At 38.7% G+C, this 70308-nt stretch overlaps 8 protein-coding genes across 25 annotated transcripts in view; 3 read left to right on the top strand and 5 right to left on the bottom strand.

The window, feature by feature from the left end:
* LOC137726978 (transcription factor RSL3) overlaps nucleotides 1–952 on the bottom strand; it is a 3383-nt gene extending 2431 nt beyond the window's left edge. The window contains exons 1-2 of the mRNA XM_068465927.2: nucleotides 238–952; nucleotides 56–163 (exon numbers count right to left, since the gene is read on the bottom strand). Coding sequence (XP_068322028.2) covers nucleotides 56–163; nucleotides 238–567 — 438 coding nt within the window. The 5' untranslated portion in view covers nucleotides 568–952. The remainder of the gene's footprint in view (nucleotides 1–55; nucleotides 164–237) is intronic.
* An 8674-nt stretch (nucleotides 953–9626) lies between these two features.
* On the bottom strand, nucleotides 9627–10299 carry LOC137727003 (complex 1 protein, LYR family protein). The gene is made up of 2 exons (XM_068465957.2): nucleotides 9943–10299; nucleotides 9627–9831 (listed from the first exon to the last, which is right to left on the bottom strand). The coding sequence occupies exons 1-2, from the start codon at nucleotides 10135–10137 to the stop codon at nucleotides 9778–9780; spliced, it is 249 nt and encodes an 82-aa protein (XP_068322058.1). The 5' UTR covers nucleotides 10138–10299; the 3' UTR covers nucleotides 9627–9777.
* A 2206-nt stretch (nucleotides 10300–12505) lies between these two features.
* LOC137726331 (uncharacterized) lies at nucleotides 12506–14588 on the top strand. Its single transcript, XM_068465244.2, has one exon. The coding sequence runs from the start codon at nucleotides 12714–12716 to the stop codon at nucleotides 14310–14312; it is 1599 nt and encodes a 532-aa protein (XP_068321345.2). The 5' UTR covers nucleotides 12506–12713; the 3' UTR covers nucleotides 14313–14588.
* Nucleotides 14589–28621: 14033 nt separating this feature from the next.
* Nucleotides 28622–31144, top strand: LOC137726120 (uncharacterized). 6 transcript variants are annotated; one of them, XR_015962926.1, is made up of 4 exons: nucleotides 28622–28881; nucleotides 29443–29603; nucleotides 29845–29915; nucleotides 30816–31144. XR_015962926.1 is itself a non-coding variant. In XM_068464993.2 (4 exons), exons 1-3 carry the CDS (start codon nucleotides 28742–28744, stop codon nucleotides 29865–29867), a joined length of 282 nt encoding a protein of 93 aa, XP_068321094.2. In that variant the 5' UTR covers nucleotides 28624–28741; the 3' UTR covers nucleotides 29868–29915; nucleotides 30816–31144. The 6 variants fall into 6 exon arrangements, 3 of the variants coding, with proteins under 3 accessions (XP_068321094.2, XP_068321093.2, XP_068321096.2); XR_015962927.1 differs by having other exon boundaries at nucleotides 29845–29919; XR_015962928.1 differs by having other exon boundaries at nucleotides 28623–28881; nucleotides 29443–29561; nucleotides 29845–29919.
* Nucleotides 31145–38394: 7250 nt separating this feature from the next.
* LOC137726320 (zinc finger protein 7) lies at nucleotides 38395–39164 on the top strand. Its single transcript, XM_088694711.1, has one exon. It carries the CDS (start codon nucleotides 38395–38397, stop codon nucleotides 38956–38958), a length of 564 nt encoding a protein of 187 aa, XP_088550837.1. The 3' UTR covers nucleotides 38959–39164.
* Nucleotides 39165–40278: 1114 nt separating this feature from the next.
* On the bottom strand, nucleotides 40279–41706 carry LOC137726321 (TIP41-like protein). Of its 4 annotated transcripts, none has more exons than XR_015962925.1 (3): nucleotides 41255–41706; nucleotides 40963–41148; nucleotides 40279–40598 (listed from the first exon to the last, which is right to left on the bottom strand). XR_015962925.1 is itself a non-coding variant. In XM_088694712.1 (2 exons), exons 1-2 carry the CDS (start codon nucleotides 41393–41395, stop codon nucleotides 41038–41040), a joined length of 252 nt encoding a protein of 83 aa, XP_088550838.1. In that variant the 5' UTR covers nucleotides 41396–41705; the 3' UTR covers nucleotides 40733–41037. The 4 variants fall into 4 exon arrangements, 1 of the variants encoding a protein (XP_088550838.1); XR_015962923.1 differs by having other exon boundaries at nucleotides 40279–40575; nucleotides 41255–41703; XR_015962924.1 differs by lacking the exon at nucleotides 40279–40598 and adding an exon at nucleotides 40605–40731 and having other exon boundaries at nucleotides 41255–41705.
* Nucleotides 41707–56693: 14987 nt separating this feature from the next.
* LOC137727080 (cyclin-A3-1) lies at nucleotides 56694–60023 on the bottom strand. Its single transcript, XM_068466019.2, has 8 exons — nucleotides 59548–60023; nucleotides 58361–58593; nucleotides 58189–58264; nucleotides 58029–58105; nucleotides 57872–57905; nucleotides 57638–57784; nucleotides 57155–57289; nucleotides 56694–56978 (listed from the first exon to the last, which is right to left on the bottom strand). The coding sequence occupies exons 1-8, from the start codon at nucleotides 59842–59844 to the stop codon at nucleotides 56907–56909; spliced, it is 1071 nt and encodes a 356-aa protein (XP_068322120.2). The 5' UTR covers nucleotides 59845–60023; the 3' UTR covers nucleotides 56694–56906.
* Nucleotides 60024–61047: 1024 nt separating this feature from the next.
* Nucleotides 61048–69532, bottom strand: LOC137726706 (homeobox protein HOX1A). Of its 10 annotated transcripts, none has more exons than XM_088694709.1 (11): nucleotides 69300–69494; nucleotides 69051–69209; nucleotides 66539–68262; nucleotides 66170–66335; nucleotides 65823–65946; nucleotides 65608–65720; nucleotides 64938–65516; nucleotides 63465–63836; nucleotides 62419–62508; nucleotides 62040–62316; nucleotides 61105–61733 (listed from the first exon to the last, which is right to left on the bottom strand). In XM_088694709.1, exons 3-11 carry the CDS (start codon nucleotides 67960–67962, stop codon nucleotides 61702–61704), a joined length of 3177 nt encoding a protein of 1058 aa, XP_088550835.1. In that variant the 5' UTR covers nucleotides 67963–68262; nucleotides 69051–69209; nucleotides 69300–69494; the 3' UTR covers nucleotides 61105–61701. The 10 variants fall into 10 exon arrangements, with proteins under 10 accessions (XP_088550834.1, XP_088550836.1, XP_088550835.1 ...); XM_088694704.1 differs by having other exon boundaries at nucleotides 61105–61604; XM_088694708.1 differs by lacking the exon at nucleotides 69051–69209 and having other exon boundaries at nucleotides 61048–61691; nucleotides 65584–65720; nucleotides 69300–69532.
* Between the last annotated feature and the right edge of the window lie 776 nt (nucleotides 69533–70308).

The following is a 70308-nucleotide window of genomic DNA, read 5'->3' as shown; positions in this document are numbered from 1 at the left end:
GCATGCAGTGACGCAGATGAACTCATGGGGTTTTGTTTTTGTTGAAAGGTCGTACCTTTCCGTTGCCGGCCGACGAGCGATTCTCCGATTTCGTCCTTTTAGTGGCTCTCTGGGTTGTCGGAGTAGTTGTGCAGCTGATCGGAGCCAACCCATTTCGCCTTTTCTGCCAATAAACCCAGAAAATTTCAGAAACTTTGAAAGAAAGAAAAATAGTTTTAAAAGAAATGAGGATCTGACATTTTTGGAGTTGGGCAATGCGCTGATGCTGGCGGTGCTTGTGGAAGAAACGGAGGAGGAGCTGCTGCATGTGATGGCTGATTTCTTGGCCGTTTCCGAAAACCCAATTTCGACACGGTTAACGTCGGTTTGGTGGTCGTAGTTTCCGAAGCAGAGCATTTTGGGTGGCTTAATCTGGGTGGGATAAGTAGATGAGCGGGTGTAGTTAAAGGTCTGGTCGGAGTTCACGGCAAGGTTAACGACTTCGTCGGCCGCGAAGAGTAGCTGAGAGAAGCTAGTCCCCTCTGTCACCGCCAAATGGTCCCCCTCGAACCCACCACTTTCCGCCATTTTCAACCCCACCGAACTCAAAAAGTTTTGAGCTTTTCAGAGAGAGAAGGGGGTTTTTAGGAGAAAACAACGGAAGTTTCTTGTTGATAAGAGAGAGAGAGAGAGAGAGAGGGTGCTCTGATTTTGTTCTGTTGCTTTATGTTTGTGAGTGACTCTTGAGAGTATAGAAGCGTTACAGTGTAGAGAGAGAGGGAATGGGTGGGCTGAGAAGAAAGGAGGGTGTGCGCTGGGCTTTCCAAGGGTGGAGGCTTCGGTTTTCGACGACTTTTGGTCAAACCCACCTGACCCGAGAAAACCGTGGTTTCGAGCTCCAACGCGATGTTGCCTAAACCCCACACTCTGAAACGTTTCTTCTTTCGTCACCTTTGTCAGGAGACTCAGGACTCAGGAGGGCACAGGACCAGACAGCGTTACATGCCAATGGACCAGCTTCGACTATAACTTCCCTCATATATGCGTGTGTGCGCGCATAACTTATGTGATATTAGATTTACAGACACGGAAAAGTTTGAACATTTTTCCATATTAAAGGTGTAATATTATCGCTTAGTATTACGGTACAGACACGAAAAAGTTTGAACATTTTTTTGTAAGTTAGAAGTCTTATATATCAATAGGAATGCGCTATCCACACACCTTTTTTTATTTCTCACACATCCCTTGTTAATTTATATCTGTTAATCTTCTTTAAATCATCCGATCCGACGGTCAAAAACTAAAAGAGTGTATGAGAAGTAAAAAAAAGTGTGTGAATATCACACCCCTATAAATATTAGAAATAGCGAGTTCGTAATCAATTTATTACCCAATCACCTTAGTGTGAATATCTTTATGTAAAAAAATGTAATATTGATATACAAAGAGAGCGTTGGTGGCAACTTTAACTAGATAAAGAAGTAGTTAAATATGTATATCAAAATTGAGAACAATAAATAGGTTTTCAAAAGAGGGTTGAATGCTCTCCTACAAATGGGAAAAGTTTCAACAAACATTATATTGTGTGTTAACATTGCATACATATTCTCCTATGGTTATATTCTCTCCGACAATTTGGAAAAGTTTAACCTTTAGATGATCGCACTTCACATCTATTACATCAAATATAAGACTAATCACTCTCTTGACATTATTTTATTTGGACAAAAACCTACATGTAACGAGTTTCTCTCCACTAACATTTTTTTTCATCTCTCATCACATGAGAAAGAAGATAGAAACCATTGTTGAGGGACTTTTAGGTTGAGGTGGACTTGGACTTTGAAAACGTTTTCTTGTCTCCCTTGGTTCGATTTCGTACCAAGTCTCGGAATATCTCGAAAAAGTTAGCTTGTCTTAGGAAATATCCCGGTTAGATCAACGACTCGAAGATAGCATGACTTAGGCAAATAATGACATGAACAAGAGAAGCGTGGTGTGCAAGCTAGAAGTTCATCAGTTTAGCATGTTGAGAGAGAGAGTTGGCATGGTTGCATGGTGTTTCCTGGTAAATAATCTGGGTTTCCTACGGTAGCAGGAAGGCTTACGATGGCTGGGATTTTAGTGGAAATCTATGGGAAACACTAAGGTTGTATGGATGTTGATTCTTGAGGCTTAAAGGATATTTCTAGACTAATGGAGTTCTCTAAGTATGTTTCCTAGGTGTTGCTTCTTGACTTTGTCTCTCTGCGTTCTCTCCCTCTTTTATGTGTTACCTCTAATCTTCCCCTTTCTCTAATGGTTTCTCCCTCCTTATGTAAGTGAAGGACTCTTCTCTAAGTTTAAAGGGAATCTCCCTTTTGTGGCTTGGTCTTCCCCTTTTTTCTCCCTAACTCTCCTATTATTCCCTTTTTGGTGTAAGATAGATGCACTGTTGAGACTTGTAGTTTGCTTCTTCCCGACGCGTGGCTTTCCCAAGTCGGCTTTCCACAAGTGCTACTTATGGTAGCGCGCCTCACGACTTTCACGCGTTGGTTGTCTATGCAAGCTAGGAAGGGAAAGTCAGCATTAAATGCCTGACTTGCTGTGACACACCCCGATCAGAGTCAAGGCATGCTGGCCGACACTCGAAGGTGACGTAGCCAAAGAAAAAGTGAGGTGGAAGAAATACGAATAAATTTAAACCGAAGCTAGAATTTATTTAAGCTAATAAAGAGAGTGCGCAGTAGTGAGAAGAACTCATAACACATAAGTAGTCAGAGTATAGATAACAGTATGACATAAGTAGAGCAGTCGATTCTAGTTAAGATGCTTAGTACATAACTAGAAATGAACTCCTACATTTACTCAGGAGAATGTCAAAATCGCCAAAGATCCCTCGTACACCACCGAGGATTTAGCTAACTAAGTCCTGGAGGGGCGTAAAACAGAAAGTGTGAATCGGCAAAAACAAAGGTTTATGAAACACATTTATTTTCTGAACTTACTAACTCCTCGCTATAAAACATGTATAGTTTCTAGAAAATCATACTACGTATAAATATGAAATCAAATGTAAATCAACAATAATTCAAGAAACACAACAAATCATAACATCTCAACCATGGCATATGAAAATTAGGTGCTTATCAATCTATGTTAACACATGAGTTCATGCAGAGAAATTCTGACATGAACAGGACTAGGTGTAATCATAAATACGCTATAGTACTATAATCATGTGAAGATTGGTGCTAGGCGCATCATATACGAGTCCTAGTTGCCTATTCCAACCTGGGACATGACTGACTGGCACCTACAATGGATCTAAAGTGAGCGTGCAGTGTGATGTGACCATACACGTGAAGCCTGGCCCTGACCCGGGGCTAGTACTACACCAGTGCAAGCATGCATGATGAGTAGGTAAAATGTATATGAACATGCCATGACAATTTATAAATTTCAACAATATAATAGCACTTTTAAAATGAAATAGAACATGGTATAATAGGCATAATATTAAATCCAAAAGCATTTATGGAAACCATAAAACTTTATAATATATATATATATATATATATATATATATATATATATATATATAAACAAATGCCCACTCATTGATACTTAGTCGGATCGTAGCCTCCTAACCTTACTTGACCTCATACCTCCTCGGGGATAATTCTCTCGTATATGTGAAACAACTATAGTAATTAATTAATTAATTAAACTACACACGAAAAAGCTAGGAAAATCCCTCATAGTTTGCTTAAACGGAGGGTTTAAATATACGAAAACATTTCTATGCAACATCACAGACCCATCCATGTCGACCACACGCCGCCACGAAGCAGCATGTGACCTCACGCACTGCCAGCGATCGGCCACATGCGTGGCCATGCGCTGGCAAAAAAACTTAGGGAATATTCCGTCAATAGACGGAATATTTCGTTAACTCTAACGAAATACCTCAACGGCATGAGAATATTCTGTCAACTTTAACGAAATATTATCCTTCTTCCTCAGTTCTCTGTTTGCCGTCGCCGCTGCCTGGTTAGCCGAAATTTGGAAAAGTTGGCCAAATTTTTTTAAAAACTTTAAAACTTCATAACTTTCTCATTTCCAACCATTTTCAATGTACTTTATATGGAAATGGACTGAAAATAGCTCAAAAGTCTCGACCCTAATTCCAACGTCCCAAAATCGCATGTCTACATGTTGGCTTGACTTCAAACTTAGGCTAGGGACCTTGGGGAGTTGTGTAGTTTCTTCTAAACCTTCCAAAACCTTGTAACTCAAATGGAAAGATGTCGGAGAACCATGATCCGTGTCAGAGCTCTGAGTTGGGAACTCAAAACTCATTCGTTTTCGAGTCAACTCATATGGATGGACTCATGGGGACGAAAGGAGTACGATGATGGTGGTTTGAACGTCGATCTATGAGGTTTGACGATGGAGTTTGTTGTTGCAGAGAGAAATAGATATACGGTTAGAGAGAAGAAGAAGAATAAGAAGAATAAGAAGAATAAGAAGATGAAGAAGAAAGAAAGAGAGAGAGAGAGAGAGAGAGAGTTTCTGATTGGACAAGAGAGAGAGAGGGTTTCTGATTGGGTGATAAAAAATAGGGAGAAAGGTGATTGGTTGGTGTGGTAAGTAAGGGACCTGTTTTTAAAGTGGGAAAGGGTCCAATTTACACAATTTAAAACTACAAAATATCTAGCTTACCTTATCCAAAACATTGTTCACTAATGCTGATTAGTTCACACACATGTGTATAATTTTACCTATTGTTAACAAACTTTAAATAAGCATAAATTCTTCGTTACGAATCCGTTTCGAGTCTAACTTGTGCTCACGTGTTCGTAATAACGAGACAAATTAATTACGATAATACAAAAAATAAATTAAACGTCGAACAACAACGTCCATGTCGGATTTCACTTTGCCAAAAAGGGCGTAATCGTCATTTTACACCCTCGGGAAGGAAATTACATGGAAAATTAAGGACGGGTCATCACATGCTGGGTTTAGTATACATTCAATGCAAGAATCTAGTTTGGTCCTAACTAAGAAGGTTTGCTTGCTAGGTAAAGAGGCAAACTAGGCTAATTCTCTCTCAAACTTACCCACATGGAATACAAAGACCATGGACTTTTGGGCTCCCAAGCAACCCATAATCTTCCACAATCTTGACTCCACCTAGGCCTAATGAACTTCCGTAACCATCCACACTACAATTCACGTGACAAGCCTCGGTCATGTGACTTGGGCTTAGCGTGAATAGTGAGTAGCATGATAAATAGGCATGGCATGATCCGGTCTAACTATTGTAGCATGACATGGTCGTAAATATATTTCTTCCTCGATCCCACACCTTTGCATGTATTTGGGCTTGAATAGAGATTTGCATGACAATTGGGCTTCGATCGATGCTTGGTTGGGCTTACGTGTGACATTTTTGGACCTCAACAACCGTGTTACATGCAAGTTATCTTTTCTTATTTTAGATGTCTAAATTATTGATTTAGTGAAGCAAGATGTTAATTTTTTTTTTGTCAAACAATTGGAATTTCATTAGTCTTAAAGTTGAATAGAAATGTTTACATTCTCTACTAGAATATTGAAAGAAAATTCAGGGAAAAGCAAACCCCATCTGTGTTTGCTCCCATATCTACCCACAAATGAAGCTATCAAATGCACCGCCCTATTGCTTCACTGAGGCACATCTGAGAACTCAATGGACTCCATTTTCATAGCTAGTTGTCATCAACTATAAAAGTTTGCAAATTGTACATCTTATATGACTTTTGAGTTTAAATTGTTACATATATTAGGACAATTAAGTTATTGAAAGTGCCCATTTACCACATTGGTGGAAAGGAGTTGTGCCTTTGCATTTCGGTGTGGGTTCAAACCCTGTTAGCTTCCTAATCTAACATCTAACCACTAATCTTATTGTCTTATCAAAAAAAAAAAAGTTATTGACATAATTTCTACTCATTTTTTTCTCCACACACCTCTATTTATATTTTCTTTCACTGATTCTTCATTATCTATTTAATTTAAATGGTTGAAATAAACTTTTAGTTACAATGCTACAACAAATTATATAAGACCATCTCCAAAGAAAATGTCAAATTATAAGAGTCAAATTTCAATTGATGACCGATGTGGCAATTTGAAGTCTTATGTCAAATTTTGTATTTCTCTAACCAAATTTTAATGTTATTTTACTATTTAAATAGAGCTTTAAATGCTTGTAATTATTAAAAAAATGTTGAAACAAAATTTTTATTGCTTAAAATGTTAGTGGAATAAGGAACCCACCATAGATATAGTCAGCAAATAGCATTTTGGTTGGATAGACTTAAATAGAGCTTTAAATGCTTGTAATTATTATGTTGAAACAAAATTTTTATTGCTTAAAATGTTAGTGGAACAAAGAACCCACCATAACTATAGTCAGCAAAAATATAGCCAGCAAATAAGGACACAAAATTTTTATTGCTTAAAATTTGATTTCAAATCACAAAGCCTTCAAATATAGTCATCAAATAACACTTCAGTTGGATAGACTTTTGATGTCAAATATACACAGTAGCATTCCACCTAAGATTTTGACATTTTTTTTGAAGATACTCGAAGAATTCACCATTCTTCTATGATATGAAATTTATCTATGCATGCATTATAATACCATAAATATACACACACATGAAAAGTTTAACATAAACATGTGTAATTTCTCAAATATCTGATATTCAAGTGAGTACTCCATATTTTATAAAATAAGTGAAAGTGCAAATATCTCTCTAAACACCCTGTCTAAAATCAGAGTCGTTTTTTCCACTTGTTGTAGAACTAAACTAATGCCGGTTCCAACTGGTATGTGATGTAACGTGTAACTTCCATGATAAAATTCCAAACGTCCCGTCATTCGAACAACTTGAAGTATGAAAGCCACCCACTTCTACTAAACTATGGAATCCGATGTTTACAAGTTTTTATATCTTCTTCGATTGAAAATTTTAAGACGTTCTAGAGTATCTTTACATCTAATTTTTTTTTAATTATTAAATTCTTAATAAAAGATGGAACACTAAAAATCTAACAATTAAAATATTTAAACAGCATACTCCGGTGCACCATAAATAAATAATCATGTTTATCAGTAGGTGCGCATGTTAGCAAATGGCAAAATAATTGACAACTGAAAGAGCCATTGGAATTTGGCAACTATCAAACTAATAAAGTCACTGTTATAAAGATTTCCGCCTAGGCGTTACACGCTTTAGTAGGTGACCACCGCATCAATTAATTTCTAGGCATTCGAATATTAAGAAAGAGGGTCTAGACTTGTTTAGGCGTCCGTCTAGCCCACCTAGGCGCTCGCCTAACCTACCCTGGTACAACCTAGGTCGCGACTCACACTTATACATAGACTTGTTGAATACTCGAATGAACACTCACTAGATTCTTATTTCCCCATGTTCTCAACAGGGTCGGTCCTGAGATTTTGGGTACCCTGTGCGAAACTTTAATGGGGGCCCTTAAATTGTATATAATTTTCATTACTATGTTTTATTTTACATTTTAATTTTTATGATTATGTATGAATTGAGATAAAAATAAAATAAAATATAAAACAAATTTAGGTGTGGTGGATCAGTGATTAGGTACTTATTTGCATCCCTATTTTTTTTAGTTCGAAACTCTTTATTTATAAATACAAAAAAAAAAAAAAAAGAATAAAAACCCTTAAAAGGTCTAACATTATAGTTGTTATGTCTTCTTTTACATTTTTATTCATAAAAAATGATAATATAAAAGAAAGAAAAAATCTTGGTGTGGTAGCTAGGGGCCTATTTGCCTACCTAAGTTTTTGGGTTCAAAACACCATGCTTTTAAATACCAAAATTTTTTTTAAATAAAACACTAAACAATGCTTTTAAATACCAAAATAATTAAAAATAAAACACACAAAAATAGCCATTGCTGGGAAGACTCGAACCCAATTCTTGGATTAGACATATACGCTCAAGACAATTGCCCTGAGAGAACAATTTAGTATTTGGCTGTACGTTTAAATTTATATATAAAATATACAGGTTAAGTAAAATAATAAATTGAGGCCCTTCCGAATTTGGGGGCCTGTGTGGTGACACCACTTGCACCCGCTCAGGGCCGGCACTGGTTCTCAATATGTCTTAATACTTTATAATCTATATGTCATTTTATTTTACAATTTATGTATCTCAATAAATTATGTATCTTTTTTAAGTATAAATATGCACTTATTTATACGATATATAATAGATTTACTTAAATCCGACTAGTCCATTTAGGCCCCGCCTAGCCGCCTAGGCGCTTGGCCCCAACTCACCGTTCGATCAGTGCTTAACGTTTTTTAGAACCTTGAATAAATGTGAAGGAGGAATAGGAAATAGCTAGGACATATTGTAACATGACATTCTCTAATCGTGCAGACGAATGAGTCCCTATTCTTTTTTTTTTTTCAACTCCATTGAAGTAACAGCATAAAGATTGAGGCAGCTCATTTCATATGGTATCAGAATCGAGCCAGGAAATGATCTATGTGCAAGATAAAACAGGAGCATAAAGGACCATATAACTAAGAGGAAGACTAATTGTAATGGTTTTACTAGGCAAATGTTATTGTTATCCAACACCAGCAAGCTGAGAGTTATCTTAATAAGCATTTGTACCGTTCAAACATCCTCTTACTAAGCCGTAAATAATCTAGAGAATACAATGTTGAATTTTATAAATGTGACATCAATGACAAATCTAGACAGTGACATATACATGTGAAGACTGAGAAATTGGGAGAGGTGACTAAGCAATTGAAATCATATTGAATGCATAAAACAAAGACTTAGAAAATAGTCAGTCAATTGTTAGCTTTCTGTGATTTACACCAGCAGCTTGCTGGTGTTTCCACTGGAGCAATCTCAACATACCGGTCCTTGCATTTGCAAATTATAACTGACCAAATCATAGTGAATTTCGAACTTGTTTTCCTTGCTTTTTTGCTATTAGATGTATTTCATCTAAAAGAAGAGACAGATCCTTGAGGAATGTGAACTGGTCGTCTATTGTCTAACCTTTCGTCCCGGATAACATACGTTTTACTTGGTGGAATGGCGCAGTTGTGCCGATGGTTGAAGCTGCAATAGCCCTTGTGCTCCTGGACCAACTAATGGAAGATTATACAATGTCATACGTTTCCTGTCAATCCTGACCAACTAATGAAAATTTTTAAATCGTGCAAAGAAAATTCGTTGTCATGAAACGTATATGTCAAAGTAATTTTGAGCCAAGCCTGCCGCCCGACCAGCGCCTAGTGTCTTTTAGAACCTTAAATAAAGGTGAAGGAGGAATAGGAAATAACTAGGACATATTGTAATGACATTCTCTAATCGTGCAGACAAATGAGACCCTATTGTTTTTTTTTTTTCAACTCCATGGAAGTAACAGCATAAAGATTGAGGCAGCTCATTTCATATGGTATCAGAATCGAGCCAGGATCCGACGACCCGACCCGAAAATGTAGTATTCAGAGTTTGCTTGCCGAAAAAGCTAAGCATGAACAAGGGCCAGCCATCTAAAAGAAAGTAATAGAAAGAGTGCATTGCAACAATAAATTGTCAAAGACCCAATTTTGTAATTATAATTATTATCCTTTTGGTACAAGACTCAATTCCAGCAGCTTACAATCTCTTTCCCAAAAAATAAAAACATAATTCAGTGGTTAAGAACCCATTGGGGCATTACATCGAACACCTGGCGGGCACCCTAATCGGAGCAGATTTTCTTCAACTTATCAGCCGCAGATTCGTCCACAGAGTACTGCAATCGCAGGAAATCCCAATTGGGTTCACAGAAACACACAAAAAAATGTCCAAAACCAATAAATATTCCAAATTTTTGTTTTCAGTGATAGAAATTACGACGTTGTACCTTATTGAGGACCCAGAGGGAATGATTGTAGGCCCTGAGGAAGAGATCGTTTAGGGCTTGGTCGTCGTTGGCCTCGACCTCTCTGTAATTGACGAAGTTCTCGCGGGCGTACTTGGCGTAGTAAGGTTGAGAGTCCTTTGGCAACCTCCTCACCAATCTCAGAACCTCCCCGTAGATTTTCAATGCTTTCTCCATATCTCGACTCCCACCACCGTCGATCAGCGATCACAGCATCAGAACCTCCACGAACAAAAAGGGCTTTTACTTGTCTAGACAAACGGGCCTCTGTTTATTGCGCAACAGATATATTGGAGTTGGTATGGGCCGTACCAAGCAGTTATTTCTAATGGGGCACTATATGCACCCAACCCAACGACCACGCACCAGAGACGGAGGAAGTACAACTTACATGACAGCTGTTGAATGTTAGCTTTTTTCGAAAAATAATTGTATATAATTTTGTGTCTGTAATACCCATTACGTATTTACTTATGCTTTCAGTGGTACAATGTACATCCGGTATATAGATGATTCTTTAGGCAATTTTATCTATTTCTTCAATGCTTCTCAGCCTAGGTCAATTATAGGTGGGTACTTGGAATCGAAAATCGAAATCGAAACATGAACTAAATCGAACTGCATCGAACAGTTTGGTTTTGCGGTTTTGAAACGGTTTCGGTTTGAAAATAAGTCAATTTAGTATGTGACACTTTCTTCAGTTTAACCAGGTCCATAGCAAATCTGCAATTCAATGTTCATGAAGTTATTCTTTCATTTTGTTTGCAAATGGTTTGAAATTGAACCAAAACGGTTTGAAACCGAACCGAACCGAACCAAATGGTTTGATTTCATTTTGGTTTTAACTTCAAAACCTCACCGAATCAAACCGCAAAAACTTTCGATTTCGGTTTCACTCAAAGTAGCATCGACTCAGACCGTGCCCACCTCTAAGATCAATCACTAAAGGAATCCTTGTGCTGAGCTAGGGACAAACAAAATAATCTCCCTTTCCTGTCCTGGAAGTTAATCTTCATCTGCCAAAGTATATGGCAGATACTACCTTTCTTGAACTTCGATTATCTCACCTTATATCGAGCCTTCACATGTCGTGTGCATTAGGCACAAGGTTAATGGCATGGCGTCAACCAATTTATAAATATCCTTTCCTAAGGCCAATGAAACTCCATGAAAAGTGGAGTCGGATAGGTAGCCAGTATATAGTCACAAAATAGTCAATACAAAAGCACTATCTATTCTCGCAACTTCTTACGAAAGATCTCACTTATAAAGCATGAGCGGGATAAGGTAGCTATTTGTGACTCTTTTTTTAATACAAGGCCTGGAAGAAGGAAATTTGAACATAGAACTTTGAATTCAGAAATGCAACGCTTCTTGAACAATAAGTCCCTTCTTCTATATATGTTAGACTATAGATTGTTCTATAATCTCTCTTCATCTATGAGTTGGTATAATTCTAATAAATAGAATAGAAATACAATGCTTTGGTATATATTGTGAAAGGCCGCGTGTATGTGAAATTTTGGCTTCACAACTATTGAACACTATGCTACCAAATGTGTAGGTGACCTTGCATGGGTTTATAAGAGGTTGGGCTACTCATATTGCCAATTGGTTTTATGGTGGAACCTTAACTCTCTTCACGATATCAGAGCCAGGTTGTCCCATGCGTGAAGCCAAACGGCCACAAGCGCTCTATATCACCCCGTTGTATTGTCCATGTGTTAGACTTGAAAATTCGCCAAATGTGAGGGGACTTGTTGAGAATGATTGTCACATTGATGAGATGAGGGACCTTGCATGGGCTTATATGAGGTTGGGCTACTTCCCATATTGCCATTTGGTTTTATAGTGGAACCTCAACTTTCTTCATGGTAGCAGGTTGTTCCCCATGCGAAGCCAAATGCTCACACGCGCTTCACGTCACCCTGTTGTGTTATGTACATGCTAGGCTTGGAAATTTGCCACACGTGAGAGGGGTTGTTGAGAATGAATCTCACAATGATGAGAGGAGAGACATTATATGAGCTTATAAGAAGTTAAGTTACATATGATGGAACCTCAACTTTCTTCGGGGAAGAATCAATTTCGGTAAACCATCAACCACGAAGATGAAAGTGATTGCAGCCGTGAAGCAGAAGAGGCCAAATATTATATACTTGCACACATCTTAATTTTAAGAGAGGAAACAAAACAGATTCCACAAGAACGCCTCCATCCCACAACTCGTAAGGCACATATTTTTTTTCTATAAATTTTTTCGATGGATATATAATAACTGGTTCAGATGGACCCAAATAGACACCAATCTTTTTCACAATTTAACCTATGTTTTAGCTTGTCTTTAGTGATTCACAATGAGACATCAAATTTGTCCTTCCCACTGACCACGTGTAAGCTGCGGCACCCCAAAAACCACACTAAGATTCCACGTCCCCACGTCCTCAGTTGTTTGTTAGCATGCAAACAATTCAAAACAAAGAACAATAGAAGCAAGGAAAATGAAGTTGATCCGAAATATTTAATGCATCCTATCCGAAAAAACCCTAAAAATCAAAATCAAACGCAAATAACCACTCGATCTAACGTGAAGTCCAGAGGCCTCCTCCTCACACTTGGTTCCCGTTTGCTTCCATGGTGGCAGCTCCACCATCACTCGTTCCCTCTTTAAAACCAAACCCACCACCGCATCCACCTCTCCACACTCTCTCCTCCCCCCAAAACCCAAAACCCTAACCATAAACAACAACAACATGCTTGACATATGGTCATGGATATGCGACCTTCCCAACTCATCCGAGTGGGTCGAGTCTGACTCGTCCCACATTCTCGAGCTCGCTAGCTCCGGATCCATTCACGACAGCAACCCAACTCGTGCGATTCAACTCCGGGCCGAGCGGACCGCCGGCTCCAATATCGACACTTTAGTGACCTTCTCCGTGTGCTTGCATGGCTTCAACCAATATCCCAAAAGGACTATCTGGGTTTCTGACATGTGTTCACTCTCCTCGGACAAACCCTACCTCCCTCTCTTACTCCAACTTCTCCAAGAAATCATATCCCGGTCGCCCACCGCGCACGGTAGCGGCACCTGCCCGCGCTCCCAGCTCCAGGCCCTCAAACCCGACCCGTTTTCTTGGATCATGGACTCCCACTCCCCCGAGTCCTTCTCCACGTTCTTCGACCTGGTTTTCATCACGCGCCTCTTCTGGCTCTGCGCGTGCGACTCTCCATCCGAAGTCGGCTCTCTGTACTTCAAGTCGCTGCTGGCTCCTAACCTCGAGGCGTTGTTGTGCAAGCACGCGCCGGCCCTGCGGACGTTTCTTATCACCGCGGGTGTGGATGCGGAGCTGTGCTTCATGCGCACCCTCGGGTACATGTTAGCAAAATGGTGCATTTTGAGAGATGTGGGCGTAGGTCTACAGACGCTGACGTCATCTCCCTCTCAGAACTTGGGTTTCTCTTACGCGACGGAGGCCTGCGGGCTTTGGGTGCTAAAGGGTTACGCGCCGGTAATGGGGATGAAAACCACGCGCTCAGCCGCCAGCGCGAATCATAAAAATCAGTTTCCGGCGTTGGAAACCAGAGACTCGGTGCTAAAGTACACCCTGGCGCACCAGCAGCTGGAGGCGGTCGTTCAGGTGGAATATTCTGTTGGATTTTACGATGGGTTTATTCAGGTGACGGCACGTGTCGACAATCTCCGCTTTCACGTGGTGAATCTCGGATTTAACAAAGACGACGACGTGGACTACGCGGAGGAGAAGTATTTCCCATCGAGGATTCGGGTCTGGGTCGGGCCGGAAGTCGGGGCGAACTACGTGAACGGGTTGAGCCTGGGCCGGTCCACGGACAACGGGGAGAAGGAAGTGAAAACGCAGAGAGTGATGAAGGGCGGTTTCGAAAAATCGAAGGTTCCAAAAATGAAGGCCACGGCGAGGATGTCGACGAGGATGAGGAAGAGGAACTGGAGGTGGGATCAGGACGCGGAGGGAAACGCGGCGGTTTTCGACGCCGTGCTGTGTGACAACACGACGGGGCATGAAGTGGCCACGTGGAAGCCGGATACTGATGGCGGGAACGGCGAGGGTTTGAGAAGGCGATACGAGGGGGCGAACAGGCCATTTACCAAAACGGGGAGTTTGGTGCTGAGCGGGGACGAGTACGGCGACGGAGTTGGGTGGAGGTTGAGCAGGGAGATGGAAGGGAGTGTGTTGAAGTGGAGAATTGGCGGGAAAGTGTGGTTGAGTTACTGGGCGAACGAGGTGAAGAGTTCGTATTTTGAGACGAGGTGTGTGGAGTGGTGTGATGAGGTTGATTTGCCTTTGATTCTTGGTAAATTAAGTGTGTAATTAATTATGATAGAGATTACAAAAATGTTATTTTTATTATCTAGTTATACCATCATTTGCACCATATTTCTAATAGTGATGGGATCCACATGCGTTGGCAGGTCATATCTCTATTAAAGATATTGTAAAAATAATGGTACAACTAGATAGTAAATGTAACGTTACTCTAGATATTATAGTTTTTTATTTTTGGCAACAATTATAGTAGTTACACAAGTTATGTGTTGTAAATACGACATTTTTAGTAGTCACGAATAAATTAGTTCTATAAAGAAACTAAGGTAGTCCTTCTATTGCGTTGGATTTGGGATTGTTATGGGCAAATTGCAGTAATAACAAGCACATATATACATAACCAGAATTGTTGGGATTCCTAAACACATGAGAAAAATGTTAACAAATTCCAATAAAAGTTGAAAATTTACACAATCAGCCCTTTATATCTCACCAACCACACTTCTACCTCTTGTTACGTACACATACTAAACGCGCAAAGAGTTGGGTCTAAAGTTACAATAAAAAAAATAAAAAATAAAAAAAAAAATAAATAAAAAGAATTTAGACCCACAAATTGAAGATAGTCGCAAAACCCCATACAACGGATGCAAACTAAAACAATTTCATGTAATTTTTTTTATTTTAATTAAAATGTGTGATTTTAATTAAAATTTGTATTTTCTCCAACTCTGTGTGTGTGTGTATCCTCATGTTGAAATCAGAAAAGAATGATGAATTCTAAGTTGGCATCACGAGCCTAGGTTAGAAATCAGAAAGAAAAGAAAAACTTGTCGGCAATCCCAACTGCAATCGACCAAAGGAGAAGCCGTCGTTCAGCCTGCTTCCACCAAACAACCCACGTCGTTGCTCTCTGTCGCACCTCCCGAAGAAGAAGCTTTAGTTCATTGATCAGCTTCCACTGAAACTGAAGAGAAACCCTAGAACTGAGTGCAGGTACCGGACTGCCGAGTTAAATTCATGCCCCGTCTTTCCAGCCGTCGCAGCTCCCGAAGTCCAAGAACTCTAATCGAACTCCTCCCAAAAATTTGTCACCATGGCTGACAAGAAGAATCGCCGAAATGAAACCCGGTGTTGTTGCACTGGCAACTCAAAACCGTGACGACCGAACATGTGATCATTAATGTGGCCGACCTGACCACTCCAAATCTCGTTACTATGAGATTACGAGCTATCTGGAATGGTGGGATCGTAGCAGGGATCCAATAAAGCGAAATTCAGGTCGCCAACCAACTAAAGTTGCTGGTGTTGTTAAGGAATCCCCGAATAATGTCGATCAAGCCTCTGTTTAGCAACCACAACAGGGATATTGATAAAGCATCTCCAAACTTTGCACTTATTTTGGATAGTACATGGTTAATTGATTCTGGTGCTACCGATCATATGACTTTCGAATAGTACATGAATAATTGCATTCGAGTTTCCTACAGTTCATGAGGCTCAATCTCGTCTGCCACCCACAAAAATTGCTAGAGATGGTTCTATCATGTAATGAGTAAGCTGGAGATCTCACGTTCTATTTTTTTAGGAATCCGTTTCCAGGTCATATAATGTCTGATGACGCTCTTGTATAGAATCACCAAATTAATTGTAAACTAAATATTAATCTCTGTAACATTGCAGGCGCAAGACTTTGAGGACCCAGAAGTGCAACACATCGACATGTATCACACATGTTTGGCTTGTATCCGGGACACACAATAACCGTTGAGAAAACTTAAGCAATTTGTCTTTCTCTTCACAATTTACATGTTGCATGTGGTTTATTTCTCTACATAAATAAAGTCTTTAACATTTAAGGCAATGAAAGAACTTAAGTTGAGCCACTCTTACTTAATGACACAATCTTTTGGTTAGAAGTCAATTCAAGCGCAATTTGTATCACTCAAATCCTTTCTACTAGCAGTAACCAGTAGTGGCATGCTTGCAAATCTCCAAATTCTTGTTCAAATAAATTCCCAAACTTCCCTCAAGGCCCATGATGAATTTAGGGGGTGAACAGGTGTTACAAACTGATGCCTCCTACCTGGGAGATCACCCTACCCAAGAGTTCATCCAACGATGACTAGTTACATAAGACTCTTGTTTACGACATGGTTCTAGCATATATACAACAATAAATGAAAGTTGACATGATTTTCTGAAGTTAGTGCCATAATCTGTTTGACGACTAGTAAGTAAGTGTTGTGCTAGGGTAGCACCAAAACCAAATGGAACCAACTCAAGCTAACCCACAGGAAATATATCAAATAAAATGCAAGAACAAAATATAAAAGACACAAAGATTTTAACGAGGTTCCTCCACAGTCAGTGTAACTGGAGTACGTCCTCGGAGCAGTAGGAGCTCACCCAATAATCCACTATCAACCAAATGAGAGTTTACAAAGTGTTGGCAATCTCACAACCCAAAAGCCCAATACACCCAATAGCTCTCACACACCAAAGAAACAAATAGAGAAAGAAATATAATGAATAATTTCTTCTCTATACATATAGCTCAAAGCTATTACAACAACTACTTTGGTGGATGATTACTAACCAAAGAGAGGAGCTCTTTTCAAATGGGGGATGCGGCACCCCTTGTTCTCTGCCCTCTTTCTCTCTGCAAAACTCTCTGCTAAAACTCTCCGCAACTCTCCCCTCTCTCTTGTTTTCACACAACCGCATGGAAAAGCAACCAAACCCTTCATTATTAAAGAGCCAAAACTCACGGGTGGAAGACAAAAGAAAAAACAAAGGTCTTTTCCCTCTTTTCCTCCCCAAAAGAAGGAAAGATGTTTCCCCTTTTTATTTGTTAATTCTAAAGTATGGCCACTTGGCCACTTATTCAACAATCTCCACCTTGGCCAAGTTCCGAAAAACGCCATGATAAGCCAAGCAACACAATTAACACACAACATCACTCCCAATCACTAGCAAGAGAACAACTCATGCCGAGCCAAATGCTCCAAAACTCCTACTGCTCAACGCCTTCTTTATATAGGCAAAATGTGAGCCAAGTTCAAGCAATGAACAAACTTGGCTACACCAACAACCTTAGTCAACATATCAGCGGGGTTGTCTTTAGTTGGAATCTTCTGGAGAATGATTTCTCCTTCACCAACAACTTCACGAACAAAGTGATAACGCACATCTATGTGCTTGGTCCTCGCATGATGAACCTGATACTTAGCTAAATAAATGGCACTCTGACTATCACAATGTACCTCCACCTGCTTCTGATCAACCCCCAAATCTCTAATCAGCCCATGTATCCAAATGGCCTCCTTTATAGCTTCAGCAACTGCCATATATTCAGCCTCTGTAGTAGACAAAGCAACAGACGACTGCAAAATGGACCTCCAACAATCTGGCCCTTTAGCCATAGTAAATACATAGCCTGTAGTAGACTTCCTTCCATCCAGATCACCTGCATAATCTGAATCAACATAACCAACAGCAAAATGACCAATACCAGAGTCATCCCTCTCAAAACATAAACCAACATCTCGAGTACCATGGAGATACCTCAATATCCACTTAGCTGCATTCCAATGCTCTTTACCAGGATTATGCATATATCGACTCACCATGCCAACTGCATGAGCAATATCCGGTCTAGAGCATACCATTGCATACATCAAACTACCAACCAAATTTGCATATGGTATATTTTTCATTTGTAGCTTCTCTTGATCAGTTTTAGGACATTGTAGAGAACTCAATTTAAAATGAGGAGCCAAAGGGGTACTAACCGGTTTAGTTGAATCATGAACTCCAAACTTCTGAATCAACTTCTCAAGGTATTGTCTTTGATTCAAACAAACCAAACCCTTCTCTCTGTCTCTAGTGATCTCCATGCCAAGGATCTTCTTTGCTTCACCAAGATCCTTCATCTCGAACTCATTCTTCATTTGCTTCTTCAATTTCTCAATCTCTTCGACATTCTTTGAGGCAATCAACATATCATCAACATATATCAATAAATAAATGAAAGACCCATCTTGCAACTTCTTGAAGTACACACAATGATCATATTGACTTCTAGAATAATTTTGGCCTCTCATAAATTTATCAAACCTCAAATACCATTGTCTTGGAGATTGCTTCAAGCCATAAAGTGATTTCTTCAACTTGCAAAACAAATTTTCTTTCCCTTTCACTTTATACCCATCCGGTTGACACATATAGATATCTTCATTCAAATCACCATGTAGGAAAGCCGTCTTCACATCAAGTTGCACAAGTTCAAGATCATATTGTGCAACAAGAGCTAACATAATGCGAATTGATGAGTGCTTCACAACTGGAGAAAATATTTCATTGTAGTCAATGCCCTCCTTTTGTGCATACCCTTTAGCAACTAATCTTGCTTTGAATCTGACATTGCTTTTCTCAGCAACATCTTCCTTCTTGGCATACACCCATTTGCAACCAATAGCTTTCTTACCCTTAGGCAATTTAGCTAACTCCCAAGTCTTGTTTTTCATGAGAGAATTCATCTCGTCGCCCATGGCATTGCACCACTTCTCCTTTTCTTCACTCTCAATGGGTTCCTCAAAATTGGATGGAATCTCATCAGTGATAATAGGAAGAGCAAAAGCAACATAGTCACTATACCGAGCTGGCTTGGTAATTTGTCTTTTTCCTCTGTTCTTGGCAATAGACTCTTGAGGTGAAACTTGCTCTTCAACTTGAATAGAATCTTCAAGTTCAACTTCTTCAACATCCTCATGGTCTCTCACTTCTTCACTTGTAGTGGCTTCGACATCAGCGGAAATAGGATTTGAAGTACTAGAGGCAACTTTCTCAAGCTCCACCTGTTGGACATCTTTCACATTCTTTTCAGAGTCTCTGAACATATTTTCTTCATCAAATGTCACATCTCTGCTGATTACAAGTTTTTTCATCTCTGGGCACCACAACCTGTAACCTTTGACACCACTACTAAAACCAAGAAAGATAGCCTTTTTGGCTCTAGGATCAAGTTTATTTTCAGTTACATGAAAATAAGCAGGTGAACCAAAAATACGAATATAGTCATAATCAGAAGAGGGTTTTCCAGTCCATACCTCCATTGGCGTCTTACCCTGAACAGCAGCTGAGGGTAATCGGTTGATGATGTGACATGCATAAGTAACTGCCTCTGCCCAAAACGACTTGCTCAAACTCGACTGAGATAACATGCATCTAACCTTCTCAAGCAAGGTTCGATTCAATCTTTCTGCAACTCCATTTTGTTGTAGAGTTCCCTTGACACTGAAATGTCTTACAATCCCTTCTTCTTTGCAAACTTTAAAGAAAGGGTCGGATGTGTATTCACCACCATTATCCGATCTCAAAATCTTAATCTTTCTCCCAGTCTGGTTCTCAACCATTTTCTTCCAACCCAAGAAAATGCTCAACACCTCACTCTTGTGCTTCATAGTGTAGACCCAAGACCTTCTTGAATAATCATCAACAAAGGTCACGAACCAATGTCTACCACTCAAAGAGGGAGTCTTTGTAGGACCCCAAACATCCGAATGCACATACTCAAGAATGCCCTTCGTCTGATGTACAGCAGTACCAAACTTCACTCTAGTTTGCTTCCCCAAGACACAATGCTCACAGAAATCAAGCTTACAAGTCGTGGCACCTTTTAGAAGACCTTGTTTCACAAGCCCTTGTAGAGCTTTCTCACCGGCATGGCCTAATCTCATATGCCACAATCTAGTAGTATCAGAATCGGATGTGCCCATATTTTCTGAGACTACAGATGCTTCACCTGTCACAGTGCTTCCTTGCAATAAATACAAATGGCCACATCTAGGAGCTTTCATCACAACAAGTGCACCATAAGTCACCTTTAATGTCTGCCCATCTGAATGAAACCTGAAGCCTTTGGCTTCCAAAGTTCCCAAAGAAATAAGATTTTTCTTCAAATTCGGTACATACCGAACACCTGTCAACTCTTTAACCATGCCATCATGCAACTTCAAACGAATTGTACCAATCCCTTTTGTTGTGCAAGGATTGTCATCTCCCATGAACACAACACCGCCATCAAACTCTTTCAAGCTTGAAAACCAATCCTTGTGAGGAGTCATATGATGAGTACAACCCGTATCCAACACCCACTTAGTAGCACAATCAAATGATGAGGAAGTGGTTAAAGCAAAATCAGAAAAATCTGTTTCAACCTCAGCAACATTAGCTTCAGAACTTTCTTTGCCTTTGGTCTTCAATCTAGGACAATCTTTCTTCCAATGGCCCTTATTACGACAAAAGGCACATTCATCCCTTTCCAAAGGTTTTCTACCTTTAGAGTTTCCTCTAGGTCGAGACTGTGATTTTTTCCTGCTAGAAGAGGATCTCCTCTCCGATGATCTACCTCTAACAAATAAAGCTTCAGAGGTACTATCATGATTTTTATCTCTATGCCTCATTTCATAATTCATCAAGGCATTTGACACATCTTCAAATTTCACAGTTTCTTTACCATGCATAATAGTGGTAACAAAATGTTCATAAGAGTCCGGCAAGGAATTCAACAATATTAAGGCCTTATCTTCATCCTTAATATCCTCATCTAAATTTAACAAGTCGGCAATCAACTTATTAAAAGCATCAAGGTGTCTAATCATTTTTGTACCTTCTTTGTATTGGAAGCGGTAGAGCTTTTTCTTCAAGTGTAGCCGGTTCTCTGCACTCTTCGTCATATACTTGTCTTCCAATTTTTGCCACAACACACTTGCCAAAGTCTCCCGCATCACAAAATACTTCTGAGTTTTTGCAAGGCACAACCGAATTGAAGAGCAAGCCCACAAATTTAATTTCTCCCATTCCATTTTCGACATAGCTTCAAGCTTCTCTCCCAAGGCGGCAAGAAGATCTTGTTGAGCCAACACATCTTTAACCTCACATTGCCACATCCCGAAGTTGTTTATGCCATCAAACTTTTCAACTTCGAACTTTGCATTTTGCACCGTAGTTCTTGCAAACCCGGAGCTGCTTCCAAAAGGATTCTCATCTTGCCCGTCTGACATCTTTGGCAACTAGACAGTACCCAAGAGCAACCAGTGCTCTGATACCAATTGTTGTGCTAGGGTAGCACCAAAACCAAATGGAACCAACTCAAGCTAACCCACAGGAAATATATCAAATAAAATGCAAGAACAAAATATAAAAGACACAAAGATTTTAACGAGGTTCCTCCACAGTCAGTGTAACTGGAGTACGTCCTCGGAGCAGTAGGAGCTCACCCAATAATCCACTATCAACCAAATGAGAGTTTACAAAGTGTTGGCAATCTCACAACCCAAAAGCCCAATACACCCAATAGCTCTCACACACCAAAGAAACAAATAGAGAAAGAAATATAATGAATAATTTCTTCTCTATACATATAGCTCAAAGCTATTACAACAACTACTTTGGTGGATGATTACTAACCGAAGAGAGGAGCTCTTTTCAAATGGGGGATGCGGCACCCCTTGTTCTCTGCCCTCTTTCTCTCTGCAAAACTCTCTGCTAAAACTCTCTGCAACTCTCCCCTCTCTCTTGTTTTCACACAACCGCATGGAAAAGCAACCAAACCCTTCATTATTAAAGAGCCAAAACTCACGGGTGGAAGACAAAAGAAAAAACAAAGGTCTTTTCCCTCTTTTCCTCCCCAAAAGAAGGAAAGATGTTTCCCCTTTTTATTTGTTAATTCTAAAGTATGGCCACTTGGCCACTTATTCAACAGTAAGTACTGTCATTTCATATATATGTTTCTTTACTTTAAACCAGGAGAGGAAGGTCCAGGATGGTCGACTAATGGAGGATTGCGTTGTGGCCTTCACAACATTGATATCGCATGGTCACTGCACATTCCCTTTCCAGATTGACGCCAACTTAGGGTAAGCCGTGTAAGTTAAGTTGTTGAAACAGAAGCGCCAATAGACCAAAACACTTTCATGAGCAACAAAGGTTTGTAGCTTAATGGACAGCGACAGTACGTGCCAGTTTTTCAGCAGCAGTTGCAGAAATGTTTGAGGGCACCATATCTCTGAGAGATGAATGTCATCGTCGAGTTTTAAGGTTAAATTCATCCTATTGATTTTTTTTTTTCCAATAAACATATCATTGATGACATTGAGTAATGATCATGTGACTGATCCACAGCCTACAGAAAGAAAAGAAGAACACCAAACCCTGCAGTTGTAGCAAACTTTTTCTACTTTTTCCAGTAGGACATTCAATTGCCGGTATTGGCTGGAAAACCAGCCAGACTGAACGGAAACCAGTTGTAGGGTAGAGCCTAACCATATTTCATTAATATTTGCCACTGTAAGTTCTATATAGAGCAAACATTTGTTTATCGTGTAAAAATGCTCTGGAATAATAAGGAGCTATGGGGAATGGCGTATCAGAAATTGTTTAATAACGATAATAGCCTCAAACAATCTCGATAAAACTAGGACTTTATTATCTGATATGTTTATTAGAGTTTTCATGATGATAAGATAGTTTGATAAGGATTACATAAGAGCAGATCCACCCCAGCATTTTTTGCCCAGCACCCTGTCCAATTAACAGCCCGGCACCCTGTCCAAACCCTTCAGCCCGTGAAACAGCCTGGCACCCAGCACATGCCAGGCAGCAGGCCAGCCCATTTCGGACAGACCCAGAAGCCGGTCCAAAATGCTAGTGCGTGCACAACACTCGCGACTGGGCGCGAGTAGGCGACCGCGCTGCAGCGCGCGGGCCCCGCGTTTCAGCGCAAGTTGGCTTCGAACGGGTGAGGGCTACGTGGCCTTCCTCATAGTCGTTGGATTTCTAACGGTAAAAAAAAATTTTAATTTGACTTTTAAATTGGACCGTCCGATCACAGATCAACTGTGACATCCTACATCGCCCAGGGGAGTGATCCTTATATGTATATTCCCATCCCTACCTAGCACGAGGCCTTTTGGGAGCTCACTGGCTTCGGGTTCCGTAGGAACTCCGAAGTTAAGCGAGAAAGAGGCTTGAGCAATCCCATGATGGGTGACCCACTGGGAAGTTGCTCGTGAGTTCCCAAAAACAAAACCGTGAGGGCGTGGTCGGGGCCCAAAGCGGACAATATCATGCTACGGTGGTGGAGCGGGCCCGGGAAGTGGTCCGCCCCGGGCCGGGATATGACAATTTGGTATCAGAGCCTAACCCTGGTCATGGTGTGCCGACGAGGACGTCGGGCCCCTAAGGGGGGTGGATTGTGACATCCCACATCGCCTAGAGGAGTGATCCTTATATGTATATTCTCATCCCTACCTAACACGAGGCATTTTGGGAGCTCACTGGCTTTGGGTTCCGTAGGAACTCCGAAGTTAAGCAAGAAGGAGGCTTGAGCAATCCCATGATGGGTGACCTACTGAGAAGTTGATCATGAGTTCCCAAAAACAAAACCGTGAGGGAATGGTAAGCCCAAAGCGGACAATATCGTGCTACGGTGGTGGAACGAGCTCGGGAAGTGATCCGCCCCGGGCCAGGATGTGACATCAACGGTCCACGTTTTTTTCACCAAAAATAAAATTAAAAAAAAAAAAAAAAAAGGCCCAACGGTCAGAAATTTGACCGTTGGCCACGTGGTAGCTGGTTGGCTGTTGGATTTGATTATTTTTCAAATCCAACGGTCCAGATTAATTACAACATTAAAATTTATTAAAAATTAATTAAAAATTGTGAATTTTTTTTAAAAAATACAGAAAAATTTTAAAAAATTAATTTTTTTTTCTATAAATACCTAACCCTCATCTTCCACCTTACACCACATTTCAATATTTTCTACACTTTCTACACTTTCTACATTTGAATATTTTGTACAATTTGAGAGAAAAAAATGACTTCGTGGAAGCTCAGTGAAGATGTTACGTTGTGTGAATGTTGGGTTCGCAGTACTCATGACCCGATTACGGGTAATGAGATGGATAAGCGAGAAATGTGGAGTAAAATTACGAAATCGTTTTGCGATGTACATGGAAAAGATGCCAGATCTAGTCAAGGTCTTCAAGGTCGTTGGAAAAAACTCAACGCATCCTTTACTTGTTGGAAAAACGCCATCTCTCATGCTTTTGGTAATCTGCGTAGTGGAACAAGTTTAGCGGATGAGGTAACAATATTTTTATTTATTTATATGCATTCCACCCACATCAATATTTTAATTTATTTAATTTCTTATGTAATTTCTATGTAATATGGCATTCCACGCCCATCAATATTTTAATTTATTTATTTGTGTTACACCCACATCAATATTTTAATTTATTTAATTTCTTATGTAATTTCTATGTAATATGCATTCCACGCCCATCAATATTTTAATTTATTTATTTGTGTTACACCCACATCAATATTTTAATTTATTTAATTTCTTATGTAATTTCTATGTAATATGCATTCCACGCCCATCAATATTTTAATTTATTTATTTATGTTACACCCACATCAATATTTTAATTTATTTAATTTCTTATGTAATTTCTTATGTAATTTATATGCATTCCACGTCCATCAATATTTTAATTTATTTATTTGTGTTACAACCGTATTTTTTAATACTATCTTATCCCACATTTTTATAGACACTACAAGTACAAGCATTCTACAATGCAAAGAACCATAAAAAATCATTCAACAAATGGGAATGTTGGCAAATTGTCAAAGATTGCCCTAGATGCAAAATTGTGGCAACCGGTCCAGAAGTTGTTATGCACGGTATGGATCTACACAGTTTGCCAGAAGCAGACACAGCCGAACAAGAAGCCAACACATTTGAAGACACGGAAGGGACACCTGAACAAGTGCCAGAGACCCAACCGACTCGTCAGTCCCTCAGGCCTCAAGGTAAAGAGGCATCAAAGAAAAAAGGTAGTTCTTCCAAAAATGACTACACTAAATATATGGAGGAACTTACTTGTCAAGGTGAACTGAACATGGCATGGGAAAAGGTTAGAGATGAGGAAAAAGCTACTGTTATGGCAACAATAATAGCAGCTACTGAGGCTCGTGATGCGGCGGCTGAGAGACAAAAAGAAATAGTTAATCGAGGGAACGAGATGATTAGAGAAGCACTTCATCGAGAGAATGAGATGCTTAGAGAAGAAAGGATGGCTCAAACAGATCGTGACACTATGAACAAGTCTTTAGTAGGACTGTCTCCGAATTCAAAATATTTTTGGACATCAGAAAAAAGAGATGTATTGCGAAGGAGGCGTGCAAGAGATGCCGAAACAAGTCAAGGGGGTTCCAGCTACAGAAATCCTAGCAACCAAGATCCTAGCACCACATATCCTAACTCCACAGACTTTGTATAATTTCGCATTTATTTGTACTACTTTATTTAATTTCTTATTTATTTTTAGAACTTTATTTAATTTCTTATGTAATTTCTTATTTACTTTTAGAACTTTATTTAATTTCTTATGTAATTTCTTATTTATTTTTAGAACTTTATTTAATTTCTTATGTAATTTCTTATTTACTTTTAGAACTTTATTTAAAATTACACCAAATAACATTACATAACCTCACCATTTAAACTTTAAAAAAAAAAACACACTAAATAAGATTACTTAAAAAACAATACACTTTATTCTTCAACCACAAGCCTTGTTTTAATTATCTTCGCCTTCGTGCAATCTCCACTGATGGTCAATCAAGTCATTCTGGCGGGTTATGTGCCAGTATCGCTCTTGCAATGAAGTGTACCGTTGAACGATCAATTCATTGTAACGTCCATCCCGTTCCAACGGCTCATGTTGCACGGGATCTTCGGTCCGGTCATGAGCATAGTAGATTTGTGTTCCGGATCCGGCTCGTATTCATCGACAACATCATAATCATACTCATCTTCAACAATCATGTTGTGGAGAATAATACACGTCATCATGATGGATCGAAGAGCCTCGACATCAAACATTCTAGCTGCAGCCTTGACAATGGCCCAACGAGCTTGCAGGATACCAAAACAACGCTCGACATCCTTCCTACACCCTTCTTGACACTTTGCGAAATGTTTCGCTTTTTCACTCTGCGGATGTGGCATTGTTTTGACAAATGTTGACCACCTTGGGTAAATACCATCTGCAAGGTAGTATGGTCCCTCGTATTTATTACCATTAACCTAATATGTGCATCTCGGCCCATTTCCTTGTAGCAATTCGTCAAACACTGGAGATTGGGCAAGGACATTTAGGTCATTATGAGCTCCTGGAACACCAAAAAAAGCATGTCAAATCCATGAATCAAAAGAAGTCACCGCGTCCAAAATGATGCTTTTGGCTCCTTTTCTGTCGCCATAAGCTCCTTGCCACGCACTTGGACAGTTTTCCCATGTCCAATGCATGTAGTCGATGCTTCCAATCATGCCAGGGAAGCCTCGCATCTCACCCTTCCTCAGAAGCCTTCGCATGTCCCTTGGCGTGGGTTGCCGAAGGTACTCATTGGTGTAGAGGGCTTCAATTGCAGAGCAAAACCGCATCAGGGACTCCAGAACTGTTGTTTTTCCCATGCTTGCGATCTCATCCACTTCATATGCAGATGCTCCATATGCAAGCATTCGCAAGGCAGTCGTAATTTTTTGCTCAGGAAGAAGACCTAGAACATGAAAAGCATCCTCTTTTTGCACAAAATATGGATCATGGTTGCAAACATCACTCATGATTTTATCGAACAAACTTCGTTGCATTCTAAAACGATGTCTAAAAACATGATCAGGGAAAACGCTGTTGGGAATAAAATAATCTTCCAAGAGATCTTTACCTCGTCTTTCCCTTCTTCTATCGATGTTTGCCGCACGTCTGGGTTTGGCTATCTGACCCATAGCTTCCATGATACGGCGGGAATGTGAGGCCCTCCGCCTTCTATGGTGATCATCCTCATCCTCCTTCATTGCGAAGACCTCATCTCCACCTCCACCTTGGTCAAGATTGACCAATTCTTCCTGTTGTGCCAACAACCTTTTCTGCTGCTCTTGCAACTGTTTATACGCTCTCCTTAAAGAAGACATTGTAAGAACTCAAGATTTGAAAACGATAAAGAAGAATTCTGAGCTAAAAAAAAGGATTGAGTTTAGTGTGAGGATGGATGTAGGGATGTAGGGTTTATATGGACAAAAAAAGAGAAGATGAGGTTTTGGACAATGCCATGTGGCACTACGTGATTGGTTGAAAATCTTATCGAAATCTTGGCTAAATTATTGTAAATAGGAAGTGACACGTGGCGTGTCGGGATTGGTTGAAAATCTTATCAGAAATCTATCTACAAAATAGTACGTTTGGATAATGACACGTGGCGTGACAAGATTGGTTAAAAATCTTATCGAAATCTTGCCTAAATTATTGTAAACAGGAAGTGACACGTGGGTTGTCGGGATTGGTTGAAAATCTTAGCGGAAATCTATTAAAAAAATAGTACGTTCGGATAATGACACGTGGCGTGACAACATTGGTTAAAAATCCTATCTGAAATTAAAACTATTTTTTTATTTATTATTTTATAAAAAAATTATTTAATATTTTAAATGGACTGGGTGCTAGCGCATTTTGTAGGGGTGAAGATCGTTTGTGCCAGCGCATTTTTAGACTGGGTGACAGCACATTTTTTTTGGGGTGAAAATGCTTTGGCCTATTACTGTTCATTAGAGTCTATTACTGTTCACTGAAGTGGATAAATGGGCTAGGTGCTGGCGCAAAGTCTTTAGGGGTGATGTTGCTCTAATGGGAAGTGTTCTTATTGAACTCCATCGTTTATAGTATAAAGCTAGGGTCCCTACGCTCTCACAAAAACACAAGCTTTCAGATACTCAAGCCCCATTGATTGAGCCTTGTTTCAAGTTTAGAGTTGCAGAAGAACCCTTTAACTCAAGCAATAATGTTTTCATCTAGTGAATGGTTAAGTTGGTATCATGATTTAGTTTTTCATAAGTTGTATACTTACAATCCCTTGGCCATGTACATATCAATATGTAAGAGTTCCTAAATAAAAATTTATGTGAATGTGATATATATTTGATTAATTGGTATCCCTAAATTTTCGATTTGGTTATGAACCCTTAATCTTTTTAAATGTGCAAATACGCCTTTGAACGTTAAACATATGTATCGATCAAATTAAGGTATTTCCGTTCATACAAGTGCGCAAAACTGAAATAAAGCATTGATTAATTTGACAATTGGATCAAATTGACATGTTATAAACGATTATGAGATCCGTAAGTCGTAACTAAATTGAAAGTTGAGGATCAAATTAAGAACTTCGTAAATTGAAGGGCATTGCTAAATTTGCCCTTTAAAAATATCTGACAGTGCCCGATGAATCGCTAAGAATCCAACGGTGAAAGACTGTCGTACAACTGCGCCACGCCATCCCTCACAAAACAAAACCCTCACAAAGCCCTCTCTCGCCACTATCGGCAAACAGTAACTCGGAAAATGGCTTGGCGCTCAGCTGGTTCGCTGTCTCGGTCATTGGTGTCCAACGCAAGGGTTTCGTCGCTCCGCTCGGCGCCCCCTCTCCGTCGCCTCCGCCCGCCGTCGCTCTCCACTCCTCGGCGCCTCTTCGCTTCTCCCAGGTTCCCCTTTCAATTTCTCCTCGTTATTTTTTCTAGTTTTCTCGTTCACCTTTTCGTTGATTTCTGATTGATTTCTGGAAATTGGAGAAAAGTGAATGCGAATCAATGAATTATTATTTTCCTATGGTTTCTGTTGATTTATTGATTTGTAATTCACAAATTTACTGACATAATTGTACTGGATTTATTTATGTTGGTGATTTGGGGTTTTAAATCTACAGTATGAGAAACACAAGCGCATTTTTGGCTCACAATTAAGAAATTAAATTTAAATGCAAAATCTTGTCTTTCTTTTAATTTTCACTGTTTGGAGTTTATAGGAAGAGAAAATCTTATCTATCGGTTCTTCTTTTTTAGCAGTCACCTGGATCATAATTTCTGTGGTTACATTTGCCTTCTCCGATCTCAAGAACTGGGTTCTTAGGTTCCCAAAAAGAAAATAGCGGTTTCTTACATTTTTTTTGGAGCAAAAATGTGTCTTAATTCCTTTCATACTTATTTGTGGTATAGGTGTAACAGAAAAATCTTCTCATTTTACTGGCTTTCTTTTGTTTCTTTTAGGAACTTGGGTGAACTGGGATGCATACAATCGCTTTTGCCAATGCACTGCATGACGGCTGCAACCTGCCTCACATCTCACCTGGCTGCCAACGTGCGGGGTTGTTGCGAGTTGTCACACGGTACCTTCTGCCGCACTTGTCAGGATCGCTAGTAGTCCCTTTGTGAGTCTTGCTGTTTCTAGGACACATGAAGAAAATGAAAGAAATGGTTTTTTTTTTCTTCCATTTTGTTTTGAATCCTTCAGCTTATTCCCCAGGAGTGCCTTAGAGTAGAATAAATGTTTTTGCCTCATTTACCCCTAGACAGAGTGCCGTTGAATGATGGAATGATTCATAAACTAGGTAGGATTTGTAAGTATGTTAAGATTGATTAATAAGAACAGATTGGGGTTGGGATTGATAGGGAGGAATGGAAAAGATGGGTGACGCGCAAGGACGTCCAATCATCCAAAGGCAGAAGAATGATCAATTGGTGTAGGTCTTCTTTCAATCCCTTTTTTGGACATCATAGATATTGAACATTTCAATTGTGAATTTGAGTAAAAAGAGGGCCGTTTGGTCAAAATAATGCACTTCAGTAACAGGTTTTAATATTTCTTTTCCTTTTTCAGGCTATTCTAAATTAGCTTTCATCAATTTTTTCCATATTAAGTAGGAAACAGAGTTGTCAATTTAGCAAGCTTTCCTGTGCATAATTTGATTGCTAGATGAAGAGAGGAGTGGGAATGACTCGTTGATTGGACCTATGTATTTGTTTTTTCTTCTCTTGTTTATCAGTTGGAACACCAGCTTTTACTTATTTAATTTTGGTGCTTCATGTTTTATGTTTCTGATGCTTTCTTAGAGAAGACATACTTATTGTGACTGTTGGATTTTATAGTGACCATTGGATTTTATAGCTGGCACCTTGAACCTTGGTTGCTGGTTTTACTTGTTTATTTATTACCAAATATTTGACTATCATTGGTGTATGATTTCTTCTGTCGCTCTCACAAATTCAATAATAGAGCAGGAATGTTTTTCGTTGAACTAAAGGAAATGGCAGTGTTTGATATAAGCTTCTATGGTTTCATCTTCAATCTGTTAGATGCAACTTTTTAATCTTATACTTTATGTTAAACATAAATGCTTTGCTGCACTCAACTTATGTTATGGTGCACAAATGATTTTGACTTTTGTTATCTGTTTGATTGTTAAACTTTTAATTTGGAAGAATATCATCCTCACATGGTGAACGTACAATGGATGGATATAATTTTTTTTAAGAACGTTATTTGTTTTTAAAATTTAGCATGAAGTTGGGGAGTAACCAAATAAGTGTTTGCGTATGTCTGAATTCTTACACAGTTGTGCGCCTCTGCTATTCCATTGCAGGGACTTGAAGGGACTTTTGGATCAGCATGGTTGAGTGCAACTCAACATTGTGGGTGATCGTAGAGTTTGGATGTATCCTGTAGGAACAAGTGCTTTTGGATTAGGAAAACTTATTAGGAGCACGTCTTTTTGAAAATTTCTTCATAATAAGAAACATGGTAATTCATCTGATTTCTGGATGACGGTTCCTAGGTGTCCAGACTTCATTACTTGTACGTGGTAAATTTCTTTGTCTCGTAAGCTGTGACTAAATGTTTCAACGTTAATATGTTGATTATCAGCCTATATTAGTCTTTGCTCTTTTGAATAATAATGTTAGTTCTGATAAATTGCAGCATTTGTTATTACTAATTCGATGATAAATTTTTTGATGATACCTCATGGTAAAGTTTGTGCATAAACATGTTTCAGAGTGGAACATTTTCTGATTATTCATTGCTCTTCCAATCTAAATTGTTTGTTAGATTGAAGGTTTTTATGTCGTTTTAAAAGATCTTACATAGCTCTTACATATCTGTGACTCGTGATTCTGCTTGCATACTGAAATTATGCCCGGTGGTGAATGTCATAGACTAGAAAGCACATGGGAGGCATAAGTTGTGAGGGAAGAGCACAAGTGGTGCTGTTAGTTTGTGCAAGCATATGGCCCCATTGCATCGACCTGTTTGTGGGAGCTGGAGAAGCAGATTCGTGAAACATGTGCTGAAGTTGGTCTTATATTTGGTTTTAGTGATCAATGTGTAGGCAGGCCTACTGCCAAATTTGATTATCTTGTGTCTGAGCACTACCCGAAACAGTCCATTTTTCGCGCACCCTACTCCCACCTGGTTTGGTCTAACTGCTTTACGGGTCAAGATGTTCAAAGCATTGATTAGTGTCTTAAGACTCATTTGAGAATGCTTCTGTAGCACTTCTGCTCTCGAGCGCTTTTGTTAGAATCTATTTGGGAATGCTTTTATAATCTAGAGGCGCTTTTACGCAATTTGAAATCAACTCTAAAGACGGTGCCAAACGAGCCCTTGACGCAAGACTTAAAAAGTTTCACGTGTATTTACCAAAAGAAAATAGGTCTTACGTACGAACTCTACCAGCCATAATTAAGGTCAAGTTTGTCTTCTGCTTATAGCTTTCCTGTCCTTATTACGCTAACCTTGGGTTGAAGAAAAACATGCTCACTACTTGTTTAGTTGTACAATAACGCAAAAATCATTTTCTCATTTTGATTCGGGAGGGAGGGAGGGAGGGAGGGAGGAAGGTGAGGTCGAACTTTTGTGTATCATAAACTAAAACGCTATTGCTGATGATTGAGTAATGGCATTTGCACAAATGACAAAGAAACGCCGAGGCACAACAAAACAAAACAATCACATTGATCTACCTCTAGCCACGACTTAATGAAGTTTATAACTTGTTTAACTGACTTTATTGGTGTGCTCACACTCCTCTTTACCCGATCAATTAATCTAACTCACGTTTAATGATCAACTAATGGAAAACATCATCTTTGTTATTCTTATTTGCCAAATGTTGAAAAAACAAAAAAGTTGAAAGCCGAGAGTCAATGTCAGCAGAGGATGCAATTCTGTTAGCATTTGGGGCCACACGAAAGTTGCAACTTGCAGCTCTTTGAGACATATCTGAATTACCATTTGAAGAGAATCCAAGCTGGATATAATTATAAAGTACAATTTAACACCGAGAAGTTCTTCCCATTCCCACTTTCTCCATGTTAGTGTGGTCCACTGTTCACAAGGAGCTATTCACCTGGCCCGCCAGCTTTTGCACCAACTACATTTTGTATAGCTGCATTTAACTCCAAAGACATCGAGACTATGTTTGGGTGAAAGATCTCAAAGTATTGAGGGATTGATGCCAAGTTAGGGTGGAATGAACTACAAAAGGTCAGATATCAGGGATTAGAAATGAACTTCGCAAGCACATAGCAAATATGTGTGCGAAGACTTTGTAAATGACTTCTTTCAAGTAGTGTGTTCGGGCTGGATTTCTGGATCTGATCCCTCACACAGCTTCCCGGGGCTCTAGCTCTTTCTTGCATGTCGGGCAAGATCTTGTTGCTTGGTGTGCTGCTACGAGTTTATTGTTAGTTTGAAAGGTGCCTTTGTGGGGCCTTTGGTTTAGGCCTTGAGGCTCACAATCAAAACTAACAAGGATCTGAGCGTACCATTGTTGTCTTTTTACAACAGATTGTTGAATATGTGTGAATTAGGTTGGTTACTTTTGCCACAAGTTATTTAGACTTCTTGCTTATCAAAATATTGTTACAGATGGGTTAAGTCTGTATAAGGTTCTTTTCTTGCCTTGTAAACAAGGACTTTTAATTCATAACATTGGTATGTCCAAAATGAAGGGGGTTCAGGGCCCTTTCAACCATTTCCTTGATCACAGTTCGTTTTAACGAAAAACAGGTTCATTAGCTTATCCAGATTTGACTTCAAATGAAACTTTTAAGTGCAAAACAGTTGAAAATGATTTTTAAAATGAAGTAGAATGCATTAAACGACAAATCTACTATATGTACGTACAAACAAAAGAGTGTCGAGCAAGATTTATTAATTTTATTTTTTTAAAAGAAAAATGCCTAGTTGGTAGTTTTGTCATAACAGTTTATTCTTTCAGAAGTTGAAAAGACTCAGGACATTTCATGTCTCCTGATCACCATTGTGCCATTCATAGATATTGATCAACCATGCCATTTACTCAAAGATCTAAGCACGAAATAGATCGCATTTTCTGATCATATTAACTAGTCACGTATAACACTATGGATGAATAACGATCCCACGAAATGGGTAGAAAACGATCCCACAAGCGTTTCAGGAAAACTGTTCGCAAAACGAAGTCGAAATGGTAAGTTCCGTTTTGTGTATGGAGAGAAACAATAAGTTTACAAAAAAACCCAAAAAAGTTTCAGAACCCACGCGACGCACAGACCCCTTGGACCTTGGCTGACCTGCGTTTTCCGATTCGAATTTCGGCCAGTTCAGAAAGAACTAGACCGTGCCATCACCAGCATCTTGAAGCTCACACTTCCCTCTACAAAACTAGCCTAAGAAACACCTCGATTGATCACCACACATGATGGTGTGAGGCTGAGTTACGACAAGTCCGGCTACTTGTTTTTCATTTTTCGGTGAATTCACAGACCGTCGACCGATACCAGCACCTCGGCTTTGTAGCCATTCATCGCAGGAGTAAAACCCGACTAGTTTCACTGTCATAGGATCACCAACGATGGTGCGGCGAGCTTCAGAAGTTTTGGAAACCCGCTACCTTTACCAGAGGAATTGACCGTCTTCCGTTCACTTGTAGACTTCGTGGCAGGTATAAAAGTTGTTACATTCTTGTCAATTTTGGTGAAATTTGGAGTTAGTTTGTCTTTCTAAGATAATTGACGCCTGGAATCCGTTTTTGATACCCATTTGCTGAGATTTCATTGTTTGAGCCTAGTCATGTAAATGACCGCTACTTGACCTTTGTCGCAGGTGGAGATTCGACCGTTGAATCGTCGTGAAATTATAATATTTTGTTATGCAAATAATGTGATGCTCCTAGGAATTTAAGGATCGTAAATCTAATTTACCGATCTTCCAGATTGGATTACGTAGAGTATTTAACCTTACTGATGACCATATTGCCTGGGAGATAGACTTTTGGTCAATATGTTTCGTATTTTTCTTAAATGTTGAAGTTAGCATTCCTACAATGCCAATAGAGTCTAGTGAGTCTACGTTGGACAACGTGCCTTCTGGATGATGTAAACCTAGGCTTGCGTGCAAAGGACACTTTACCAAGATTCATATGGTTTGGACTTCATATTAGTATGAGTAAATGAGTCAGGAATCATATTAGAAATATTTTCATAGAACAGAACTGACGTGCATGTTTGATTATATATTTAAACCTGGTTTGGTATTGAGGTGATTATGAAAAAAGATGGTATAAAAAAAAGCTGGGAGCTATTTTTGTGTTTGGTAAACATTCAGCTTCAGCTTTTTTTCACAGTTTTGGGTGAAAAAAGCCAAAAACAAGAAGCTGCAAAACCCAGCTTTGAAAAACTAGCTTTTTTTCACATCTGTTTTACATAAAAGTTTACCAAACACTATAATAGTGCTTTTTTTTTTTTTTCAAAAGCACTTTTACAAAAAAGTTTACCAAACACTCTGCTGCTTTATTTCACAGCTGCTTATTCTCACAGCACAGCAGAAGCAGTTTTTTTTTCAAAGCACAACAATACCAAACCAACCCTTATTCGTCATGTGGAATCCATAGTGTATGTGCCGACAATGGGGATTTATGTTGAGCTAACATATGATGTGGGACGTATGCTGCATAATGTGTGATAATACGACTACACTGTCACTACCTACTTGGTTACATTGTGTTCATGGCTGGGTGGTCTTACTTGGTTAATCTGCATTTGGGGACCACACTGTTAGATGCATGGCTATAATTTTGCTTGGTTAATCTGCATTAGGGGATCATACACGTTTTAGGGTGACACTGCTTGGTTAACCTGCATTTGTGTTTTGGTGGGGGGGGGGGGGGGGTTGAACCATACACGTTTTAGGGTGACACTGCTTGGTTAATCCGCATTTGTAGGGGGGGCTCACTACCTATTTGGTTCCATTGTACTCCTGGGTGGCCCATTGAATTGGTCTGAAATCTTGCTTCCTCTGTGGGTCCATTGAGTTGTTTCGAAACCATATATCTAATGGATTCCGTTGAGTTGGTACGAAATCCTTCTTCCTTAATTGTTCCATTGAGATGGTCTGGAACCTTAGATTCTTGGGATTCCGTAGAGTTGGTCTGGAATCCTAATTCGTATATGGTCCCGTTAAATTGGTTAGAAACCCTAGATTCTTGTGAATAGGAGTAGCTCAAGATGTATTCTCGTGTTTGTAACTTGGAGTTATAATATTATTGCTTCAAAATCGAAGTAGGGAAATATGACAATTGTACAGAGGTTGATTTTATTATATTTCGTGAAGCAATATTTGATATTATAGGTTGACCAATGTGGTAGATGTTAGTATTGTGCATCTTTGGTTCATTGAAACATTATTTGTTGGTGATTGAGGACTTGTGGTTGGAAAACATTCTGATATATGTGATAGATGAAATGATAATCTTGATTGTTACATGGTCATAAGTAGTCTGGTGATCATACTCGTACAGTTCCATTGAGTGATGTCTTGGAAGCGAGGAGTGATAGTTAAACAGGTACGTGCTAACGTCATGTGTCAATAGTGAACGTATTTTGGGATTGAGGCGTAACATATAGAGAGGAGAAAGAAACACACATTGACAATCGAATCGAAAGAATTGGTTGAGAATTGACGGAACTCTATGTTGATGGTTGGAATGACCGACAAAGTGACAGTGGTGGATGTGTTCGAGATCGCAGAGAGGGGTGATAGAGGTCTGGGAGATCGCGAAGTGGAGAGAGGCTAGTCCGGCTTCGAAAGAAATGGTTTTTAGAGAGAGGAGAGAGATACTCTTCTATTATTTTCAGGATTTTCGGTTTCAATTTTTTTTTTAGTCGGGTTGGGAAAATTTTTGAGTCGGATTCAGGTTTTCAGGTTTTCAGCCTTAGCTTGCAATAAGCTTGTGAGTGCAAATACTTGTAAAGATGCGTTATTGCAAAAGTATACTTTTGCTTTCATAACTAGTAGCTTGAAGAGAACTGCTCTCAGAAGCCAAGTTGGGAAAAGTGGAAGTTGAACCCACTTTGTACCACTTTTTCATCATCTCATCTTCCTTGTTCGGAAATTCTCATCTGCACGCACAGGTTGTGCGCATATGCTGTGCATGACCCAAAATTCACATAAACGACGCTAATATTGCAATTGATTATCAATGCGGTGTTAACGAAGTTGATTTTTAATAGATGGTAAATATTGTTATTAAGGGGTCGATATCTAATACCACTAATCCATACAACGACATTAATATGACGTGGATATTCAGTTGCAATGTCGAATCACTCCTTGTTTCCATTAACTCGTCATATTCTCTTCAGTTTTCCCAACTAATTGGGTCAGGAATGGAAGTAGCTATCCACCATCCACTAACCTTTTTTTTTTTCAAAAAAAAAAAAAATCAACTTGTGATTTTACAACGGCATTCCATCATTTCGAGAGTTGGAAAGACTCACAGAGTCATTTCAACCTCACATGGGAATGTAAGTGGTATCCATACATATCCTAACACTTGAATAAAGCCCAAAATTCATGTCTTAATCACCTTTTTATGAGTGTTTAGTGTGTGTGAATGAGAGAGATTTAGGGAAATTTTGTACTCTTGCGCTTGATTTATGTCAAAAAAAAAACACAAGTACAAGTGAATGTCTTAATGGTTTTGGAATTGTCTAATTTTTTACAAAAATAATCTATGAATTGTGTTTTAAAAGATAAGATAGTTTAGATCGTTAAAATACATTACGGAATGCATTCAACAAAAACTATGCCAAAAGTTGTGCATAAAAAATGATGCCACGAATCTTTCCTGTACACGTATATATCCCACCACAAGTTCCAACAGCGAGGCACCCGCACCCACACCCACATAGATACTATTGTCCCAAAGGGAAACACCAAAAACTTTGCCACCCAAGATAACACTCTATCTGGTTTTCTATTTGCTTACTTTTTAAAACCATTATTGCCAATTATGTGGGCCCCTAATCTACCCCACCACAAAAAACATCAAATCAGTAAGCAATCAAAACTAGAGTAATTCTAACCCCACTTCCAAGACAGTCACCATCTATTTTTTAGCCGCATTCATCTTTCTGAAGCTTGTCATCCACTCATCTCCACTCTCCCAGCATTTCCATATTTTATTGGTAGCTTGGTTCCCTATCTTCAATGCATTTCATACATACTTGACATGAAAGGGTTATTCCAATGTATTCGTAGCTACGAGAAGATAGATTCAAACTTGAACGCAGAAGAGAAAAGAAGATTAGCTAACCAACTTGGCTATAGGCCGTTGTGTTTCGAAAACAAAGTAAGGTGAAGTAGTGAGTTACTGCTGATGCCCCTGCAGATTATTCCAGAAGTGGCTTTTCCAATTGTCAATTCATTCTCCATAACCTACAGAATCCTACTGAGAATAAGAAGAGTTTGATACTTGGTGGATAAGAAGCAAAGGTGGCAGGCACTTGAGATAAAAATTTAGAATAATGTTTTTGACCGGGTGATGAGAAGAGTTGTTGAAGGATACTGTCAACTGTAACTCTTCAGTTACAAGTCCAAAAGGAAATATAAAGGTGGTGCCATTTGGATTTGAGGAAGAGAGAGAAGTGGGGAGGATGAAAGTGGGGAATCCTAAGCTTTACAAGGACAACAGTGAAGATGACATCAGCATTGTCCCCTGGAGCACCAAGCATCACAAGGTGGGGCCCACTTCATCGAGACGGGATAAAATGAAACACATGCTCTCTCCACTTTACATTCTTCTGCTTTTCTCCATTTCTTTCATCTCTCTTCCTCTTTGATCTAACTTTTCAATCAGCCTGTTACACCATACTGCACAACCCTTAAAACTCATCAAAGAAATGATATCCCAGAGAGAAGCGGAGAGTGAAATCATACTAAATAAAGAGCAAAACAGATGTCTGATCAGCAACGATGACAAAGAAGAGACTGAAGATCTTAATCGAGGAGAGTGGCTGAACCTGAGCCTAGGTAGCATTTCGGCGGAAGGACAGATGGACTCACAGGCAAGACCAGTTTCCGGCAAGGTTTTCTCCTGTAACTTCTGCATGAGGAAGTTCTTCAGCTCGCAGGCATTAGGGGGTCACCAGAACGCCCACAAGAGAGAAAGAGGTGCAGCAAGAAGATACCAGTCCCAAAGACTGATGTCGATGATGGCTTTTCCCTTCACTACTTCTACGGCCAGATCACTCAGCGTTCAACCCCACTCACTCGTGCACAAGCCAAGCAGAGAAGAAAATTCACCTGTAGCAAGATTTAGTGATGCCAACGCAAGGTTTAGCTCGATGCCTTTCACACTGGATGATGTAATGGATTCTATGTGGCCAGGCAGCTTCCGCTTGGATCCACAAGTATTAAAGCCACAATCAGAGCCATCCAAGCTTGACTTGAACCTTCGACTCTGATCCACCCGTCCCGCTACCCTAGTTTGGAACTTTCTTTTATGAAATCTATCTTCCAAGAGGTGTTAACTATTTCATCTATCAAGTACATAACTAGCGCAGGTTAGAGGCCTCCTCTGTTTAGCTACCCAATGAACCTACGAAAGATAGATACTGAGAAGTTCCTACTGTTTTAAGGATGTTATAATATCAAAGTTATTTCCTATTCAGTGATGCATGCAATAATCTCAGGGGCATTATGTTTCGTTGCAATTGAGTTGTTTTGAGGTTTGCTTGTTCTTCTCCTGAACATTATCAACTTCTAGTATCTTTTTTCTATGTTTTTTCTTATTTGAAAGTAAGATACTAGCCTAAGTGCTACCACAACCCAACCAGCTTTTACCTCTCAAAAGCTAAATCCCTGAGGGTTTCAGAAAGGTCAAAGCATAATAATATTACCAACTCTACACAATCAGAGAATTTGAAAGTACACACTTGTGACAAATTTTGTATGCATGTGAAGTTTCAGTAGGTTGTAGCCAAGGTCAAGACTGCACATCTAGACTGTAACCCAATTATCCAAAACATAAAAGAGTCCTGCACTTGTACAACTTTATTCCCTTAGCCTCCTCAATGAATCAGATCAATATGAGAATGAAGAAATTCTTCCGCTCTTAACATGCGCGCTACTTCTCCCAATCCCACCCTCAGTGCCTCTATGTGGTGCCTAACTTTTGTTTTCCAACCAATTAGATGTCCAATGACAAATTTCCATGATACCATGCCAGAAACAGAAAGAATGAGATCCCAAGCAGTACCTTTCCAATGAAGTCTTTCCTACCAGGTACCGACAAAGGTGCTTTCGAAGACATAAAAAATCCCAATTTCCCTTTTCCTAGAAGGACTTGTATGTGTCAAATACAATAATATTTAATTGTGATGCCTACTTGTTACATGCATTCCCTTCGTTCATCAGGTTTCCTATACCATTTCCTGCAATTGTGATGAACACCCATGTTCATTCCTAGCCTTTCATTGTCTTTCTTAAAATATAATCTGATGCTAAAATTATTCTTATGATAACAGAAATGAGATAATAATTTAGAAATTCCTTACATTGCCATTAAGGGCTGCGGTCAATTTAGTTCCACTTGTGCTTAAGCTTATCTCGAACTCCTCACGGAGTATGAATTAATGATCTAGACTAGTCTGCATTGGTCTTTCTACATGAGCTGCTTTTTTAGGGTTAAGCTAAGATCTAAATGGACTCATATCAAAGTTTCAATTTTGCAAATATATTTTTAATTCATGTTTCATCGCTCTTGCTTTCTGATATCAACAGCGTTATAATAGAAGCATAGTATAAAGATAGTCGGAGGAATTTTGCATAAAGTACAAATTTCTCTCTCTGCTTTTCCAACTTAATAAGAGAACATATTAAACATGACGAAGAGTAAGGAAATATGTGAATGTTAAAAGAAATGTTTACATTCAATAGAACCCAGCTAAAAAGGTAAAAAGAACTCTTGCAGGGAGACAATTTACAGCCTTACATATTACCAGGTACCTTTAGCTTTTGGGTCATACGCATGATCACAGGAAGCCTTTGGCTGATGATGCTTGGATCATTGTAAGCAGCATCTTCAGAAGGGTAACCAGTATCTCTATCAGTATATATAAAAAATAAATAAATAAAAACCTACTCCATCCCTCTAGCAAGTTATCGAAAAGATTCAAAATGTCCATAAATCTCCTTCCCAAAACCGATAATTCAGATTCATGACCAACAGGATTCAACTGGAGTTTAAATCATAACATAAATTAGAGAGAGCTAGTCGAGACATATTTCTATCCTTCAATTGAACTTTTCACTCCCATTTGCGGCTTAAATTTTACTTTCATCCCTTACAAGTACACATTTTAGTAACATGCTAAGGGATTGAGTGCCATAAAACTACCAATCAAAGAACAAAAATCGAAGGCCGATACGAATACATAAAATTAGCCGATGGTGAACAATGAGCTTACGTTCGGAATTTCCATTGAGCAGCAGCTGGGACTTCAACCGGCGGCAAAGCTTCCTTCTTCCACCCCACCAGAGCATCAAACGAATTGAAGTGAATCGTGGCGCCGCTCTTCACATGCTTCAGGAACAATCCACTGTCCCCAAACACCATCTCCGGCATGTGACAAGTATGAAGCTTTTGCTCCCACCTGCAACAACCCACATCACCAAAAATCCCTAACACCACACAGACCTTGCAAAAATTCAAAATTGAAGGGCTTCTATTGAACTCCCAATTCGAATTCAAGAGCGCACCGGTTCGGTATTGGAGGAGCTGAGAATTAATCGCTTGCGGGACTCGATGTCCCAGCCATGGATACGGAGGCCGTATCGCCCGTCGGTCAACGGCTCGGATCCGGCGGCTTTCAGCTCCTTATCGTCGACCTCCACTTCCATTTTTCAGCTCAGGGATTTGAGTTGTTCCCGGTTTCCTGCTTTTCTTTTTTCTCGCTCGCTTTGCTTGTTCTCCCTCGTGTCTTTGTGATGCTTACTGTCGAGTGTCGACGACGACTTGGGGTGGGGTCTAAAATGTTTGAGATTAAATAAGATGTTGTGACATATATTTTAATACATAAAAAAGGGGGACGGGCCTCTTGGGCATGGACCAGTCTACTCATTGGTCGGGAGGTACTTCAGAGTGGCTCTCATTGGCAAATCATGGGCGGCACAGATGTGCTTGTGTGGGTGGATCGTTGGCTTCCATCTTTACCTGTGGGGCGTCCGGTGCCGATTGGTGAGGTTGTGGTTACGCCTAATTTGTGGGTCAGTTCTCTTATTCGGGCCAAGTCCCATGAGTGGGACATTGAATTTTTGCAACCTTTTATCTCCGAGGTGGCTCAGGCAGCTATTCGGGCCACCCCACTGGGTGATGCGAGCAGTAAGGATCGGTTAGCCTGGGAAACTAGCAAGACTGGTAAGTACACGGTGGTATTGAAGTGATTCTGAAACAAGCTAGTATCAAAAAAAGTTAGGAGCTGTTTTTGTGTTTGGTAAACATTTAGGTTCAGTTTTTGTTTCACAGTTTTGGGTGAAAAAAAAAAGCAAAAATAAGAAGCTGCAAAACCCAACTTTGAAAAATCGGCTTTTTTTCACATTTGTTTTACATAAAAGTTTAACAAACACTATAATACTGCTTTTTTTTTTCTTTCAAAAGCACGTTTACAAAAAAGTTTACCAAACACTCTACTGCTTTATTTCACAGATACTTATTCTCACAACACAGCAAAAACAGTTTTTTTTTTAAAGCACAGCAATACTAAACTAGCCTTAAGTCGGGGTATCATTGGCTTCCATCGAGATCACTTGATTTGAGGGATAAGCGGCATCCAGGGGTGAGGTTAGTTCCGAAGACTTTGTGGAGAATAGTGTGGCGGTTACATGGGCCTTCAAAGCTTCGCCATTTCCTTTGGTTATCGTTACATAATGGTTTTGCAACTAGAGCTGCTCTTTTTCATAGGCGCTCCACCCCTTCCCCAATTTACCCAATTTGTCTTGGTCATGCTAAAACTACTGAGAATTTTTTCTCCTTTGTCCGTGGGTGGAAGTTGTTTGGTTTGGTGGTGCTCTTAACTATCGGGTTGACTGAGCTGGTGTGCATTCGTGGGCGAGTTGGTTGCAGGCAATGATGTATATTCCCCTTGGGTCCACGACTGATAAAGTGTGGGTTCAGTCCTATCTTGCTTTCACCTGTTGGTTTATTTGGAAAGCTCATTGTGTTTTTGTTTTCAATCAAGTTCTAGTTAATCTCGCTAGGTTGTTGTTGGAATTGACAACTGCGGTGGGTTCTTATTGGGATGCAGTGGGGCTCTTGAGGACTGGTAAGGCGAGGGTTTCTGCTCGGCAAGGTAATGTTCAACGGTGGTTGGCTCCCCCGTCTCCATTTACGAAGATTAATGTTGATGCTAGTTAGTCTAAGGTGTCTAAATTGGGTTTTGTTGGAGTTGTCATGCAGACTGAGGAAGGACAATTTATGGATGCAGCTAGGTCTCCTATTAAGGCTCCTAATGCTGTTGCGACAGAAGCAACGGCTCTACTCCGTGGATGTGAATTAGGTAATTCTTTGGGTCTTAGCTCGGTCATTGTTGAGTCGGATTCTCTTGAATCTATCTCTTGTCTTTTGGGTTCTCTTGATAATGGCAGTTGGGAAGATTTCCCTATCTTGGCACGGGTCAAGCAGCTGAGTGGGGCTTTCCAGAACTGTCGCTGGTCTTAGGTGCTAAGATCAGCCAATTTGGCGGCCGCATTTTCTTACGTCAGTTGGTTTTTCGGATATATGTGATTGTGTTTGGGTCGACATGCCCCCATCTTTGATTGTTCATGTTTTGAACAAGGATGGTCTGCCATGTCCACATTGAGTTGTAATGGCAATGTTAGGGGTGACGCTAAACTTGGTTGATGCGTCTCTTGGTTTGTATCCTTTTTCATCGCTGTTGTTTAGTTGTGCCTATCTTGGTGTTTGCCTTTTTGTAGGCTTTCTTGTACCTTTCGGCTTCTAGACCTTGGAATGCTATTCCTTGTTTCCAAAAAAAAAAAAAAAAAACATATTGTGATTGTGTAAATCTTAAGTAGAGATAGATTAGGAATCTTTTGGGATCTAGAAGATCTTTCCTAATAGACTTTGTATTACTTGAAGAGTAAGTTTCTCTCATCCTTATTACAATAAATAAAGGCACAAGGACTGGGAAATTAACACAATTTCTCAAGCCTATTCTCTACTCTCTTTCTCTCTATGTCGCACCTTCAGTTAAATATAGGCTACAACACATTATCAACATGCTCTTCACGCTATGCTAAAGAGAATTTATTCGTCTTCAATCAGGGGAGTATTACGTTTCAATTATTTTTAATTGATTAAATTTTGATTTTATTGAATTCATATACTTTTATTGATTCAATTTACAATTTTTTGTGTTGAACGTGATACAAGCTTTGGAGAAGGAAAACCAAAATTGAAGACACAACCCGTTCACAGTATTAATCACACAATCCAGGTTCTTCTAAAACAACGATGTTTATCTCGATATTTTTTTCAATCTCGATTGCATGAACCTTCACCATAATGCATGACCCAACTTTACGATTTACGAATTTTAGATTCTACATAAATTGTTTATGCATTATATCCATAATATCGCTATTATGTGAATTGAATATGTGTGAATAAGCAAGAAAAAGAAAGAAAGAAAAAACCCTAGAACTTGAGTTGGGCCTAGAAACATGACAAATCTGTTTTTGTTTGGAGCTGTGCTGAGACAACACTGAGCCATCGTACCCAGCGCTTGAGTACCTAACTTGCGCTGGAGCTGCACTAAGCCATTGCACCAAGTCGTTGACTGTTCCAAACCCTAATATGCAAAACCAACGTACTCCCTGAGATTGGGCCGCCTTCTAGGTGGCCTGCAACCTACCTCACCATCGTTTTTCACCAAAACACGGTGTAATTGATTTTCTTTAACAACCTGCAGTCGTCCCGTGGATCATTTTGACAATTGGCAGTCGTCCCTCAAGCCCACATCGTCGTTCTCGATGAGAGCCATTCGAGTTTTCCTTCGAAATCTCCACGGAGTTCGAGATTTCTCACTCCTCAGATGTTTGGAACCCTTCCCCATCAAAACCCTGTTTGATTTTGCTTAGAACTCACTGCCACCTATAGCGCCGTGCCTGGTTTAATCGACGGCAAAACACCCAGGTTTTGCTGGGGTGTACGTAACCCGACCCGAGGACTTGGGCCTCCTCTCGGTCCTCAACCCACTATCTTGGGCTTAAACAAATTGTCCTTCAGTTTTTGGGCCTTTTTTTTGGCCTTTTTTTTTTAACTGAATGGCTTCAGTCCCCTTTTTAGGCTTCTAATTTATTTGGGTTTTTCTGGTATTTTTTTTTCTTTTCTTTCAGGTATATTTACTTTAGCCCATGAAAACCTGCTCCATTTAATGGGAGTTGTTTTTCACTTTTTCTTTCTTAGCCCATATTTCGGCCTAGGTTCTGTTAACCCAATTATTCTCGCTGGCTCGCAACCCAGTCGATTAAAATAATATTTTTGGACTTGAAGCTCCATCCTTTCAGGGCCATTTCCTTAAACTTGCACACAAAGGGTCCCAAAGCTACCCACTATTAATATATTTGTTTTCTTTTGCTTTATATATTATATCTTGGATGTATTGCATTTGTTTACGGATACTATGAACTTGAAGTTCATAATTCCGAACCCGAATTTTGGAAAAATGCCATAGAAATCTGAAGTTTCTTAATGCGCAACACTCATGTTGAGACCTAAAGTTCTCCATGCTTAAATCCGTTTAAACCAAACCATGTCTTATAACTTGAATATTCTAACTTTGATGTTTATGGAAATTCTATTTCCTAAAGCGCCAATCACATTCTTGTTTCTGCCATTCAACATATTATCGAACAGTAACAAGTTCGATTTCACTAATTTGGAAGTTTCGAACAAGAAACTACTTTATGTGGAAACAAGACGTGACTCCCTGCTTGACTACGACTAGTTGAGAAATCATTATAGCTAGTTATGGTGTGGAAGAGCTGAATAAGCCTCCACCATTATCTTCATTCGAAGACTTATGCTTGAAGCATATCAATTGGAAGTACCTCATTGCCGAGGACTCCATGGCTCTTTGACTTGCTATGGACCATTTCAAATCATGCAAAGATGAATTCTTGCCCGAAGCAAATCATGATTGAAACTTTTTTACGTTCATACATAAGTACAATTCTGAAGTTTATATCCGATCGAATTTTAACTGGAAGAAAATCTTTCTCGTCCTTCTATATCTAAATTGCTCTTGAAGTAGTAGTATAGAAAGCAAAAGTTTACCAAATTCTCAGATCTGATAACTACCACACTTGTGAGAGAATGTTACCCCAGCAATTCAGCTGGGAGCTACCGAATGGTATAGACCCAGTTTCGGCTGGAGTCTACCGAATGGAGATGCCCTGCTTTGGTAGGGATACACCGACATGCATGCTCTGCTTCGGCAGAGGTGCACCGAAAGGTATGCTCTGCTTTGGCCGAGATGCACCGAACGTTATTGCTCTGATTCAGCAAAGGCTACCGAATAGACCCCTCTAGTTTTGGTTGGAGCCTATCGAACCCAAGTCTAGGTCTGTCTCTCTTTCATACAATCTAATTTCGAGTTTATTTTACAACATATGGTAGAATCAGGCCTGCCAAGAGGTGGTATCACTCTCGAAGCATGATCATTGGCACCTCAAACTTCAAGAATAAGGGATAGTATTCCTGAACCTCAACCCTGCAGAATCTAACTTCGTTTTGACATAATAGATCATTGGTTATGCACTTTTCTGTGCTTTTACCAATGTTATTGAGGAGTACCATTCTCATAGTCAATATGTGAGACTAACTTTGCTTCACCTAACACATTTGGAAGAGCGAAATTAGACATGGAAGGCCATATTGGCTAAACCCCCTTGTATATTTGGTTTACTTTGTGAATAATTTATTTTGTTCTTGGATTAAAGATTGGTGTTTGGATGTCACGATTATTCTCAAATAAGATTTAATTAACAAAAATTACCATATGTGACTAATACAATTAACTCATTCTTAGGTATGTTTTGTGGAGAAGTTAGCAGTCTGGTTCTATACTAACTTCATACATAATCATCCTCTAACAACCTTTGAGGCTTATCCAACCTGATTGTGAGGCATATCATTGCCCTATATTATCCAGTGGTACTAATTTTACCATAAAGGGAAGCCTTATACTTACTCGTTCCGGAAGAACGCCTGTTGAGCTTTAAGGATATTCGAGAGCATTATTACCATACTGAAACCAATGTAGAAAATGGAGTAAAATTTCTTGGCATGTTACCATGTTGCACTTCCTACGAATATAGCCAGAAGCGTATTCTAGAGAAGATGGAACGCTTAACGAGTGGATTACACCCATTCAGGCCCACTATATGGCCAGCCAAAAGCCTACGACTCCAAAAGACTTTTTGCTACGGATGTACGTTAGGGATATTTAAGATGATCTGTGATGTGCCATTTTAGGCATCCTTTTACTAGAAGTAAAGACATCATACTTGGAAGCGCATCATGCCTTAACACCCTCCATCTTTTCTACGATGGATTCAAGGGGACATTTGTGGATTGATTCAACCACCCTGCCGACCATTTATATACTTTATGGTATTGGTAGATGCTTCTACACATTGGTACACATGTAGCTGTTGTCCACAAGATGCATTCTTTACATTGGTGGCTCAGATTAACAAGCTCAGGGCTCACCACCCTCATTATCTGATCAAATCTATTTGATTAGATAAGTTGAAGAATTTACATCAAAAACTTTCGATGGATATTGCATGTTGGTTAGGTTTTTGAAGTTGAACATCCAGTACCCCATGTTCATAATCAGAACGACCAAGCAAAAACATTCATTAAATGCCTTCAAATGATTGCATGATCGATTGGTCATATGTGCTAAGTTCTTGATCTCTGCTTGAGGCCATGCAATATTACAAGCAACCATGTTGGTTCGCCCAAGGCCCATCATGACCCAACCTTATAAAGCGTCTGTTAGTTGGTTACTAGATATGAACCCGACATATCACATATGCGCGTCTTTGGTTGTGTGGTCTATATGCCATTTGTGTCGCCCTTACGTACAAATAAAATGGGTTATCAGTAAAGGATGGAAATCTATGTCGGTTATGATTCTCCTCCTAATATTCGTTACTTAGAACCTTTGACAGGTGATCTCTTTACGACTCGTTACGCGATTGTCACTTTTATGAGATAATCTTCCCGTCGCTAGGGGGAGATAAAAACATCAACGTTCCTAAAGAACGACGCGAATTATCGTGGATGTCCCTACTATGTCTCATCTCGATCCCAATCTAGATCGTCAGAGTATAACCAGACACTTTTTCTGATCTAGCAAAAGTGACGAGATCATATATACCAGCTGTAAATGTGCCTACAAAGATGAATGTACCAAATGTACGAGGGACCTTCGTCCCGAAAGCAAGAATGCCACTACTGTGGCTAACCCTCGTACATTGGCGGCTAGCCAATCAACCTGTCCTACACCAGAAGCGTGGCAAATCATTCGGTTCGAGGATTCACTTCCCCAAAAATGGAGGAACGTGGCACCAACAAATCCGCCCCTCGATCACTGTCTCAATCCTTTTCATCTCATGAGATTAAATCCAGATTACTCCCAAGACCTGAAGTTCTTGGTCCAGTATACTAGTTTCGATGAGATATGGAATTAGAATGAGATTATCATAAATGATGTTTCATTTATATGGTAACCACCGACATAAATGAAAAACAACGATAACAAACCGCGTTCCATTGATTAGCGTCAACGTAGAACTGATTGGTCAACTAGAAGAATCAATTGATGACGAATGAGATGAATGAAATAGTGCGATATGACGCTTTATGGCGCAAGGTTTCTCTTATATGCCATGTGATTGATTGTAGCATTACAAACGTGGTTGTAGTATCTTTGGGATCCTGATACAAAACCTACATAGAGTTTCCAAATGACTTACATATATTGATTCAAACAGTTCTAGACCACAAGAACATCCTCTCGATTCCCAAGAGGCCTTCACCTTTACGGATGCAGAACTATTCGGGCGGATTTGGTATACCCGTCTAAGTGAATATTTGATCAATTAGGGATATATGCCCCTGCGTGTACAAAGTCTGAAATTGCTAGAGTTGAGAAAACTAACTCACACCTAAAATTGGACTTTAAAATGAATAATCTTGAGAAAACTCGACATTACCTTGACCTGAAGTTTCAAGCTAGTTCTAATGGTATTTTGGTCCACCACTCAAACTAAACCCAAAAGGTGTTATGTCCAAATATACCCTGATCGTCTATACATAAGATGCAAATGAGACCTTTACGGAGGGTATGGAGCATAAGGTTCCATATTGGAACGTAAGGCACCCATATCTAAGTACCATTGGTGTTTGTTGTACTTAGCTCAATGCACTAGAATCAGACATCTTATGTGCTGATAATCTTTTGGCATAAAGTAGTATTGTGCCTACACGTTACCACTAAATTTGGTGTTAAAGACGTTTTTTCGTTACTATTGATTTGGGCTTATCTATCCCTATGCATCTCAGAATAGATCACACTCCCTTGATCTTCAGAATAATGCCTACTTTATGGGATTTGCTGAATCAGACCATCTATTTAATCGCATAAGGTATGTTCTCGCATGGTTATTTCTTTACTATTAAGGAACACCGCAATATCTTGGAGGTCAACTAGATAGACTTTTGTTGCGAAACCTTTGAATCATTCCAAGATTTATTGTATCTCATCACGTGAGAGATATGGTCGAGAACTCATGTGGAGTTGTTTGTGCCCATAGTTTTTAAGGTCAATAGGAGCATATTTGAAATCTTTATGATTTTCATCAATCGTTGAGTCCCAACAACGATCCATGAAGAAAACGCTGTATGTATTGACCAGATCATGATACATCCCAACAAGTCAACGCCAAGCATATTGTGTCTACATCAGCATGAGCATCAGAAGATTGAAGTCAAGCAGTCCAATCCTAGACAGCCTTGCTGACCTCTACATGACGTCACTGCCGAAGTCTACCTTCCAGAAGCTTGTCCAAGGAATTGGTATACGTAATTTTCTCACTTGCGATGCTTGTAGTTTCATTTGGAAGTTTTGTCAAACTCATAGGGAGTATCCATAAGTGTATTCACTTGACCTTAATGTGCTTTTCTTCCTATTATTATAAGCATTTTTCCCACTGAGTTTTTGCTACCTGACTAGGTTTTGACGAGGCACCTATCCTGGGTTGGTCATACCCTTATGTACGTCTTACTTGCGTCTCGAAGACGTATAGTCTTGACTTAATGCAACTTCTCACTTTTCTCCTTTGATTATGGGCTTTTGTCCCATCTTGGGTTTTGCCATAGTGAGGTTTTGTGAGTTTTACCACCCATGCATTCTCCAGTTTGTTTTGAGACTCACATTCGTTACCTTGCCAACTAGACGAGACAAATTCATCAACTGCTTCTACATTTGCCTGAAGATCTGATGCGCCATGTACTTGAGTATTTGCACACTCAAGGGGAATGTTGTGACATATGTTCTAATACATATAGTGATTGTGTAAATCCTAAGTAAATATAGATTAAGAATCCTTTGGGATCTAGAAGATCTTTCCTAATAGACTTTGTATTACTTGGAGAGTAAGTTTCTCTCCTCCTTGTTACTATAAATAAAGGCACAAGGACTAGAGAATTAACACACAATTCCTCAAGCCTATTCTCCACTCCTTTTCTCACTATGCCGCACCCCTTAGTTAAATATAGGCCACAACATAAGAGTATTTATATATCAAAAGATTAACCCTTAATTTCAAAAATGTCACTTTTAATAAAAAAATTCAAATATATCTAAAATTTTACTTAAATAGACACAAATACTCTTAAATTTAACAAATAAATTAAATATTTTTTAGCCACTGCGCCTCAAGTTCTGGTCCAACTTCATCTTCGCTCCTACACTCCACCACCATAACCCTATCTCCTTTGACCCCCTCATTACCGACATTGAGCGCCGCCGCGGTTATCGCTAGTTGGAGCAGCATAATTTCAATCATACCTTTAACTCCTTCTTTCTTCCCACGACCTGAGTCTCAGCCCCCATCCCCAATTCATGGACGTGGAAACTCTTTCCGAATCGCATTAATTCTCTCTAATCTTCGAACCCAATTGGAAAAGAAAAATTTTAAGAAAGAACCACTAAATTTATCTCAGGGTGCAAAAATTTGTATTGAAAGGTGGAGGGTTTGGATTATGAGAGAATGAGGGTTTAGGTGGGTTAGGATTTTTTATTTGGGCACGTCTGTTGGATTTAGCCACCAAATGAAGAAGATGACTTATTCTTTTTATTTTTTATTTATAATTTTTATTTTTTTTACTAATATCATTTTTAGTTTTAAATATAAAAATAGTTTTTAAAGTTAATCCACATGTCGTTATATGATTGTGTTTGTGAGACCCAATTAGCGCCACATTAAAGCACTAACAAAGCAATTTGCAAATTTTTTACGCAAAGACTAAAATGATCACGATGGACAAATTTAGATAAAGACTAAAATGATTCACGATAGACAAATTCAAGGACAATACTACTAATTTTCATTGTTAAGGACCAAACTAATAAGTTATGTTAATGTCGAACCATTTTGGCTAAAAAGTCTTTAATTTATTTGATTGTTAAATTTGAGGGCATTTGTATCTATTTAAGTGAAATTTTGGGTATATTTGAAAGTTCTATAAAAAAAAGTGATATTTGTGAAATTAAGGATAATTTTTTTACTATATTTGATAAATAGGCAATAAATAAGTTTAAGAAAAAATAGTAGTAATGGTTCTCAACTTTAACCTAATTGTGATCAAAGTTTCAAAAAATGCTAGGCACTAGTCTAGTGGCGGATTGGGACCTAGGCGCCTAGGTGGAGCCTTGGCGGACTCCTAGGCGAACTAGGCAATTTTAAGTAATTTATTGTATATCTTTATATATAAATGAGTTGGATTTTAAAAAAATAATAATAATACATTGTTAAAAAAAAAAACTAAAAGTATATAAATATAACTTGTTAGGTCTTAGTTTATCATTAAAGAAAATTGTACCCTTTATAGTTTAGAAAATGCAACTTGACTCTCATAAGATAGATGGACGGTTTGTCTGAGTTTTAACATTAAAAATATAAAAATTGTGAAATTAGTTTTGGTCTTATCAATCCTTTTAATATTTTATTTATCTTTCCACTCTTTCTCCATGCCTTGGTCTTGATATTATCACTCCTTTTATATTTTATTCATTTTTCTACTCTTTCTCCATGCCACCTTTTCCTCTCATTAAACCCGCTTTATCAGTCTCTTACTCTCTCGCCTCTTCTGTTTCAATTTCGTTTCTCAGAAGACCAAGTCTTCTTCCTCACAACTCCGAAAGCACATCGATGTTTGCTTTGCAAATCCACGTTCTCATCGCTCCACCACATCACCACTCTTTCTCTCTTTTCCATCCTCCCTCTTCTCATTAGATCGGCAGCAAGCGAAGACGAAAGTTATGATGGCGACAAAAGATAACAGAGTTTGCCAAAAAAATAAAAAAAGAGATCACCGTTTGGATCGCCACTAGGTTGCTGCCTAGAATGCCTAGAAAGCGGGCGCCTAACTCCTACCCAATTTTGTTCAACGATTTGGCCTAAATAACGGCGGTACTCTATCGCCTAGTGGTGGCCACTAGGTCCATTCTTAAAACGTAATGGTCCCTCAACTTTAATATAAGATGTTGATGTGGGTTAACCGTGACCATTCAAATAGGAGAGAAAGGAAGGGGAGGAAAAAAAAGGAGAGAGAATCCTACTCCAAAATTGAGGGACTATTACCTCAATTGGTTCAAAGTTAAAGGACTATTGCTACAATTTTTTCTCATTTAGTCTTCCATATTAACCCTTTCATTTAGCCTCATGTGCATGACATGTGACTCATCTTGACGTAAGTTCTAATGGAATTTACGAAAATGACCATAGATGCACATTTTGATAAGCTAAGGGACCAATAACAGGAATTTTAGTTAAGTGACCATTACTCCAATTGGGTTAAAATTTAGGGTTCATAGCTACAATTTCCTCTCACGGATGAGTAACCCATACGGGCTTATATTATAAGTCAAGTTGCTATTTTTATTGCCAGTTGATTTTATAGAACACCTAATTTGTTCATAAAATGTCTCGGACTTTGGAACGGACACTTCTCTAATCTTTTTCCGGGTTTGGCTTATGGTAATTTTTGTGGTCAATTGTTGTATTTTTTTTCATATTAATATTTATTATAGCTATTACAATTTAGTAGTATACTTCGAGCTCATTTAAAAGTGTTTTTAAAATAACTGAAAGCGTTAGAAAAATGTGTTTGGGTTCCAAAAGCACTTCAAGTGCTTTTTGAAAGAGTTAGTAGTTATGTGCTTCTTTCACAAAGCAATTCAAATTTTTTTTTTTTTTTTTCAGAATTTACTTACGTTTTTACTAAAATTAGTTTTAAAAATATTTTCATCAAAAATGTTTTCGGTTATTTTAAAAAACACTTTCAAACGAGTCCTTTTTTATTTGCAAGTGAATGGTCGTAATTCAAATTATCATTAATGCTTCCACTCCTTTAGTGTATGCGTACCATTGTATGGAAAAAAATGAAGAGAGCATTTAAATGTAAGCCCTATTAGGTTGAAGACGAAAATCCTAACTAAAATTAGTATGACAAAGAAATGTAGTTATTCTAATTCTTAACTTCCATGCATTTACTAGCCCACATAGTAAAAATCGAGATTCAAATTGTGATATGATAAAACATGAATAGATATGATAAAAACCTAAAAAAAAAAAAAAAAAAAAAAAAAAAGGCTTATTATATTAACACCTTACGTATTGTTGAATAAATTTCACATACTTAATACACTCGACATTTGTTTTTTCAATTAAACATTTCTTAATACACATCACATACTTCCCATAATACCTTCACACCGCACATTCTCAACGTACACTTACATTTTTTCTACATACACTCCACATTTTCTATACGCCCCACACTTTTCACATCTTACAATACTCATTTTTAATTTTTATATAAATTAAATTGACTTAGGATCAGTAAAACCCTAACATCCCATGGCTGATGTGGAGAGAAGAAAATAGACACTTGAGAGGCACCAATAAGATGAGTTATGCTGCAGTAATTCAGCATTGAAAGCAGTGAGTGCATAATGGATATATGCCTCTGGCTGTCAATTACTAAAAGGACCGAAGAATCGGTGCATGGTTAGAAGTTAAACTTGATAGCACAAAGAAAAAATAACGCATATTAACTTTTACAGAAGCTCCAAAGAGAGATGCATTTAAATAATAATTCTGTCACTAGTATTTTGTGTAAATGCAATGCTGAAAATTATTTAAAATTGTTGATTAGTAGCAGTAGTGGCATTGGGTACTATGTTTTATGGGAATTGTAAATAAACATTAGGCTTAAGTAAATATTGGCTAGTAGGGCTGGGGCTGGTTTGGTATGGGATACCGAACCGAAAATGGCATACCAAATCCGAATCGAAATTTTTCGAGACAAGAATCCAACGACCGATTTTGAACCGAAACTTCAAGATTCTCAAAATATTTTCTGTATTTCGGGATTTTCCGAAACCGAACCTGCATCAAAATCCAAATCATCTAGATTGAAATTGAAATCATCTGAACCTACATTAAAAACCTAAATTGAAATCAGAGAAAGTGACAGTGAATTGATGGTCAAGAAAGAGAGACAGAGTGAAGAGATAGTCAGACGGACCCGTGTCCTCCTCTTGACCTGAGCCCCTAATTCGAAACCCTAAGCCTCAATTTGAAACCCCACACACAGAGACTGGAGAGAATTGGTGGTAGGGGATGAAGCCATGAGGTCTGGTGGTGGTTGGAGTGGAGAGATTTCGTCGGAGTAAGATTGTGAGAAGGTAGGTGGCTGCTGAGCTTCGAATTCGAGAAGGAGAGATGGAGAGAGTCTAAGACTGAGTGAACTTAAGGCTTGAAGGTTTGAGTCCTTCAAACGAAGCCAAACTCTTGGTGAGGATTGACAATGCTATCACCTGAGCTGCTGTCATTCCTACAACGTGTTTTTCAGTGAGGGATGAGAAGTTGAGAAAGAGAGAGAGAGAGAGAGATCAAGGAGGTCAGTTGAGAGAAAGAGGTGAGTCACTTGTGTGACGTGGCCGGATTTGAAGACGGAAAATAAGGAGGAGGAGAGAAATCGAGATATATCAGCGAGGATGAGAGAGTAAGGTGAGGTGAGGTCGAGAAAGAGTGATTGAGTGAGGGTTTAATTGAATCCAATAGCTGTTACAATTCCAAATATATATTTAAAATTAGGGTAAATTACACAGAACTACCTCAACTATTGAGTCATTAACAGTTTCATACCTCGTCTTTAAAAAGTTTCAATGTCATACCTTATCTTTGAATTTGTTGCAATGTCATACCTTCCATTAGTTGTCTGTCAATTCCTTTGTTAAATGCTGATGTGGCTTGAAGTGAGGCCCACTTTCTATTAAAAAATTATATAAAAAAAAAAAAAATCATTTAATATTTTTTAAATATTAAAATAATAATTAATTATTTAAAAAATAAAAAAAAAAACCTTCAGTTCATCCCCTGCTCCTCCTCCTTCTCTCTTCTCCCCCATCTTCATCTTCTTCCCCTGACCCCCCACCCTGCAACCCAAAAAAAAAAAAAAAAAAAAAACCGTTCAGTTCGTCTCCTCCTCCTCTCCTCCATCTTTATCTCCCCATGCAACCCAAAATATAAAAACCGTCAATTCGTCTTCCCCTCACCTGTCAGTTTGTCTTACCCTGACCCTTTACCTGCAACCCAAAAAAAAAAAAAAAAAAACCTAGATCTTGTCTACGCCGCCATCACCGTGTTCGTGAGGTGGAATCGGGAAACCCCATTTGCCAAGCTGATTTCGCAGGTGGAGAACCTGGGTGTAGAGAAAATGGGAAGAATGGGTGTGAATTTAAGGAGTGGGGTGTGTAGAGAAGGGAAAATGGTGGTTGCGAGTGCGAGGGGAAGACGAACTGGGGTTTTTTTTTTTCTTTTTCTTTTTCTGGGTTGCAGGTAGGGGGTTGGGGGATGAAGATGAAGATGGGGGAGAAGAGAGGAGGGGGGACGGGGGTACACTAAGTGAGGGTTTTTTTTTTTTTTTTATTTATTTATTTTAATAATGAATTATTATTTTAATATTTAAAAAAATATTAGATGATTTTTTTTTTTAGTTTTTAATAATATTTTATTAATTTTTAAATAGAAAGTGGGCCCCACCTGAAGCCATGTCATCATTTAACAAAAGAATTGACAAACAACTGACGGAAGGTATGACATTATAACAAATTCGAATATAAGATATGACATTGAAACTTTTTAAAAACGAAGTATGAAACTATTAAGGATCAATAGTTGAGGTAGTTCTGTATAATTTACCCTTAAAATTATATATAATATATATATTTTTTATTTCGGTTCGGTTCGAGATTACTGAACGAATAAAAATATGAGACCAATTCTCGTACCAAAATTTCAGGATCAGTTCAAGATTAGGTATCGAAATTTTTTTTTTGGTTCAATTTCAGGATTTTTTCAATTCGGTTTGGAATTTTCGATATTTTTTACCACCCCTTATGGCTAGTATGGTTTCCTGAGGAATCACAAGCAAGTATTTGAGAAGAAAGAAAAGGCTCCCATGATATTGGATCGTAGGGTTTCCTCCGTTATTGGGTAGTATGGTTTCAAAAATACACCGCGTACAATAAAAAACCAAAATACTTTGCGTACATTAGTAAACCAAGTAGGTATTTGGGGAATCGCAAGCAGGGTTGTCAGAACCCATAAATATCCACAAGTACATTAGAAAGGCGTAAATAACATAGGGTAATAGCTTAAATAACTCAGGTATTTTAGAAAGAAAAATTAGGCATAAATAATTACTAATGTTGTTAAAATCATTAAAAGAATGAAAAATATGAAATCTTAATCTCATGTGAAGTTTTCAAAACATCGATTTCGTGCTTTCTTCTAAAATAACTTTTCTCAACTAACGTGTTTGTAGTTTGACTAGTTAATGTTTGTGCTTCGACAAAAATGCAATCCCTTATTCCACGTCCATGTAAATTTACAGATATTTGAGTCCAGAGAACAAACATTGCGTTTTTCTAAAGAAAAAATAAAAAAATTATATTCAGCATAATCTCCAGAGTTGCTCCAAACCTGAGGTAATATGTTCCTTCAGCTTGCTCCTAGGAAATGTGTTTGTGTGGAAAACTTGAACGGTTCATGGGTAGATGGCCTCAAAGTAAGCTCCAGGAATTTCCGAGGGCGAAGACAGTTTGGCCACGCTTTTATTCTGTCGAAAACCAGTGGACTCATCATGATCAGATAAAACATTTCTGGAAAGCAGAAAGCACAAGTCCTATAAATTTCGAGCTTATACGGTTCCAGCTACCCACAGAAACCAAAGCTGTTTTGAAAAGTTAAATCCATAAATCACCAAAGCTGTTTTGAAAGGTAAAACTACATTACCTTTGGCCTCGTGTATTTTTCTCTTATTGCTCGCAAAGAGCTTGGTTTTCTGTTCAACTGCAAGTCATGAATGGCAAGGACACACATTCTCAAGTCGGATGGTCCATAACCGGAGTAGGACTGCAACGCCAAGCTCTGCAGAATATACAAGTAAATTCGTGGTCTAAAATCATTTCAATATTTCTAAAAATCAGCCATCAATCTTCCTCGAGTGACAAGATTCTAATTTCCAACTTTACAGTGATAACTAGTTCCCCAAGTGCTATGCCTGTGTTCTGCATGTAATTCTCTTCCCTCACTCACTCTACTTATGAATTTTGTACAATTTACACCTAATTTTTATAACTTTCGAAGTTATCACTACCTTCTTAAACTGTTATCAAATACTCTCTTAACTGACAAAACTAGCTCTACTGACTACTGGCTTTGGAATGTCAAATCTCAGGTTAGTTACTATACGATATCCGCTGCATTATTTCTTACCCAAGGATGCACATCAGGTTGGATCGTGAACCTCGAAAGGAAAATGGCTGATGCAGCAACAACTGATGGTAGGAACTGGACACAGCTGTAGTCTAACAAACTTAGCTCCGAAAGATAGCAACTCAAGTATTCGAACACACCAGCAGACTGTAAAGGCAGAAAAATAACAGAATCAGAGACAAAGAAAGAAGAGAGTATAAATCAGCATCAGAACAGTAGAAATGGTAGCCCTACGTTGTAATTGTCCTGGGCAGCTTTGGTGAAGAGTCTGGAAATCCATTGCATTAGTAACAGTTGTCAGACATCAATCGCATCAGTCCAACGAAAAGAGAAGCAGAAACAACCAAGGCAAACAAGATGACCAAAATACTATTTCAAAAGATTATCTTGCCTGAGGAAATTCTTTGTTGTAGGAGGTCCGGTGTCAGAGTTCAAAAATTTGACCACATCCCTCTCCATTTCCAACACCTAAATGGTAATTCCAAATTCAACATTTAGTTTAAAAAGCTGAGAAATAGAAATACACTAACGCAGACACTCAAATTGGTCACCTCTTCCACGACGTAGGTATTATCGGTTATATAGCAGAAGTCCTCAACATGTGGAGGACAAATCTCTTCATATTTTCTGCATCACAAAACCATATTCATGTTACCATTTCAAGAATGTCCAGACAACTTTTAAAGTTGGAACAAAGCTAGTATAAGGTATGCAAGTTCGTACGAGGCAACAATCATGCAAGAAACACCAAGAAGCTGTAGCTTGCTCCTGCTGACAGCATATGAAGAAAGGTATCTGTCAAGATACGATACAGTGAGATAAAGGGTGTCTGTAACAAGCTTGTATTCCTCTGCAACCTCCACCAACCAATCCACCAGAATTCCTCGCATTTTTGGTGAAATATCATTTTGCACCCTACCCATGTAACTAGGTGACGGCCTCTTGTTTGCCTCCATCTGAACCACACACTACCGGTGTCAGCCATTAACTTAGATACTATTTCCGATCTATCTACAGAATACAAGTGTGTTTGCTAATGCAAAAATGAAGGTAGAGACAAAATAAGTGGAATTATGGGGGTTTCATTGTTAAATTGGAGAAGTAAAAATTCACACTACCTTAACTGTGTCTTATTTGGTATGTGGTTCAATATCCTAGTGTATAGGGTGTTGCGTTTCTACCCATGCGACCTGGGTTCAAAACTCCCGTTTCACTAAATTATTGTAATAATTTTGAACTCTCCCCCTCAACCTAGTAATAGTAAAATTTTAAAAAGAACTGTCTTATTTGAGCTAAGCTTCTGTTAATAGCACATACCCCATTAATATTCGATTAAATCCCGATAAAATCATGATAAGATAACTAAGATAGTTATCATTAATCCTATTGATTTTCCTTGCATACAACGGCCTGATGGTGCAAAAACGGGTACTACAGCTTCTCAATAAATTAAATGGACCATAGAACTATTATTAATCATAAACGTAAACCAAACAAAACTACCACTTGGTTTTATGAATCTGAATCGAAGTCCAAAAGGTGACTTCCCAATCAAATGTCAACAACAAATCAAAATTCTTAACATTATGATGGAAACCAAACAATGTGAAGAACTTACCAAAAGGAAAATTTACAGATCAGATGTCGAATTTACGAAACAAAAAGAAAAGCTTAAACCCACATAAAAAGAAATTTAAACCTGACCATATCTTCAAGAAATAAACCAGATCATGGGGATTAGATTCCATAACTCACTCCAGATTCAAATAACAACAACAACAACAAAAACCCGACTCTCTGAACATTATGCAAATCAAAACCCACAAACCCAATCATCAAATTCAACTCTTTACCGGAAGATCAATACCAACAAGCATAAATCAGAAACCCAAAAGTTTCAAATGATATACCTCCAAGGAGTGAAGATGCTGATATATAGAAGACGAGCACTCAGACTTGCTTTGGTCGACAGAGCTCGAAACAATCTCCGTCTCATGGACCTCCTCCTCTTCTTTCTTCATCATGTTACTCTTCCTCTTAACCCAGTTCCTCTTGGGTTTCTTCCGATCCGAGTCCTGAATCGGCAAGTTGGTGAGTTCGCCCAGGACGACTCGCCTCTTGGGAGCAGGAATCTGCAGGGACGGAGACGTGGAGGAGGATCGCTTAATGGACGAGTGGTTGCTGTTGGTGGTGGCGCTGTCGTCCATGATTGAAATTTGAGAATTACAGAGAGGGTCTGGTTTTTCTTCCCCTTTTTTGCCAGTCAGCAGGATTATCAAGCTTTTGGGGAAGACAAAGGAATAGAATGGCGGTACTTTTCCATTTCGAAATCGTTGTTTCCCGCTCTTGAGTTTTGACAATTTGGATTTCTTTTCTTTTGTTTGACTCCTATAAAAGTGTCAGGCTCGACTTACATATATATATAACGAGAATTGTATGTATTTGTTATAGTTTGATACTTACGAGGAGTAATCAAATTAAGATTTTAAAGGATTTAAAAAAAATTTAGAATCAGTTTGTAGTTAATTAGGATTTTAAAATATTTTAAACGACCTTGAGCTTTTTACGAAGTGTTTTTGTTGTAGTTGCTTTATTTGAATTTCTACTTTGTGTGTCAAAATTTTATATTATTTACATTGTAAAAATCAACCATAAATCTATAGAAATTCATACAAATCCATAAAAAAAAAATCTATAATAAAAATCCATATAAACCTGCCAAAATCTATATGGATTCGAAGAGTTTATTAAAATCCTTTGAAATATGTTACTTAAAAAAATCCATTAAAATCCTGTGAAATCCAAATTTGCCACGTTCGTCAAGCTTGATTGTATTTATGACACAAGTTTGCGTGGAGCTTTTGTTAAACATGTGTCTTAGTATTGACATTTTTTAATGGCGTGTCTACTTAATTGGAATTAAAAAAATTATGTAGAGAGGACAGAATAAAGGATTTGGTTATAGTCACCAAAATCTTTAAGACTAAAACCCTAAACCACAAGTAGGGGTGGGCACTTAGAACCGAAAACCAAAACTGAAACACGAACCAAATCGAATCGGATCGAACGGTTTGGTTTCGGTTTTGGCCTTTGAAAATCGTACCGAAACCAAACCGCACTGCTTATATTAATAAATATTTAATTAAATGTTCATATTAGATTTCATGTTTTAATTGGTTGTTTGTTAGAATCTATACACTTAGTATGGACTCAACCACACTAAAATATCATCATTCATCACTTTATTTCGTTCATTAACTTGAAGGACCTTTGTTATTTTATACCATCACAAACACACATATATGTACAAGGTGGACTAATCTTGTTATCAAGAGTCGAACAATGATCTAATGAAGTCCACTCATTTGAAGCATGATATCACATATTCTAGTATGAAAGTTTTACTCACGTTTAATGAATTCAAATTTATTCAACTTGTTTTATGATAAACATTGTAAGGGACACCCTTTTGTTGCACAAACATGTTTTAACATCACAACTGCATGCAACATGCTAATTGTTTACATAACAAATGTCTTTTTCCTATTGCTATTGAGAAATGCTTATTGATATGTTAAATTGCAAATTGTACATTTTTTTCTTAAAAACCAAACTGAAACCGTTCGAAACCGCACCGAACCAAACTGCAAAAAATTTCGGTTTCGGTTTCGGTTTCACTCAAAACCACACCAAACCAAACCGCGCCCACCCTAACCACAAGTATTAAGGCTCCAATCAAAGCATTGGGCATTGAAGACATCGCTTCCATCTCCAATCTCTACTGCCACAACCATTCAAGACACCACCGCCACCATTGAAACAATCGTCACTGCAATTCAGCCACCACCACCACCACAATTCAACAGTTTTGGGGGGTTTCCAATCCGATCGTAAGCTAACCCTCATTGCCATCTGGTCCGTTGGTTTAGATCCAACGACCAATATCTAAACGCGCCACACACATAACCTTTGCCGCATATTACACGGTTGTGTACAAACACTCAATTGTCTTTCAGGAGTCATACTGTGACAAGAGTGAATTTCTAGCACAGGACTAGACAGCATCAGAAAAATGGAAGATGGGTAAGAACAGGAGCTGTTTGATAGCAAGAACAACATTCAGTAATTAAAATTGACCAACTCGTTGTACAGAAGTATACTATAGAGCATCTGTGAGGGGTGCAATTTCTTCCGACTCACCTGAAACAGGAAACAACCCAAGCTCATCACCAAACACGAAACATTGGTGCACTTCTTGGATTAATCCTTCAGGATTTTGCCAGATTTTCTCGCCCCACAAGAGATCTCTCTTGCAAGGGGTAAATGGTTAAAATTATTCTCCTTGAGGAGCAAAATTTGAATCAAGCAATTGATTTCCTTTGTCTAGTCATAACTCCGGTACCTTTCCTATTAGTTTCTGGTGTCTTGTTTTCTGGATCAGGATCATCTGATTTACGCTTTCTCTTTCTATTGTTTGGAGTTATAGCCTTTCGTTTACGATCATCTGTCCTGGGTAATTCCTTGTCTTGAGCTCCACTCCGATCAGAATCTCCAATAAGTGTATCACCTTGTTCAAGTTGCTTTCCATTTGTTTGAGGCAAGGGAGTGCCATTTCCTGCAGCACTCTTATCCACACTCACTTTCCAACAGTGGCGAGCGTTTTCAAACCATTTGCTTACCTGCAATAATAGACCAGGATAAATAAATTATGATATCTGTAACGACATTTATAAAAATAAGGGAAACTGCAATACTGATGCCGAGATAAAAGGTGGTCTGACCTGCTTAGCCATTATTCCTAGTTCTCGGGCTAGACTTTCCTTCATAGATCGGTCTGGGTAGTGGTTTTCCTTGAACGATTTGGATAGTCGCTGAAATAACAGTTAACAATCATTTCAAATAACCTTTATGATTTTGGCAAAAAAAAAAAAAAGAAAACCATTATGATATTCTTTTTTATTCACTAAGAGAGAGCTTCTCACCTAGAATTTAGGTTTAAAGTTAAAAGTTCTGCTACATTTTAGTTTTTAACTCTCGACTTCGAAGTAGTAACGCAAATCTTTAGAGTTAGAACCTAAAATCTAAGCTCATAGGGATACTCTACACCTTAAGGCTTAAAGTAAGCGACACTGTCAAGAATGGTTCTTAAATTGGATACTATGCTCAAATTTTTTTGTCAGTTGACAGGTGTAAGCAAAATGAAGTCCAGAGATTTGACATTTGGATGCGAGTATATAATATATGTATTGTATATACATGTGAATGTACACACAAGAACAATGTACACAAATACAAAACTTTCAAATAGGGGCTAACTTCATGCTGTGCAAAGATTGACTGATATACCAATGTCATGAGTCAGTTGACCAATGTCGCCAACCCATCGGCATGTCATAATTTTGAGTACCATAAGTACCCATCTTGTATAGGCTGCGTTTCATCAAAATTTTCCATTTTTTTAACTCGTTCCCTCAATGGTCAATTTCTTTAAGGTGGAGAATTGCCATCTAGAGCTTGGATTTTTAGAATTATCATCAGGTTGATAACATTATAGTTTATTTGTTGATCCATCAACATGGAAGCATATCAACCGACGAGGTTAACGACAATTTTGGTTAACTATACAACAGGACTGCAAACACATAAGAGTTGCACAAATAATCGTGACAGCTTACTTACTCAGCTGAGTGGAAGTTGTAACAGGAAAAAAAAAACCTAGGCTGACAGAACAAAGATAAGATGGTATAATATATGAAAGGGGAATAAGAGAAGAACAAGTTTCAACTTCATATGCTAGAAAGAGTAGAAAAAACTCGGACCATAATACCTGAGTTGCAGCTTCCCCGAGTTTTCTATATGTTGATCGTGACGATCCACCTTTCTCACTAGTTGGAGCGGACTGAGTAGAGCCTTTTTGTGATTTGTTCGACAAATTACTTGTATCTTCAACCTTTGACTTTCGATGAGCTCTCTTAGGAGTATGTTTATTTCCGCGAGGAGTTCTTTTAGGAGTATTCTCATTCTCATCTAGATCATGTTTTATATTGTTGGTGATCATTACATTCTTAACGTTTGACGAGTCTCTATTTGGTGACATCGTAGGAGCTTGTGTAGTAACTTTCTTCCTTTTCCTCGGTCCAGCAGTATCATTCCACTCTTCATCATCACTTGAATCAGTACGAACATTTCCATATGTCTCCTATAGAAATCAGGGTAAACAGAGCAAACATAAGCAAACTAGTGACTGGGATAAACAGTTGATCTTCAAGCACAGTACAAACTATATGAGATAAGAAAGTGTAACTAACAAGGGAATGAAACACATAGACAGGAGTTATAAATTATAACTTATTCATACTGCATAATACATTTCAGTTACTTATTATTTAATTTTTCAAGGTAAAGGGCCATTGATTCTGAAGCACTGAGCACTACCAGTCATTATTACAAGAGTCAAAATTTTCAGACGCACGTGTAGTTTTGCAACACCTACTACACCACAACCAAATCTTGAAGTTAGAAAGGAAGAAAAGAAACCACGTGAGCGTGGTCAAGAATTTAGTTATCATGGATTTGCATTCCTTGTGCAGAAAGAAATTAATATTTAGTTCAAATAACTATAAGTTACAAGTTGAAGCAGAACTGTTTTCTTAAAAAAGAAAGAAAGATACTATGTTTGTGGAGATAAACAAGGATCAGAGGAGACGAATTGCAGTGCTTCCAAAAAGTACAACATGAGGAATTCCCAATACTCAGAGACGAGCTACAAACTAGTGTTTTTCAGGTCTCTCCAAGAAAGAATAGCCCAGTCCCAATGATCGTCAAATTCATTCAAGTCAAAGATTGTTTTTATCCTAAATCAGTTTACAACTAATAAGGCAGGTGTACAGGTAATGATGCATTTATCTACGGTACTGCTACAACAGCAGGACACTCACAAATGATAGAATGGACAGGTTTTAACCATCAAAGTTGTGAGGCCTAGAGTACCAATTATTACTACGTCTAAGGGAATTACTAAGATAGGTGACTACATGATGCATTTATCTATAGTACCACCACAACAGCAGGACACTCAAGAATGATAGGACACAGTTTTAACAATCAAAGTTGTGAGGCCTAAAGTATCAATTATTACGGTGTCTAAGGGAGAAAAGAATCATATTCTCTAATTCAAAACAACCAAGCATACTGGGAAATTTGTGGAGTTGAAATAAATACCATACTACGATATTATAGAAGGCAACAAGTGCAGGTGGTATGATCATAGAACCATGATACACTTAGAAAAGACACTCACATCATGCAGCTTTTTGTAGTTCAACCTTTCTATGTGCCTCTTCCCAGAAACAGGGGCTGCACCACCTTGGCCAGGACCTGACTCTAATAAAGATAATAACTCATCGTTTAAAGGTTGTTTCTTTTGCCCATGTCTAGAACGTTGTTTGCCGGAGCCTCTAAGAGGCCCACTTTCGTCCAATGACATTGACTTGGGACTTTCAACATCTTCGGCAGACATATTATTGTCGTCAAGAGAAGCTCCAAGATCCTCAGAGTCAGATGTAAAATCAGAACTTGAACTTTCCTTCTTAAGTTCGTTAGTGACTTCCGGAGCATCAGGATTATAGTCATCATCCTCTGAATCGTCAGAAGGAAGTCCTAAGTACTGCTTGTCATTATTTTTTGGAGTCTCTAGTCCATCAGATGCAGATGCATATTTAGATTCATCATCAGAACTTGATTCTTCTCCCTGAACTTCATCATCTGTTTCTGGACCATCAGGGTCATAATCATTATCATCAGAATCATCTGATGGAAGTCCATGGGTGTGCTCCTGATTATGTCCTGATGCTGCAGCAGCCACTTCAGGAAATACCTTCTGCAGATGAAATAGGAGTGCGATAAGAGATCAGAGTGTTTAAGCAAAAAAAAAAACACACACACACACACACAACAGCTTTTGACCTGACCTCCCAGCTGTCGGCAACAGAAAGATCTGTTCCTTGAGAGTCATTAAGCAAATCAAAGCAATCAACTTTGCAGTCACATCCAGGGCATAGCCAACCCTCGTCGTCGGGTGGAACTGCAAGCCAAATGAATAATTGAGCAACTAAGCAATAATAAGTTTAAAAAAAAAAAAAAAAAAAAAAAAAAAAATTACACAAGGGAGTGCTTTGGACATTACTGTCTTCACTTAATAGTGCTGGTTCTAAACAGAACTGGTGGAACCCACGGTCACAAGCACCATCACAGAGTATAATATCATTCTGAAGAGAAACGTCCTTGGATCCACATTTTGCACAGAATATCTGCCCAATGATATAAGTTTTAATACACTGTTACATTTTATGTGCGAAACAGAAAAGAATCAGAAATCAGAACCCATACGTAAAAAGCACAAATAGAAAAACATAACAGTATTGTAATGTGACTCATGCCAGAGGAAAATTAAATCAGACGACAAATCATGTCAAAGGAGAGATATAATTTTCTTAACAAGTGGAACAACTTAAAATTAAAGAATTCTCCTACATCCTCACTGTCAATCTGTCCTTCGGAATCAAATAAAGATTCTGGAAACATTCCTTCAGAACATAGCGAATCGAGACGTTGAAATAGATCTCTTATCTTCAACTTGCGTCGAAGTATTTCAGAAGTCGCTCTTTGAAGCTCCTTCTCTGGCTTCAGTTTTTCTAGGCTGCAAAATTACAAAAGCAATCAGAACTCAGAAGCCAAAGCCCAAGATACCACTCAACATAAAAAGTAGAAAATTAAACATGACCAAATTGCTGACAAAAAAACCATATACCAGAAGACCTCAAGTATTAAAAAATCAAGATCTTTCTGAAACAAAAATATCTAAATCCTCTAGCATATTATAAATAAAGACAACTTATGCACCTGGATCCTTTCCAACCTTCACCGGAGTAAGCATCAATCAGAGATTTCTCATAGCTTATCCGGTTCAGCAAATATCTCAGATGTTTCCTGACTCTTGAAAATTCATCATCTATGACTTTATTCCGTTGTCTCTTCTTTCTCTTCTTCCTTCTTTTGCCTTCAACCTTACTTGGATTTGCAACACTATTACTTGATTCAAGAGTTGAAACATCATTACTTAATTTAGGATTTTTAGTCTTCTCCCCTGTCTTTGAGCGCAGAACTCTGTCACTGCCAACGGAAGATTTTGACACATATTTCTTCTTTCTTGATTTTGGATTTTGCTTATCCTTCGGTGCATTCTTAGATGGCTTTTCCGTCTTTTCAAGACTAGAATTTTGGGTCACATCTGCTGGAAGTGGTTCCATTTCTTTATCAATAGGAGGACTCTTGCTTGCATCTTCAAGGGGTAGTTCCAAATGTCCAGTAGGAGAATCCTGGGTCATAGCTTCAATACAAGGCCTTGATTGTTCAAAAACAATAGAGCTGGGTGCTACTTCAGTAGTTGTAACTTCATTATTATGAACAGGTACAGAGTCAAGCTGATCTTTTTGTGTTTCTGGTTCACCGTGTACACTTCCACACCCAAATTCATTGATCTCCTGTAATGTAGTCTGGTTACAGCATGAAACTTTGTCAGTCTGACAAGTCTTTGACAGATCTTCAGGAGGCAGTCCTGCTTGTTTGTTAAGAGAAGTCCTGTTCACATTTTCACTAGATGACTGCAAGTGTTCATTGCTACCACAGATGGGTACTTGAATAATTGCTTGTAACTGATCATTTTGTACATGATCTGAGGCAGAAGGATGCTTTTCTTCAGCTAGTTCACTAGATGAAGTTCCAAAACCACAATCATTTTTCTGTTCCAATGGCAATTGTCCAGAGCATGAACTTTTTTGGGTTGGACTATTCACTCCCAGATCTTCACAAGGCATTTCCATTTGATCAATGAGAGAATTCTCGCTCACGTTTCCAGAAAATGATTGCAGTTTGTCCTTCATAGTACAGGGAAACACTGCAGCTGTGGTTTGTAACGATTCATCTTGTTTATATCCAGAAATGGATTGATATCCCTGTTTTGCAAAAACATTTTCAGCTCCACTTTGACTACTCTTGCTCACGTCTTCAGAAGGCAGTCCCAATTGTTCAAGATGAGAATTCTCAGTCACATTTTCAGATAATGACTGTGATTGTTCACCAGCATTGCAGATTTCCCGTAGCTCATTCTGGACAATGGCGCACCCAATGTTTTGTTTGGTTGGTTCACTACATTGTCTTTCAGAACCAATTTCATGCATCTGTCCTGACGTACCTTCTTCTTGGCATTTTGTTGCATGACTGCTATCACATTCTGGAGGAATATCCAGTTGTGCAGTATCGGCCATATTACGTTGATAATAATATGCACAGATAAATATCAGTAACTCTGTCTGTTTGATACTCTGTGAAGAAATTGGTTGTATTTTTCCGAGGACTCAATCCCAAGAGAAAGGGTAGTAATGCTATTCAAATAACTAATCAGGATAATAACTGACCAACAACTCTTTCCACTCTGCTATCTGATCATATTTAACAAATATAAAATCTTTAACATACAATATGCCTCACCCCAAAATGACAGTGCAAATACGATTTCCAACCATACAAACACTCTCGATGCTGTTGCATTGAATGACACCAGACACCTGCAAGCAGGAGTAAAATGAATATAAGATTGACAGGAAATAAGTAGTGATGAAAGAGTTTTGCTGAACATAAAACTAGCCGCGCAATGCAACACCGTCCACACAGATCATGAGAACGAGAATTCCACTGAAAATCTTGTATTTGTAGTAAAGATTACACAACCTATTCTATGGTAGCCTTTGATCCATTGTCCTAAATTTTCTAGTGTGAACTTACTCAGCACCACAAATCTTGCCAAGAGTGTACATATGAAATGCATCTTGCCTATATCTAAATTTAACAGTTAGGATACAGGTTCGTATTGCCACTAAGTACTATACTACTATGGTTTGGTGGTATTCCTCTTCACTTGTAAGTGAAAGGTCTTAGGTTCGAATCTTGTGAATGGACCAAATTAGGTTGCCCATTGTGTGGCTTAGCCAAAATCCCCCTCTCCTCCCCTTAGCGTAAAGTATATCATTGTACTAAAAAATAGATACAGGGTCGTATTTAAAGACAACATTGTTAGAGACAACTACTAATTAGAGAATAAAAATAAATAAATAAATGTTAACGTTAAAAAAAATCACGGAAAAAAATGGTCTTAATGCTGAAATTAATAACACAAAACTCAGCAGTAATGCCTAAACGCTTGCAATTAATTACATCAATTCGTAAATACTTATGTCCAGCTACTATATTTTTTAAGGTTGAACTAGCATCCTCAAACAAACCCATTTTTTAACAAACAAAAACTAAAAGAGACAAGCAAAACAAGAAGCATTCTTTCTAGCTCTTAACTCTTAACCTCTGTTTGGTTGCCGAGAAACGCCGTACAAAGAAAAGAAAACTACTTCAACTTATCCGCAGCTGAGCTCACTTCTTCGCCACCGAAACTCAGTGAGTTCAGGCAACTTCTCCAACAATGATCAAAATTGGAGAAGAAGAAGAACAACAACAACAAGGCCTAAAGCATGATGCTCTTTTCTCAGAAACCTAATTTTTCAGAAAGAAAAAAAAAATTCAAGTAAAAATGTAAGTTAAGCTAAAAAGTTACCCGGTGAAATTAGTAGTGGACACCGCTGGAGAGAGAGAGAGAGAGAGAGAGAGAGAGAGAGAGAGAGAGAGGGAGGGAAGAGGTTGGGATGGGAAGGGAAGGGAAACGGATCTGTGTTGTGTGGTTGTGTGCGGTCCCGATAGTTGTTGACACCGCCAAAGGGAAAAGAATCCGTTCACACTAAACACAGTCCCCTATAAATCTGGGCCGCCGTTACGTTCTCGCTCTCTCTCTCTCTCTCTCTCTCTCTGCTATTTTGTGCTTGCGGTGCGTGTTTTCGTGTACTGAGTGGGCTGGGCCTTGAGGAATAAAGAGACGGTTTTGTTTTTCGTTTGGACGTGGCGACTGACATGAACGTGATTGCTTTATTAGGCCCAGGCCCAAGTATTTGTATGGGTTTCTACCGCATCCTACTCTACAAGCCCCTTTTTGTGCAAGGAGCAAGATAAAGATGAAACACAATGGAAGCGGGAAATGACTTAACGTTGTTTCTAAGGTGCGGACGCATCTTTGCGGATCTTGCGTGTGGACGGGACGTGGATCGGATGAAAATTGAACAGTTAAAAACGAATCCAACATAATGAGTTTAGGGTGAAACCGAGTCATAAATAACCCGTCAATTAATTCAAATGGTACCTGACATGAATTCAAAATTTCTTGGGATTTAAACTATTCCCCTCCCAACATCAACACTTACTGTCTTTATTAAGTCTTGTCTTTGTCCAAAAACACCTCTCCCGTGTTTGCTTATACATCATTGCTGTCGAAAACATCCTTCCCATTCGAAAACTTGCTTTCCATTCCAAACCCAGTTATAGTTGGTCTATGCTTGTGTTGTCCAGCCTTACAGAAATTCTAGACAATAATGAAGAAAATCAGGGAACTTTGGTTGAAGGCTGTGCAGTTGGTTTCACAAAAAGGACGTGTTTATCGCTTCATTCGAGTTGGGTTCAGAGTGCTTCTGCGATAACTGATGTCATATTTAATTCTACCAGTGAATTTCAAATTT

The sequence above is a fragment of the Pyrus communis genome, chromosome 5, assembly GCF_041283825.1.
Source record: "Pyrus communis isolate YQ-2024b chromosome 5, ASM4128382v1, whole genome shotgun sequence".
In the NCBI taxonomy this organism is placed as follows: Eukaryota; Viridiplantae; Streptophyta; class Magnoliopsida; order Rosales; family Rosaceae; genus Pyrus; species Pyrus communis.
Note: the sequence above shows the minus strand (reverse complement) of the source record. Positions and strands in the feature narration are given on the sequence as shown.

Bases quoted from the DNA above. Each gene is read 5' to 3' on its own strand.
- LOC137727003 (XM_068465957.2), bottom strand. From the start codon at position 10,137: ATGGAGAAAGCATTGAAAATCTACGGGGAGGTTCTGAGATTGGTGAGG. The intron at 9,832-9,942 runs GTACAACGTCGT...CTGCGATTGCAG, and splicing joins CCCTCTGGGTCCTCAATAAG to TACTCTGTGGACGAATCTGC.
- LOC137726331 (XM_068465244.2), top strand. From the start codon at position 12,714: ATGCTTGACATATGGTCATGGATATGCGACCTTCCCAACTCATCCGAG.
- LOC137726120 (XM_068464992.2), top strand. From the start codon at position 28,742: ATGGCTTGGCGCTCAGCTGGTTCGCTGTCTCGGTCATTGGTGTCCAAC. The intron at 28,882-29,442 runs GTTCCCCTTTCA...TGTTTCTTTTAG, and splicing joins CGCCTCTTCGCTTCTCCCAG to GAACTTGGGTGAACTGGGAT.
- LOC137726320 (XM_088694711.1), top strand. From the start codon at position 38,395: ATGATATCCCAGAGAGAAGCGGAGAGTGAAATCATACTAAATAAAGAG.
- LOC137726321 (XM_088694712.1), bottom strand. From the start codon at position 41,395: ATGGAAGTGGAGGTCGACGATAAGGAGCTGAAAGCCGCCGGATCCGAG. The intron at 41,149-41,254 runs GTGCGCTCTTGA...GGGTTGTTGCAG, and splicing joins GCTCCTCCAATACCGAACCG to GTGGGAGCAAAAGCTTCATA.
- LOC137727080 (XM_068466019.2), bottom strand. From the start codon at position 59,844: ATGGACGACAGCGCCACCACCAACAGCAACCACTCGTCCATTAAGCGA. The intron at 57,785-57,871 runs GTAGGGCTACCA...CTGCCTTTACAG, and splicing joins CTGCCCAGGACAATTACAAC to TCTGCTGGTGTGTTCGAATA. The intron at 57,290-57,637 runs GTAAGAAATAAT...TATATTCTGCAG, and splicing joins AACCTGATGTGCATCCTTGG to AGCTTGGCGTTGCAGTCCTA.
- LOC137726706 (XM_088694703.1), bottom strand. From the start codon at position 67,962: ATGGCCGATACTGCACAACTGGATATTCCTCCAGAATGTGATAGCAGT. The intron at 65,721-65,822 runs GTAATGTCCAAA...TTTGGCTTGCAG, and splicing joins AGCACTATTAAGTGAAGACA to TTCCACCCGACGACGAGGGT. The intron at 62,317-62,418 runs GTCAGACCACCT...CTATTATTGCAG, and splicing joins TAGGAATAATGGCTAAGCAG to GTAAGCAAATGGTTTGAAAA.